General features: G+C 35.8%; 5 protein-coding genes across 5 annotated transcripts; 2 read left to right on the forward strand and 3 right to left on the reverse strand.

The window, feature by feature from the left end:
* Nucleotides 1-7,442: 7,442 nt before the first annotated feature.
* Nucleotides 7,443-14,987, reverse strand: LOC106143664 (centromere protein I). The gene is made up of 13 exons (XM_013345800.2): nt 14,628-14,987; nt 14,395-14,547; nt 14,087-14,172; nt 13,888-13,995; nt 13,212-13,358; nt 12,659-12,721; nt 12,442-12,557; nt 11,843-12,003; nt 11,303-11,460; nt 10,731-10,877; nt 10,174-10,306; nt 9,237-9,405; nt 7,443-8,884 (listed from the first exon to the last, which is right to left on the reverse strand). Exons 1-13 carry the CDS (start codon nt 14,794-14,796, stop codon nt 8,503-8,505), a joined length of 1,992 nt encoding a protein of 663 aa, XP_013201254.2. The 5' UTR covers nt 14,797-14,987; the 3' UTR covers nt 7,443-8,502.
* Nucleotides 14,988-16,535: 1,548 nt separating this feature from the next.
* On the forward strand, nt 16,536-26,084 carry LOC106143695 (BRCA2-interacting transcriptional repressor EMSY). Its single transcript, XM_013345834.2, has 6 exons — nt 16,536-16,717; nt 16,858-17,032; nt 20,621-20,921; nt 21,264-21,432; nt 21,511-23,400; nt 23,531-26,084. The coding sequence occupies exons 1-6, from the start codon at nt 16,657-16,659 to the stop codon at nt 24,001-24,003; spliced, it is 3,069 nt and encodes a 1,022-aa protein (XP_013201288.2). The 5' UTR covers nt 16,536-16,656; the 3' UTR covers nt 24,004-26,084.
* A 1,646-nt stretch (nt 26,085-27,730) lies between these two features.
* LOC106143696 (aspartate aminotransferase, mitochondrial) lies at nt 27,731-37,401 on the reverse strand. Its single transcript, XM_060945846.1, has 9 exons — nt 37,134-37,401; nt 35,889-36,045; nt 35,464-35,607; nt 33,862-34,068; nt 31,977-32,072; nt 31,472-31,622; nt 28,797-28,971; nt 28,337-28,487; nt 27,731-28,039 (listed from the first exon to the last, which is right to left on the reverse strand). Exons 1-9 carry the CDS (start codon nt 37,226-37,228, stop codon nt 27,917-27,919), a joined length of 1,299 nt encoding a protein of 432 aa, XP_060801829.1. The 5' UTR covers nt 37,229-37,401; the 3' UTR covers nt 27,731-27,916.
* Nucleotides 37,402-37,456: 55 nt separating this feature from the next.
* On the forward strand, nt 37,457-50,702 carry LOC106143697 (WD repeat and FYVE domain-containing protein 2). The gene is made up of 8 exons (XM_013345837.2): nt 37,457-37,746; nt 38,021-38,201; nt 44,441-44,607; nt 45,319-45,432; nt 45,528-45,653; nt 45,819-46,015; nt 46,522-46,663; nt 47,075-50,702. Exons 1-8 carry the CDS (start codon nt 37,586-37,588, stop codon nt 47,241-47,243), a joined length of 1,257 nt encoding a protein of 418 aa, XP_013201291.1. The 5' UTR covers nt 37,457-37,585; the 3' UTR covers nt 47,244-50,702.
* Nucleotides 49,997-53,329, reverse strand: LOC106143698 (uncharacterized). Its single transcript, XM_013345838.2, has 3 exons — nt 53,254-53,329; nt 51,734-53,042; nt 49,997-51,509 (listed from the first exon to the last, which is right to left on the reverse strand). The coding sequence occupies exons 1-3, from the start codon at nt 53,327-53,329 to the stop codon at nt 51,209-51,211; spliced, it is 1,686 nt and encodes a 561-aa protein (XP_013201292.2). The 3' UTR covers nt 49,997-51,208.
* Between the last annotated feature and the right edge of the window lie 7,619 nt (nt 53,330-60,948).

Raw genomic sequence — 60,948 nt, forward strand, 5'->3', positions numbered from 1 at the left:
CTCATAATTACGTATGTAAGGATAGTGACTGAACTGCATCTAAGAATTGTTATAGTTACGAATGCCTCTACATGTACTAAGTAAGATGGGAAATTTAGGCCAAAGTTTAATTTGTTTTACTTTAAAATGTATTTAAATGTATGCTTTTTTTAAACTACTTTAACTAAAATAAAATCAATTGTGTTCGCAATTTTCCGTAATCGTTTTTATTGTAACACCATTTGAAATCTTGCCATGTTTATTCAAAAGTTGTTAGTATAGAACTAAAGCCTCGTCATACCTTACTCAAATATCCCAAGTCACAATATAAAAAAGTAAGTTTAAAAAAAATTAAGCCAAATTAACTAAAATAAAAACTACACATGAATAACTTCACGGTTATATTTGAAATAAAGTAACGGTACCAAATTGTCCATAAACCTAAGGAAACCCCAAAATAATAAAGCAAAATAAGCGTAATAACGGACCTCTAACTTCCAATCCACCGCCCTTTACCTACAGACCTCGAGCGCTAAAAACCAAAAAATGTTATGCAAATGAGAACCACCCCAAACTTCTGCTTGGAGAATAGGAGCAATAGTTACCTCGCAGCGAAACAACTCACAATTTTAGTAGGGATAAAAAGAAAGTGGGGGCCCAGAGTACAAAATAGCCAGAACTCAGAAATATAGGTACACGAGGAAGTTTTTAAAACAAAATTGTGTTAACTTCAGAAATTAAATTAAAAAGCTAATTTATTAATAACAATTAATGAAATAAATATTAATAAATGATTATAATAATAAATATTGATAATACATTATTACATACATACATACAGTCACATCTATATCCCTTGCGGGATAGACAGAACCAACCGTTTCCAAAAAGACTGATAGGCCACGTTCAGCTGTATAACTTAATGATGGAATTGAGATGATAATAATTTATTAGTATTATAATAAATAATTATTATTCATTTCATTAAAAAGTTATATCTTGGACTTACATTCCTATTTCTGTAGAATTATCGTTGAAAACCTTTTTACACAAAAGACCTAATGGTAAAACATAACGTTATGGCACATAGAACTTTGCAGTTGCAATTTTTGCAGTAAAGGCTTCCTGTAGGTAACTTACCAAAGAAAAAAACTCATCAACTAACTAATGCATCCAAAAATCGGTTGAATAATCACTTTCGTTCTCTTTTAATGTATATTGGATACTCTCAATTCTTATTTAGTTGAGGGAAACGTTAAACTCGATAAAACTTTCAGAAAGAATGTAAACATTATAACTTTTACCTTTAATATTTTATTCAGCAATGAAGCTTTATTTTTACCACTTTTGACAACATGCGTTATCAATTCAACTAGATAATAAAAATATGTTTTCGGGGGTCATATCTGTAGTTATGGTTATTTTAAGGTGAAAGGGTTCTCTGAGTTTGAGCTACAGCCGGCCGCTCCCTCGCACCCCCTATCAATTGTTACCAGTTGCGCATATTTTTGCGGCAAAACCCCGCCGTGTGAATGCGCCATGCCTTGTAAAATCACACGCGAATCGTCTGTAAAATAACTGTTCGTTTTAATAATAATTACTTTATGAACGACAATTTAAAATTACATTAATGTTATTTGTAGGTACTTACTTACCTCCAATTTTATTCGCGTTTTAAATATTATTATGCATGAAAAGTTTAAATAGTTATATGTTATAGGATGAACTAACTCTAAGTACCTAGTCTGAAAATTTTAATAGTTGCAAAATAGAACTGGCTTTACATTGGTATTTTTTAAACTATCAAACAAACCAATTCTAATAACCATTCAAAATAGAATATTATATCATATAAAGAACGATTAGAAGGTTTAGCATTTTTTATCAAAAAACTATCAACCGAGCACCATCAGGGTGGAGTACTTATTGACTTATTTTAAGTTATGAAGTGACTTCACCAAATATTTATCAGTCTAGTCGTATCCACTTCCCATCAACTATCACCATCTAAGATATACGTCACGATTCCCGAACAAAAGTTTTTGCACTCCACCGCATCGCAAACAACGGTCATAGTTTAACCGGGTCCGATTAACACAGTATCCTTGAAGATGTCGCTCGCAAAAAGGGGCATAAGGGGCAAAAGGCCCTGAAACATTTCTCATTGAGCCGAGGGCGGGGGGCCCCACTCCACGAGTACCACGGTGGGCAGCCTCCAGACAAGGTGTCCATAATTTATGTTAGAGAGCGGACCACAAAAAATAAATGAGAGACAGTAACAAGAGGAAATGGAAAAGTAAAAATGAACCATTTTGTGATAGAGTAGCGTGTGTACTGCGTTTCTATTATACGAGTATGTATATTATAGGGAAATGTATATTAAATTATTGTTATAAATAAATTACATAAACAGTCATTAATTTTTAATACATATCTACATATCAAACTATAATTGCAAAGTAATAAATACTTTATGGTGATGCTATTAGTGCTTACATATTATTTTATATAACTGATTGTCACCCTACACGGGGATCAACGCAAGTACACGGCGACACATTATACATTATGATATTGTATTAATCCGTTGAACGCAAGGGGAGTCCAACTTTTTAAAAGTAATTAATGGGGGTCCGAGTGCCCTGCCTATTTTGATTCCTTGTTTTCTTTCGGGAGCGGCTCCGATGGACAGCCCGACGGCTTGGTAATTTAATCAATTTCACAGAAATTAAGGGTGCCCAAATATTTTTTATCCGACCTGCGTCGCCTTTGAAAACAGCCCTAAGAGGGGGATTTTCCGCAAAAACAGAGGCTCCTTTGCGTGGGATTAAATTAGGCGAATATCTATCATGCTAATTTGTCGTTTAAGAGGCAGGTCGCAATCAAGCGTTAAATGGAGATATATGTTTATGTTTAAAGAACTTTATTTCCTCATAAAGAATTAACAATTCACTTACTGAGAAACTAACAATGTACATCATAATTATAGCAAGACAGCGAGCGTATATAAAACAAAAATTAAAATAAGGAACTATGTAGGGTAGGAGTCACAAAAATCTGCGTCGACTGCTAGTTGCGCGTCGGGCAACCACGGATCTAAAGTTCACAGAGCGTAATCTGGATGTGGCATAATAGTATCAATGGTATTATAGTAAATTATTTTGCATCTGTTTTTATTAAGATTTTGTGATTAATTTCTATTAAATAATTCGTAATTTTCTATATAATATTATTGTTTATTAATTAATGTTTTTTTTTTTTTTTTTTTAATAATTCTACCTGTTGTAGGTTTTTAATGCATTACTTCTAATATGTATTGTTTTAAGAGTTTCTTAAAACTGATTAGTGATTTTGCGTCTTTAATTTCAACAGGTAATTTATTATACATTTTTACACCTTCGAATTCGATATTTTTTTTGCCATAATTAGTCCTTGGAGTGCGAGATATTAAATGATTTGCACTACGAAGTTTCATTTTTTGTAGTCGTCCCTTTTTCTGAAAAGATAATGTCGTATGAATCAGCTTGTTTAAAATTTTATGAATTAGTATACACGTATAATAAGTATATGTTTGTTTAATTGTCATAATTTTTGTCTCCTCATAGATTTTTTTAGATGGCGTACGATATTTGTAATGAAATAAGGATTTTATTAATTTATTTTGAGCAATTTGTAGGATTTCCAAGTTACATTTAGCTGCGGTTCCCCAAATTTCTATCAAATAGTCTATGTGTGGTTTAATTAATGAATTGTAAATAATATATTTTACTTTTCGGGGAAGGCATTTTGCAATATTTCGTACAATACCTGTCAAGGATGTCAGTTTAGTTTTAATTCTGTCTATGTGCTTTTTCCAGTTTAATTGGTGATCGATAACAAGGCCTAGATACTTTTCTTGAAATTTTTGTTTGATTATTTCGTTATTTATCCTAATGTCTGCAATGTCGTTAATTCGTTTATTTTTTGCGGCGAATATGATAAAATTTGTTTTTGTTGCATTAATTGTGAGTAAATTTGAGAAAAACCAGTTGTTAAGTAGATTTAAGTCGTTTTGTGCGTTAGACATAATAGTTTTAATAGAGTGACCAAAGTAAAATAAACTTGTATCATCTGCATATAAGGTGATATCAGCTGTTAGACCTATATGTTGTATATTATTAATATAAATTAGAAATAAGAGCGGACCCAAAATAGAGCCCTGAGGAACGCCAAAGGTAATTGGATTAGCAAAACTTTGATGTGGACCAATTTTAACAATTTGTTTGCGGTTTTGGAAATATGACTTTAAAATCTCATGAGCCTTGCCAGTGATACCGATGTCCAAAAGTTTTTCAAGAAGAATTTTATGAGAAATAGTATCGAATGCTTTTTTAAGGTCAATAAAAACACCAAGTATGATTTGTTTTTCGTCTATCTTGTTTCTTATTTTGGTTACGATATCGATTGATGCGGAAAGGGTATTTGACTTACTCCTAAAACCGTACTGCTTTTTATACAAAATTTGGTTGTCATTGAGATATTTTTCAATTCGATAATAAATTACCTTTTCAAAGATTTTTGAGATCACCGGCAAGACAGAGATAGGACGGTAATTACATGGATTAGTCTTGTCTCCCGATTTATGTATTGGTGTCACTTTAGCTATTTTTAGACTGTCGGGAAAAACTCCCTGGTTTAGACATTTATTTATACAATTTGTTAATGGAGTGACTATAAGTTTCAGTATACATTTTATGGATTTCGTACTGATACCATCAAAACCACAGCTTGTATTAGCATCCAGTTGGTCTACGATCTTAGTGATTTCATCCGTGGTTGCTGGCTCGAAGTAGGACAAACTTGTTAAATCCGCTGCTTTGGGTGTTAGCGATAAGCGGTCTCGGCTTGTTATTAGCGTATTTGGGATTTTACTTGCTAATATAGAGCCAATAGTTGAAAAATAATTATTAAAGCACTCACAAATTTCTTTTTCGTCTGTAATAGTTGTATTTGAATCCGTGACTAGTTTACTTGGGCCAACCGTGTCTTTTATTTTGTTGCATGATAGGTTATTGATCGCCTTCCACATTTTTTTCGGCTTCTTCATATGTTTCTTAAAATAATCAACATAGTAAGTTCTTTTAGTTTTCTGTATTGTATCATAAACTCTTTTTCTATATTCTTTAAATTTTGCTTCTAAATTTTTATTTGTTTTATTATTTTTATAATATTGCCATAATGTGTTCCGCGTATTTATATCATATATTATATCTTTGTTTATCCAATCTTGGCGTGGTAGATTCAATACTTTTGATTTGCTAATTCTGCTCTTTGCTGTGCAGTTTAGTATCATTTGTTCCAGGGTATTATAGTCATGTATATTTGTTCCATCGGTGTTGTTAAGGGAGTGTTCTACCAATTCATATAGTTTGCCATAATCTGTTGTTGTGTAGCTGACTTTGTTAACAGGTGCAGGTTGGTGATTTTCAATTTCTATGTATATTTGTTTATGATCGGACATAGAAGTATCAATAATATTGAAGTTGATATTGGTATCTTTTAAATTGGAGCAGACATGATCCAAAATAGATTTTCTGGATTCTGTCTCTCGGGTACAGTATTTTTTACAAATTTTATTCACAATTTTGAAATCGTTTTCTTTTACCGTATCCTTATATTTTCTAGTTTCTTTGTCATTCACCAGCAAGTCGAAATTGAAATCGCCAAATACAATTGCTCTCTTTTTATTTTGTAGCTGCATAGCGTAAGTTTCAAGAAAACTATCCACCTTTTTCCTATTGGGATTGTACACTGCGCCAATATCAAGACTTTTCTTTTCCAAATGAACCCAGAGATAGTGGACGTCGTCATCAATGCAATGTTCCTCGATAAGGTTATGCTTCAGATCATTATGAACGAAGATTGAGATTCCGCCTCCTTTTCGGTATTGCCTATGGTTACCATAGTGGGTGTAGTTTGGAAGTTGTAACATTTGGTGATCACTTTCATTTTTTATCCAAGTTTCTGATACTACAATAATGTGGGGTTTGATTGAGAAAACAATACATCTAAGTTCGTCAAATTTACCTGCCTTAACGAGACTACAGGCATTCATATAAAGACATTTAAGAGACTTTTTTGCGCTCGTGACATCGTTATAGGTACTGGCTATTCTATGTGTTATTTTACCGGTTGAAATAGTTAGTTTTTTGCAACATTTAAGTTCTTTTCCTGTTTTTCTTCTGATGATTTAATAATTTTTGGTATACCCTTTATGTATTTTATAACCAACTTCGTTTCTCCATTATTAGTTCGTTTTTCGAGCTCCATCTTGAGATTCTGCATGAACTTCCTTTGGTTTGGTGTTTGATCTGAGAATATTTTGATGTGGTTGTTAGCAAATTCAGCGTTGTTTTTATTACGTAATAAACATCTGACTGTTTCTTCTGATGCAAAGCATACTTTAACTGATCGAGTACGATCAGGGTGAAATTTCCCAAGGCGGATGACTTTGAGAGGCTCAGGACATTCATTGTATATTGTTTTAGTTATTTTGATAACCTCGTTGTTATTATAGGCATATCTATCAGTAGTTTTACTCGCTTCAGGTATTCCCACAATGACAATATTTTTAGACCGTATTTTGCGTTCATTGATTTCATTTATAATATCCTCACTGCTTTGGTGTGTTTCAGTCGTAGGGAGTGGTAATGGTGAAGTATATTTAAGATTATTTATTTCGGATTCTAGAAGTTCTATTTTTCTCGTGATATTTTCACTCGTGATCTGTAGACTGTTGACTTTAATTTTTGTGTTATTTTGTTCTAAAATTATATTTTCTAAGGTATTGCCAATTCCATTTACTTGACTTTTAATAGCAGTAACGTCTTCACTGAGTTTAATGATGTTTTCAATTTGGGAGCTGCTACTTGCCTTTATAATTGCCATCATTTCAAACATTTGTTTTTTTAAATCGGATAACTCTGTTTTTATCCAAGCATTGTCATCGGTGTCTTTCCGTTTATTACGATGGGTGATATTGGTAGGGGTGTCGCAAGCGCACGCAATATTCATTTCTGACAAATTTGGCTGAGAGCCACAAAGTCTTAAATTACTGCCACTGCCACATCCAGTCGGTGATCGTTGAACGCTCATTGTATATCTATGGTTTTGATTACTCACGCGTCATCGACTCCGGACGGCACTTATCACTCGGAAATAATTGGTCACAAAACACACTTAAATATTTAAAGGAAATGAGATTTGTTTACTCCGTATTTAGGTTTGAAATTGGTTGTTAGTAATTTTGCAATAATTTAAATAAAGCGACACGTCTGTCTCATACGCTCGCTCGAACAAGATTCCATCCAGGAGATATTGCTACTACGATATAATAAAAATTATCTACTTATAATAAAATTGTATAAAAATAAAACGCCATATTTACTTATTAATTTATTGAAATTTATCAAAGACATGTAAAATCAACAGACAAACTGCTGCTTACAAAAATATAGAGGTTCCTCCAACATGATTCTATGCTAAAGACAAAAAATTATTAATAACCACTATTGTTAGTTACATTCATTATAAAACTATTTTGGTGGGGTAATTCACATGAACTTACATTCAATTAAGTTTTTATAATAAATTTCAATACACAGTAGTCTTAACTTATCAGTCTCCTGCCTTCGAAAGGGACAAAGGCAAGAGACGGCTATGCTATAACCCTTTTTCTTTACAATTATCCTTTTGTACGGATGCTCACTTTCTTATGCTAGGATATCCAACCTAGTAAAGAGTATTACGTTAATATATAAAGAATAATAAATCTTTATATATTTTGTTAAATCTTCTTACAATTTGATTTAATGCCATCTAGCGATGATGTGGAACTTTAGCCAGTAAAATTAATATATTCGAGCGGCGAACATATTTAAATTCTGGTAGCATTGAGACCCATTTATTATCAAAGGCACTCTTCCAAGGCACTTTTAACCACACCAATGATATTTTTTCGAATTACAGGTCCTCGGTCATTATAAGGTGAAAAGGGACAAAGGGAGGTTTGTAATAAATGAATTATAAATTTATACATGTATAAATAATATTATATATAATATAAAAGGCTCATTACATATATAAAAGCCTTATGAAATTGCGATCCTTTTTATAGGCGATGGGCTAGCAATCTGTCACTATTTGGATCTCAATTCCATCATTAAGCCGAACAGCTGAACGTGGCCATTCAGTCTTTTCGGGACTATTGGCTCTGTCTACCTCGTAAGGGATATAGACGAGACTATATGTATGTATGTATGTATAAATAAACAAGATTAACTTGACACATTACAATTAAATGCATCATGTTAAAAAGAACAGTGTTCTACTGCAATCATAAAAATCTGCATATTCACGGTAAACCTTCGATCGATAATTATGGCATAGGTACACCCTATGCTATGCACGCCATTATTATGGCATAGGGTGTAATGCAATATAAAAATCTTACCACAAATTCTCGGGACTTACAACCATGTAAGTTTATCTCAATTCAGGCACCACTTTCCTCAAAAACTGACCCAAATTCGGGAACTCCTGATCCACGACCGCTTGGAACCACAGTCTATTATCGGCGTCCCTGTGATCTATCGCTTGCAATTGCATATAAGTGTACGGAGCGAACGCGATATGATTTCTTATACTGAAATTGGAATCCGCATCGGGTAACAGGCTGATGAGTTTATCGACGAGGAGTGGAGGTAATCGGCTAAATACGAGCCCGTTTTGTCTTCCGATGAGCGCTTCTTCCCTGTAGAGGCAACTGATGAAATCGCACGTGTAACTCTTCAGCATTTGTATCTGTTCGAAGTACTGTTGGTCTTTGACGATATTGCTCGTACATTTCATTTGGATCTTTTTGTACCTGTTAAAAATTAATAAAATATGTAAAATTCATCTCTGTTGAAAATATAAGACCATGTTATGAAGATGTTATTGTTGTGTGACATGGATAAAGAAAAATAGAAAATATAACTTTCTTATCAAAGACTCTCATGTTTCTTTGATAAGAAAGTTATATTTTATAATTTTTATAATTAAGTTATATTTATTATTGAAAATACACTATTAAGTAGTCAGGCGATTCTGATAGTAAGTACGTTATGTGTATCGTCAGCCCCACTTAAATAGGGGGTGAGTAATACAGAACTAAAAACTGGGTGGACTATACTTTTAAATTGCCGGGAACCACAAGGCATTACTACAGATGTACTCACAGTATCATTAGCCCCGCCATATTGTCGACGAGCGCCGCGGAGACGGTTAGCAACGGCAGAGCCAGCGGTAGAATGCGCGGGAGTGCTCCCAACCCCGCGCCGTTTCGGAGTTCCGACAGCGCCATACGCTCGGCCGCCATCGCTGTAGTGAATACTACGCGCATGTCCTCTGTTACATAAAAATATGAAGATATATAGATAACTAGAGGCCGCCCGCGACTTTGTCCGCGTGGGAACCCTATCATAACGTAGCAATCGATCCCGCGGGAACTCCGGAATCAAAGTAGTAGTAGCCTATGTGTTAGTCTGTAGTATTTCTGTATACTCACAAACTTTCACATATATGTGTTAGTCTGTAGTATTTCTGTATACTCACAAACTTTCACATATAATAACTTTATAATATTGGTAAAATAGGATTTATTTTCAAGATAATTTATTTATTTACATGCTGCACTTATGAATTTACTCAAATTGCAATGAAACAAATCGATCTCATTCGGTATGAGATGTGAGTGTGCGTATTGCGCGCGTCAGTGGCGCCTTCCGCAAGAGATTGGACCGTGCGTGTTGAAACAACAACAGTATTATTTATACTTGCCATGATCCCTGAATCTTTTGCCTTGCCCATGTAGCGACATCTCTACGCCACAAGTTGCAATAGCATATCACGCGGACGCATGAGTCAAAGGAAAAGTCTTAATCGCGCAAGCAAATATTTCACGTATTGGAGCTCCTGTTACACCCACATTATTCAATTTAGTACTCTGATTTTTTTTTCGTATTAGTGCCGGGAACCACACGCTATTATCGCTTTGGACATACATGTTTATGTTCATGTATGTCCAAAGCGCGCTCTGAACTTCAATATTTCAGTAAGGTATGTGATATGATATGGCCAAAAAAATCGAACAACACAATTAGATAAAAATCTAACCTGGGCTGACTTGCAACGCCTTGCTGCAGAGATCACTGATGCTCCCAGCAACATTGGGCAGCACCAATGCATAGTTCTCTTTTGTAGGCTTCATACTCATGAAGTGTTGGCGACTTCTTACGCTCGAGTAGATCTAAATGAAAATTATGATTGTAGTAGCTTTTAGGTAATTACAAAAGCACAACACTGTCTATGTATGGCTTGATAAAAATTGTTAAATACCTATTTTTATATTATTAAATAGAAAATAAAAAATAAGTGTGACCAGCTTCTGGTGAGAAGAGTAATACCGGAGGAATCCTCTGTCAGACCGATCGTGCTTAGCGTGACCTGTGGGGCTATATAGCATGGCACGCGCGACGACGTTTATATCGCGCGACAAACTATCGCTGTCCCGTTTCACGTCATAATTAAAAACGGAACAGCAATAGTTAATCGCTCCCCCGCTGATGATGACAAAAAGCTTCATTTGTCGATTTGCCCAAACGATTGATTTTGAAAAGAGGCAGTTTTCAATTTCAGTTGGCTAGATAGTATACTGTGTAAACAATACTTACCATATTAGAGTACATGTTAGTGAGCGCGGTGAGTATGGCGCACTGCTCCAGCGGTTGCGCGCGGAGGTAGATCCGGGACAGTGACGTCACGATACTGGAAACTTGTTCCGGACTCTCCGCGCTTGTCCATTCCACTAGATTTAGTATCTAGAACAAGAGTTTTTATCGTTGCATCAACACAACGCAGCCGAATGCTAGTGGGTTTTGTTCATGATAAAACTACTGATTTATGTCTTATTTATGTCTTATTTATGTCTTAACCACATCCACAACTCATGGAAGTTGTAGAAAAAATCTTTTAATTATAAAATGTTTATAATAATCTCGTAATTGTGGTAGGTCCTTACTTTAGTACTTGATTGCCTGCATATATTTAAAGTAAATAAATACATTCGTAAAATATTTTTTTTCAGAGCACCCACGAAATTTGATTACTTATTCGTAAAGTTTAAAAGACTTGTTTCGTTGTTCCGAATATGCAAAGTAAACAAGACAATACAATGTAATTGAAGAAGTGATTGAAAAGAGTATGCAATTGCATAAACTTTATACTTATTTTTAGTTACACTTACCTCAGGAAAGAAATCCTTTTCATTCCACAATGGCAAGTATTGAGCCAGAAATCGTGTGACAACTGGCAGCCCTTGCAGCAGCGTGTATTGTAGTGTCGACAAGCGTTGAAGGAAATCTTGCTTCTCTGCGTAGCTGTGAGACGAACCGTCTAGGAAACCTGATAGGAAAAAAAGAGATATATAAAAATTTATGGAATTATTTTTGATCCTTTTCACGAATGCATATTACGTCTGTATATCTTATAATTGACAAAGCCAATAGCCTTATCAGATCTATTGAGATTATTCATACACTAACTTTAAACCTAGCAGCAGCTGACTTGACACTATGTTTTTTTTCACTATCAGACCAGCTAGGAAGCGTGTATTATACGAATTTGTTTGCTGCTTTAGGACGCCCATAGGAAAATTTGCATCCTAATATTTTTACCTTTTTTTTATCAAGCTTCGGATAACGAAATCTAACTAACCACTGAGGGTACAAATTGCAGGATGTTAATATGAGACAAAATAATTTCACATTTACATAGTGCAACTTACAACTGGTCAGCAAGTGCTGAAGGTCGTGTGACAGGAACGCATGGTCGTCATCGTGTGCTGTGGCGAGCAGGGTGACCCCGGTGGGGTTGCACAGCAGCGCGCGCAGCCGCGCCGGCCGCGACATGCGGTGCTGCAAGCTGTATTGCAGGAGCGGCGCTGGCCTGCGAATTAGAATGAAATACATTATGGCACGACTTTATATCTAACTGAATTGACAGAGCTTCTTGAAGATATAAAGGCCAGGTTCAGCGGATGGCTTGATGATTTAATAAAAATAATTTTACATTGTTTTTTCCTAGCAGACTTCTTGCATATGTAATTGCATATGCAAGAAGTCTGCTAGGAACTACTTTTAAATATCTGTTCCTTGAGAGATCTATGAGATTATTCATACACTAACTTTTAACCTAGACCACTATTCAGTAGTTTGTATGCAGTGCTTGAATAAACATAAATATGAACAACAATTAGTCTACAATTAATTGCTTTGATTTATATGTATGGGTATTTGCCCTCAAAAACACCAAAACTTTGTCCATGTAAGTAATTTAAGCAAACAAAATTAATAACATAACACAGCTTGACAAAATACTACTCACTCTGAAAAATCAAGGTAATTCTTCTGTGGTTCCTTATCAGCATATTGCTTGGAACCAACATTGAGAAACTCCACGTTGGGCACTAGTGGTTCGGCTTTCTTGTTCCTCCCTCGATCCTGTTACATAGAATTATATATAATATACTTCTTAGCATTCAAATATAGACAAAAAATATAATTATGAGTTTATTTTCAAATGGATGAAATAAAAAACTTACGCAATTTACTGGATTAATCCATAATAAATGATGTCTCTCTTTGCTTTGATGATTTCTTTTTTCCTGTAAGTTAAAACAACCATGTTAGAGAAAGTTAAAGTTAAGAATGGTTTGATATACTGCAGTAGACTTAATATGTAATCTTATGAACTCAATAATTTTATGAAAATTTATTCAATTATTCAATAACTTAAATATATGAAATAAGGCAGTGAATGACTGACTGACATAATTTGGTGTGTAGGTAATTTCTGTGGTTTAGGGGTGCACTAAGAAAGGGATTCCCGAAATTCCCACGGTAATTATTGTGCTTTTTCATTTAAGCATCCTCTAGTTTGTTCATAAAAACAGTCAATTTCTTAAAGTTTTGTAATAAAGGTAAATCAAATCTTTAAAAAATTATATTCTAAGTGGCATAATTAATTCATAATAACATTTGTTTTTCATTTTCTTCTTCTTCTAGAGGCTGTTAATTAATTTTAAAAAAAATGTTTTACCTACATTTATTTCAGTGCTAAAGAACTGGATTGTATGTACATATTATACAAAATACCTGATTCCTCCTGAATCTTGCAAGCAACTTCAGATTGATCTTTTTAAATGCAGTGTGTATTGAGATGGCGGGCACGTCTTCAGGCACACACTCTGGTTTGTAGGATTTGAACAAGCCCAATAAGACTTGCAATTGTCTGTATAAATTCTGCAAAGTCAAAAGCTATTTTATCATGGCAATCTTTTTTTAAAACATATATATTTTTCTTATTGAAAAAAAACCGCTTGATTGGTGGGCAGACTCGAAATTTCCCTAAAAAGTAATATATTAATTCTATTTAAATTTTCCTCATTCGCTCATTACAACATATACCAATGTTTTATATGGTTGATAAGTGTGCACACCACATGCTTTGGATTTGTTAGTGGATTTAGCATTTATATCTGTGTTGTGTGTTTTCCAGCACTTTAGAATAGAGCCTCTTCATATATTTCCCATGGATGTCGTAAAAGGTGGCTAAGGGGACAGGATAGGACTTATAAACTTAGAACTCCTCTTATAGGCAATGGGTTAGCAACTTCTCACTATTTGAATCTCAATTCTGTCATAAAGCCATACAGCTGCATGAGGCGTATCAGTCTTTTATATGTTAACCAAACATTTATGTGATTATATTAAGCACTTAGTTGCTAAAATGACATAAACAAAGTTTTAACTAAATTGAAAAAGAACAAACCTTCTTAGCCTCCCGCTTCTTAGCATAATCTAACAGCTCAACCACCCTCATTCTAGTGACGTCAACCGGTTTTGTCAAAGTATACACTAGTTTCATAGCGTGAGCAGTCTGAAATTTTAATAAAGTATTTTGTATTTAAATGCATCTACTTGCTGAAAATCTTTTTGCTTAGGTAAAGTATTCTAACTTTTTTACTTACCAAAACTTCATAAGTTAGCATTGTATAAAATAATTCATATCCTGAATCCAATGCAGGCATGTCAATACATTCACAGTCCATGGCAGCTGAAAAATAAAAAAATAATAGGTAACATGTTTTTTTTTATGTAAGTACCCTAACCATACAATGATACAGCTGATAGATTTAATACAGCTAATAGATTCACTACATCTCAATTCTATCACTAAGCCAATCAGCTGAGCATAGCCTATCAGTCTTTTCAAGACTAGTGGCTCTGTCTACCCCGCTAGGGATATAGACGTGATCATATGTATGTATAGATTTACCTGTTAACCAGTCGAGAAGAAAACCTAATCTTGAGAAACTTGTCTGGTTCCCATAATTGGCTAACAGCCATCGAAAGGCGTATTCCACAGTGCGCTCTTCCATCATATCTGGAGGTACCAAACACGCGCCCAAACTCACCCATTTCGTTATGGCTAGAATTATAATATTCCCATTACATATAAACGTTACATCACTTCACCTTTAATTTACAGAATAGATAAATATCACTTACGTATTGACAAGTTTAGCCACAATTTAAATAAAGTGTGAAAATCATCATAATCCAAACCAGTGGTATCGACGACATATGCCAATTCATCGATTTTACTCTGGAATAATTCTTTGTCAAAGCCTTTTTTCAATGACTTTATGTAGTCAATAATTTCGTCTACGTCTGCCATTGTTACAAAGAAAGGTTTGAACTTTCACAACCCGGAAAACATAGATTTAAATTAAGCTACGACAACACAAACAAACGTAATTCAAATCAAAAATACGTTGCTTTGGTTTTGTTGTTTGGTGTTCGAATGACAGATGACAGTCATATAAAATTACAATAACTTTGACAATCATGAACGCATAGGGAACAATAAAAAAAAATATTTGATGCAAGAAATCGTCATCGTGACGATTATGATTGAGGTGATTCAGAATCTTTTCATACTTGAAAGTTTATTTAAGCTTTCTTCAATGGAAATTTTCTGGTTTTCTTCAGGGAAATCCTGTAAGATAAATACGTACGGTAGGTAATAACTGTCTTCTTCGGTTTATTTCAAAAATTGTAATTGACGTTTGACAGATCTATGTTTGACATTGACAAGTTATTATTTATAAAGATAGCTAAACAAATATTTAAACATTTGAAATTACAAAAATTTTGTAATGTATCAAATTGCAATATTAAAGTAATATCTCACAGCGTTATGTATTTACTCTAAACTGGTTATGAAATAGTCATGATATATTCGTTAATTTTTGATGATAAAAAGTCAACAACATTTTGTAACTTTAGCAATAACAATCTTTGTTAACTCTACTCTTCAAACGCCACGGTGTCTATGGTCAATTTTAAACAAGTGTTACACAGTTGTAGAAAATACCCACATTTTAGACAAAATGCTGACATAGTGTGCCTACGTATAAATATAATTTTCGACGGTTTTTGTATATTTTATAAATTTACAAGGTTTTTTTATTATATGATATGACATAATTTTTAGTTATTGAATATTTGCAAAAAAATTGATATTAAATTATAAATATCATTAATTTGGGATGTTTGTTATTTTGTAATTCCCACGGGAACAGAAGAACAGGTCATTGTGCGTACGAATATGTAGGCAAATAATATTCAAAGCAACCCCCAAGCCTTTACGATTACTGAGAATAACATAAGACCTTACACTTTTAATTCGCCTTAAACAACAATGTCCGTGAGAGAAGCCGCGGGCAACAGCTACTACTTTATAAGTAGCTTTTCGCAATTCGCGCAATGGTGCCTGGTTTCAAGTAAGTACCTTCAAAATATCTACTCGTATTGCTATGCTTAGTTCAAATAAAGCATAGCAATACGAGTAGATATTTTGAATGTCAACTTTCTCATATTATTAGTCTAATTTTAAATACCTGCCTATTTTGTAAACAAACACATGGACTAACTTATTATTATCAAATCACACAAGGATGACAATGCTGCCAGCCTTCTAGGCACACTCCCGCATGTTGATGCTATGCAGGTACTGTACAATTTTAAATTAAATTTTAGTATATAATCATCTTTATTTCTTTCTTTTTCATAAGTAGTTTCAGCTTTAGTTTTAATTTGAGTTTATTTAATTAAATTTTCTATTTATAATAAAAAAAAGATGACAATGACATTACAAAATCACAACCCAAACAACTGGGTCTAAAGATTTGTAATTTGGCGTATAGGTTTCTATTTAGCATAGGCACCCCTATGCTAAAGACACTACAAGAGAACTTATTAATAATTTCCAATTACAGATCAACTGCAGAATTTCGTCAGTGTTTTATTTATTGTTTCATACACATTTTTTTTTGTAAATTGGTATTTCTTAGATGGTAACCCAAAATCATAGACAATACTCAAGCCGTTTTTCTTCTAGTCAAGTGTCAAAAATGAACGAATTGTCGTTTGAAGTAAACAGTATGGATATTTGCCAATTGAGTATTTTATAAAATAATGGTTGAATTCATATAATCAAAGAGTGTATTATTAGTGTTTAATTAAACGCTTGAAAATGTGGCCTATGCTCCTTAACTTGACCCCCGACGAATGTCGCCGTACGCTCCGCAGACTCGGTATATATTTAGTCTTAGAAATGGCTTACATTTTCCCTCCTATAGTTTTCTTTTCATAATCTCAATTTGTTTTGAAAATGTTTATGTCTGGAATGTACTCAATCAAGGTGAGATAATATGGTTTGATTGTTTGTTTATAGAACTGGAAGCCTACTCGAATATGATAAGTGTGTTTAGAGCACAAGGAGCATTGGAAGACAGCAGAAAAAAGTTACTCGAGGAACTGCGCGCCGTTTTGCATATAAGCCATGATCGCCACAGCGCTGAGGCACGCCGCGTGTCCAATGACGAATTATTAGCTACAATAGCAGAACAGTAAGAACACTTTTATTATTTCTTCAGTAGGGTTGTTAATTTATTTTTAAACACTGATAACAAAAGTCAAAGATGGCTGAGAGTTTGTGAAAGTTAGAGGCCTATAGATATGCAACCAGATTGAGTTGTGCTTATAGAGCATTTTAATTATAATTATTAAAATTATTGTAATTAATGTCAATAATTTTGATTACTATGTTTAGTTTTTATTGTTCTTTTGAGTGCCTTAGCCCTATAGATATGCATGTCATTTGAATTTGTTTTTGACCTACTGCATTGTTGTTCTTTAATTACAGATTTACAGGGATTTATTTATCAATTAAAAGAAAATTTTAAATTTAGACTTTTTGACAGATAACCTAAACATTTAAATGTCATTTTTTATTTTTTTCATGATACAGGCAAGAGGTGATCTCCAGTGTGATAAATGAATAATGGATCTGTTTTGTTAGTTTATCATCAGATTTGCTTATCCCATAAACAAAATATATATAAATACATATATGTATTTAATTACCTAAAAGTAACCTTATACAAACTAAATAAAATTTTAAAAGACATAATCCCCTTACATTATTGTTCGGCTACAACATTCCAAATAGACTTATGAATCAAAACCTTGGTGTAGAACCGTTGAACAGTTGTAACTGATTAATTTCGTAGGTATTAGGATTTTTTATATAAAAGTAGTAATCATTGTAGATTTAAGTGGAATTGTTTTGTAAATAATTACCATCCAAATAAATTTTTTATCAGTTTCACAGGATAATAGCTGGATTGTACATGCAAAGCCTTGTGTAAAGTTTGAAACTAGCCATTGAGAATGTTGATTATATAGGAAAGCAGGTTTATTTGTTTTTTAACTCTACACAGTTTATCACTAAACCAATCTTCTTGAAATTTTGCTTTTATATAATTAAGAGTCTGAAGAACTATAACTACTATAGTTCCAGTGTGATTTGGGAAAAGTTTTATTTCTTAAGTGGTGCTAAATTCGTCGCGTTATAGTAGGTGGCGTTTAATTTGTTGCTTTTTATAGAATAATTTCGTCGCTTTTTTGTAGATGAAGTTGAATTCGTCGCTTTTGCAGATGGCGCTAAATTTACCCCGGGACGAAGCTGTTAATAAAAAAAGGCAATTGATAAAATATAATGTTCAATTAACATTATGAAATTATAGAATTATATTGAATTTTACTCACAATTCATACTCAGCTTTATTATCATCCACAATATACTCGTACATAAACCGCAAGACTGAAGAGCCCCATTCAGCTTAATGATGAAATTGAGATTCAGCAATTAGATAGGCATGATAACTAGTTGTTATTTTGGTGTTAATTAAATATATATAAACAAAAATTTGGTTTAATTAAATAAACTAAAAAAATTGTGAAATACATCAATAAACAAAAGACTTCTTTGTTTGGCAACCTTAACTGCTGAATTTACAGATATCACATCTTAATAGTAGTATGTACTTCCATTTTTTTTATTATTCACCCATGGCAAAGTTATTTTAAAATGGACTTTTTCTTTTTAATTTGAATGAATACTAAACGTTTATAACATCAAAATAAAAACGTAAAAATTTACATTGTGTTTAATAATGTGTATTCTATCAAGGTACTATACTATTTAAGACCTTGTCTTCATCCCTATACTGATCTTTAGTAGTAATTATTGGCTAGAAGAAAGATGATTTAACTGTTTCAAATGTTTCATATCAGAAAAAGGATAGGAGATTTTTAAAAACATTTATTTGTTCTGAGAAAATTTTGATTTATTAAATTAGATTATAGATATTTATAGATATATTATATTATATAGATAGATTAAATGTTTTAATATTTTTTTTTAAAGTCCTGAGTAATTTTCAGAATTATTTTATATTTATCTACTTTAAGTACCTACTTAGATAGAACTTTATCTGAATAGGCTTAAGAAGAGCAACACATTAAATATCTATACTAATATTATAAAGCTGAAGAGTTTGTTTTGTTTGTTTGTTTGTTTAAACGCGCTAATCTCAGAAACTACTGAACCGATTTGAATAATTCTTTCACTGTTAGATAGTCTATTTATCGAGGAAGGCTATAGGCTACATGTTATCCCGGATTTCCTACGGGAAACGTCAACAATGCAGGTCAAAGTTGAATGAGTCGGCCATCTGCGAGCTTTCCACGCGAACGCTGCGCAAACCAACTTAGATATACTAAAACAATGTACTAAAGATGTGAAGTACTCATTTTTTGCTACAAAAAAGTCCGCGAGAGCATATATCTATCTCATCAGGTTTACTTACAATAACCACTTTTATGTTCATTTTTTAAGATTATTTTTTCATTATAAACATAAGTTATTTTGAAACCAATTTTCTTTAATTCAGTATTAACCCTTATCCAAATAAATATGTTTATTACTTTCGGCTTTTCATGTAGACTAAAATTGCCATTTACAGTATATAAATCAGACGAATAGGTTTTGAGATATAGTCGTTATAAGCAATTTGCAGCGAAACATTTAATACGGCGAACCAGCGTTCTTTCTAATACGCGTGACCGCCTTTCAAATTGTACCCGTGGTTTTGGAGATACATGCTAACATTCATTTATGTGAACAATTGTATACTGCAGCGCATCCTGGTGATTTGTAACCGTATCACCTATCTAAGAACATGCACCAATCAAATCTAAATCCAGTAGTGAAAACCGCATTAAAATCGGACCAGTAGTTTTGGAGATATATGCTAACATTGGTTTGCACAAACAAACACACAAACGCACAACCTCTCACCCTAAACGCATATATACGGCTCCGTTCGATCACGGGTAATGATGTGGGCCAAGTCGTCGCCAAGTCGCATAACAATTAGCAGCTACATATAATTGATAAAGCCGAGGAGGATACTTGATGTTTGCAAAAATAAATATGATGCCCAAAATAACTATTCCACGCGGACGAAGTCGCGGGCACAGCTAGTCGAAAATAAAAATAAAAAAATCGCCCCCTTAAACATTAAATGTGGCAAACATTATAGGTTTTCACTTACTAGTCTGTGATTAAATTTTTGTGTTTTCGAAAAACAATATTAAATAAAAAAATACGCTGACGACTACATTGGTGCCAACAAATAAGAAACATTCAATAATGTCTAGTTAAAATACTGGGTTATCCTTTTATTTTACTTGTTGCGAAAACAGCTCATAATCTACTAGCATATCAAATGTTTATTCAACATGCATGATTAAATGCGCATATAGATTTTTTTATTCATGTATGTAGTTGTGTTCACTCAAGAATAAGAACCATACTTTAGTAGTCAGTCACTTTTCTTTTTATCCACACTAATAACAAAGAGAAGATTTGTATTTTTGTAATTAATACACTCAAAAAGTACTGAACAGATTTAGATGAAATTTGGTAAACAGATAGAACAGATCTCTAGTTATTTCTAATGTATAAATGTTCATGGAAATATCTTATGTTCCGGAATTTCTCACGGAAGCGAAGTCCCGCGCAAAAACAAGTAATTAATTTACTAAACACATTTTTTTTGTAACCCAAAATTATTTTTTGTACAATTCAGGTTAGCTGGCCCCAATACCGGTTTAGAATGGATCAGCGAAGGCCGCAGGCGGATCCCGCTAATGCCCCGCGGAGTCCCGCAGTCTATGTACACGGAACTCGCGGACAAAGTCGCCGAGGCTACGGCCGCGGAGAACAAGGAGCTCCAGAAGAAGTTGGAGGCTGAGAAATTAATAGCGCCCAAAACCAGTGAGGAGGAAATGGCGGACGCTGAAGGACAGACGGCGGAGGCTATACAGTCAAATGATGCGATGGAAGAGACTCCATACCCGCCGGTTGCTATGGAAGACCAGACTATCAAAGTGAGTACTATTATTTAATTTGAAGTGTGTTTTAAAATGTTCTGTTTAAATTCAGTTTATCACTAAAAAAATTGCATTGTAATTCATATAAATTCGGTTAATACCGAAAATATTGAAATAAAGAAAGAAGTAATAAAAAAAACTGCATCAAGATCCGTTGTGTAGTTTTAAAGATATAAGCATTCATATAGAGAGACAGACGCGAGAAGCTTCTTTGCTTTATACTATGTAGTGATAGTGATGCATCACCTTTGTCGATGGTGAATATGCTTTTGGGTATGTGCTTCAGAGTGGTAAACAGAATTGTGGTTGGTGTAGTTATAAATAAATATAATATTTCAGATGTGGGAGTCCGAGTTGCCAAGTAGGAAGAGAAAAATCCCAGAGGGCGGTGCAATACCAGAGGATGGTGTCACGCCTGTCAAGAATATGAGAAACATACCGGTAAACTCCAATCAGAAACACCTCAACCTCTCACAGATATACTCCAAGTTCTCGCAGCCCGCTACAAGTGAGATATTTTTCGTTAATTCTCTCTTCGATAAAACTCATGATTGTCTCAAAAAATAACCAAATATTTTTCCCACAGGTAAACCATCAGGACAGTCTAAGCACTCATATAATCAAGTCAGTAAAGTTTCAACTAGTAAATCAAATCAAACCCACACGCCGAGGTCTACACCACACAAGCCGAGAGCACAAAAGGCCAAAGCCGCACAGGCCAAAGCTCAAAAGAGAGAGAAGGAGAGAGAGCTCTTATCATCTCCCAGCAAGCAGTACAACCCTACCACCATGCAAATTGAGTACTCCGGCCCTCCAAACACCTTTCAAGCTAGCTATGCGCAGTCTATACTCGGCACTAAACATAAGCAGGACTATATGGATGAAATCAAGCCTAAGGTTCTTTCGTCACCAGGCATGATGTCAGATTCTCCCACTATGCAGTTGTTAACCCAGCCAGCCACAGTGCCGCACGAGCTCGGAGTGCCGGAGAGTCCGCACCCGGACGACGCCAGCGGTCTGCAAGCTCAAACCCCCGCCTCTAAAACAGTCAGCGGGAAACCTTGCCATCTGATCATCAAGAAACGTGGAGAAGACAAAAAGGGACAAGTTTCCGATGTGAAGATATTACAAAAGCCTACTGAAAGCGGCGGTGGCATCAAGTTGCTGTCGAATCGGCAACTGGTCGTCGCGTCTAGTTCCGCACCGAAACCGCTCGCAGCCGGCGGCAAAATAATCGCCACTAAAGTGATCGGGTCGATGCCAAAATCTCAGCCGCAGAGCACGCAGGTCGGGTCAGAAAAAATGATAGTAGTATCAAAACCATCTTCGGCCGAGAGCAAGAGTACACCGAACTCAAAATACATTATCACATCTGTCAACACGCCTGCCAAAGGCGTGGCCGTTAGTACAAATAGCATGTCGCCTAAAACTCCCGAAACGCTCACGCCAAAAGGAATACCGGCGACGGACTTGAAAGTTTCTGCGAAAGCAGTCGTCCTGAATCCTAGATCTGGACAAAAAATGGTTGTGTTACCTGCTAAAGCTCGGACGAAAGCGGTAGGAGAAGGTCAGTTACCTTTGTTGCATTTCAAAGGTCTCTCTACAGCTATGAAACTCGTGCCTGTCAGTTCACAGTCGATCTCACAAGGTTCGAAATCGACAGTGACAGCAATGTCAAAACCCACAGTCGTCAGTTCGATGCCAAGATCGAGTACTAAAATTCTTGGGGTAGAACCAATAAAAACTGCGAACTTAGCCGATATAGTACCCGCCAAAGGCATGACGCCGGTCACCACACCTAAACTAACTAATCCTATCGTCCGGCCGACGAGCAGTAAGGGCGTTATAGTCGTTCAAAAAGGGGCGACAATCGGTAAAGCTTTGACATTTACCAAGAACGGTAACGATATGTCAAAGATAATCATGGGAAAGAACGTAAATCAGTTGTTGCAAGCGTCAAAAACAGAGGCTGAAGCAGTGAAGTCCGCCGGCAATGTGATTGTTCTAGAGTTGAATAACGAGCAAACTGCGCGAGCGACCACCATGTCTGAAATCCTCGACAGTCGTGGCGTGCGCGCACCTGAGGAAGCCAAAAAATTACCACAGATTACACAAGACACACCAGTATTATTCGAAAGCCAAATCAATGATCCCAGTAGTTTAGACTCCACTACAGAAAGTATAGGTGGTATGGTGGTGCCTTTGGATGACACGACACTGCCTTTGATAGAGAAAGACGATGAGGCGAAGTCAAGTTTTGCCAAAGACTCTGAGGGAATAAAGGATTCGTCGAGTGTTACCGACTGGGAGATTGAGTTGGATACCGTCTCGAGGAAGGACAAAGACGACGACGACAAGCTGAACTCCTTGCACCTAGACCTCGGGATGTCTAGCGATAGTGAGAACGATTTTATGGTGGGCAAACAAGACAGCAAGCACTCTTCACAAGACAGCATGCAACGGGCGACTCCTAGTGGTATGTACAGCAACTTCTTTAAGGGTAATGTTTTGTGTTCATAACTTGTTTTCGTATCTTATCCTCTTATATCATCCATGTTGAATACTAATGAAAAGCCAATCTATAATATTTTTTTATCAATTTTTAGGTGAGAGCGGAGAAATATTCAGTAGTTCGAGTGGCCTATCACTAGCCACACGAACATTGTTGAGTCAACTGCAAGACGATGGATCGTCCAGCAATGATTCTTCCTTCGCACTTAAATCCAAAACCATGGATAAACATAAAGATTCAGATACCAAAATCGATAAGTCCGAGTCGGATGCGCTCACAAAGGCCAAGGAAAAGTTATCAGAAAAGGTGGCAGAGGCTAAATCGCAACAAAAACGGATAGATATCTATAGTACAGCGATCAGCACGTCTGATATCAATTTAGAGTCTTTCTCGTATTTAGAGGAAGGCATGATGGTCGGTGATGACGTATTTGCCACCGAAGAGGCCAAGCGTGACCCGCGCCGAACAGATAACTTGGATGACCAGTTAAGTAGACTTCTAGGAGAAGACTCCGCAAACTCCACAGACTCACAGACTGTAAGTGAAAGTATGCCTTTAAATAAATGAGCAATAAACTAGTTTTAATACAATTGGAAAACGTTTCTTTTATATAATGGCACTAGGTTAAAAGTGGGACATATGAAGTGTGAAGACTTAGTGATGTTTCGTTTGGGTCTGTGTGACTGCAATAAAATATTGGATGTTTGTTTGTACCGTGTTAATTTTTGTACGTTGGGGAACCAATATAATAGGACATTGTTATGTTTGATAAATTTGAAGTCAGTGTTGAAATCCACTGAGTTTCATATTGGTGCATTTCATAATAGTAAATACAAGTAGCATATTAGTTAAATATAAATGTATCCACTCTCAGGTCAGAAATGTAACAGTGAAATAGGCAAGTTTAAAAACAGTCGATGTTAAAAGATCAAGGGCGAATTTCTTATGATTGTGTTGTGAATCACAGAATAATAAAGACAATATACAAAGTATTTCAAAGTGGAACTACAGGCGTTTAGGTAAAACGTCGCAGGTAAGAGTGCTGAGAGATAATTTAAAAATCCATTGATAATTACTACCTTTATTAGGAATAGTTTTACAATCTTTATGAGGGCGTTTAGCTTTAGACATGAGATCCAGCAAGTAACCATGATGGGATGGGAGCGAGCTATTGAACTGGTTGAGCGCTGAAGTAATCCAAAGGAGAAGGCCTTTTATAAGACTCACTGGCCGTGAAGAGGGCGCAGGGGAGACCGCAGCGACGCGGAATCACAAGGCTCGGATGTTGATTCAGTCAGAACCTTCAAAAATTCGGCCGAACTGTATTTTGTTTTAATTCTTCAATTGGCTGTGATAAGAAACTAGTTTGTTTCAAACAGTAACCGACAATTTTTTTCCAAATTGTTCACAGCATGTAAATAGGTACTCTAAAAATTGGACTTTTTCTGCTCCTTGCTCATTTATGTCGTAATAGCCAAATCACTGTTCCTCGTCCATATAATTTTAACACTCATCTGTTACTCATTTTCACGATTACACCATCATAAATTCCGGATCAAACTTTGCGTTATCAAATTTATTATTATTAATGGCTTTTATCCTAACTTGGCTCATCCTCATTACGTTAGGCCTGGTTGCTCTTTCATCTCCCTGAAAATGAGCTTGGGGTCCACCTATCCAACACGATTATAGTTACACATCCAGTTGCCTCAATGTGCAGTTTTCCTGAGGATGTGCGCCCTTATCGTAAATACGTCGGTTAATATTCAATCTAATGCATGTAAGTCAGAAAAGACTTTGTCAGTTGGCACATGTCTTAGTACCGAAATGGTTAGGTCGATTGTCTTTAACCGAATCATAAGAAATAGGCGTTATATTATTAAAAAAGAAAACAAAAAATAATTAGTGTCACGTGCAAGAAAAATAAAAATCATCTAAATGGAGAAGTGGATCATTCAAGTGGAAAGAACTCCTGCGAGTGTGATCATTCCATTTTGACTAAAATATTAATATTCGCTGACTTTTATGTCGGAAATTTGTTTTCAAATTCGTATGATTAATAAGGAATTCTTCATTTCATATTTTTATCAAGAGAATAAGTACAAATATATTCATTTAAAACCACAATAAATTCGGATTGCAGTAACTTAATGTTTAATTTAAGGTTGTTTTTTGAGAAAAAATAATGTAATTTATTTATGGTTTGAAATATGATCTTTGAATATGTTGAATAAGTAGACAGTTTATGCCACGAATCGCCTTATGTATAAGACTCTTCATTGCAAAAGATTCAGTGGGAATATTCACAAAACATTGACAACACATATGACTTATTTTTTATCTATCTTAAAGATAAAAATACTTCTTAATCATTAAGAAGATAGATAAATAATAAGTCATATTAGCCCAATGCAATGCAGTAGCTGCGACGCACAAATAAGTTTAGGTACTTATATTCTTTAACATGTAAATGTACTTTGTGTAAATATGTTCTTCCCACTTCAAAAATCATGAAGCATGATATGTATAAAGTTAAAGGCAACTGCTCTCTTTATTAGAAATCCAGTCGGATGTTATCGAATTAACAGTCGACGGAGTCAATGAAAAAGGGATCTTTTAGCCCATTGACGTATAGGTTTCTGTCAGTTTTCGTTTATGTATATTTTACGTTGAAATTTGGTCGTAGTGTAATCTATTTTACATACATACATGTAATCTAGAAACAATAGTATGGACGCCTCCATAGTTATCCGTAATGCTCAACTGTTGTGTTTATATTTAGTTAATGTTTGAATTATTTATCTATATATGACGTAGCCAATCTTTTTATTATTTATTGATATATCTTGTTCTCATAGATTGCAATATTAGATAATGTCAAGGTGGTGGAGCATTTAAGTTTTGGAAATTGTACATTGAAAATTGCAATGCTCATTAAAGCAAGTGAACTTACATTTGGCGCAGAAAAGTAATTTTAATACATCTGCCTAATAGGTTGTATACCAAAATTCATAGTAAGTACATAAATACCAAGACACTAATCCAGTTTTAAAATTATTCATACGAAATAATTTAACTTGATCTGATTAATATCTATAAAAAAGTACAAAATTAATTTAGATTTGTTTTTGAGTTATCACAGAAAAACAAGAGATTCATTGTATTTTAGTTTTAACGGTACTTGCTAAAATCATTTTGCTTCACCAAGTGCAATGTTCGAAGCTACCTACAGACAATTTTAGTAAAAATATATTTAAGTCGTATACAGACAATTCTAGTAAAAATATACTTTACTCTTTTTCTGTGCAAACCACTGTAATTTAATTTTCAAATTCTGAAATAGCGATCTCAAACAATAACAAATTTTATTAAATTTCGTGACCAAGTGTTTAGGAACGTGTCGTATTTTATTTGAAAAGAAAAGCCGTGTATGTCATGTCACTTATGTCAAATGTTGGCCGTGACCAAATAAATTTAAACCTGAAATCTCATTATGTGCACGGTAATCCTAGCATATCGTATGAAAATAACGAGTTTCAATGGTACATATTTCTTGCTTTAAAAGGAATGAAGAGAATAGTGCCATGTGTAATTCTATTTGAAAATGTACATATATTATAACTATTTTTATTGAAATATCAATGAGAACTGTCGTCGTATATTAGTATATTTTGTATAATAATTTCTTTAATAAAATTGTATAAAACGCATTTTTGGTGTGTATCAATCCTTATGAGTATTGGTTTGCTACGGTCGCTAGCGGCTGGAATGCGGGTAGATGCACTGCCCTCTTATTTTTTTTCAAACAAAAAGTTGATTTCTGTCGCCAGTAACAATGGCAAGCTAAGCTCACGGTAGCTGTACCTACAATAAACTGAATTAGTTTAGTCTAATGTTATTGATTTACATCGATTTTTGATGTCGATGCAGGTGAATACGGTTAAATTGTTACCACGACACGCCTCGTGGAGAAATGTGTTCCCATTATTTGTAAGCCGTCCTCAAAGGACATTATACACTTGTATTTAATTATATACAAATTAAATTTTATTATAATAAGCAATGTTAACGATTGACCTGCATCCGTTTTTAACTAGAAGTTAAGGTAATTTGTTTGTCTGCTGTAAATATGTCGCATACGCATAGTACCGTCGTAGATCACTGAAACATGTTAATACAATTTCTGTGTTTTGGCATCAAGTTTATTTTATCTACTTATTTTAACAATAAAAGTTTAATCATATCACTTTGTTTCATATACCCTGGATAAACTGTATAAACGAAAACACCTAAGTAAAAACAAAAATATAAATTTATTTAAAAAAAAAGATCGACGACATTTATTCTTAACATGATATATAAGATTTATATGTAACATACATTATGATAAAGAGTTAAAAAATAAATACTGTGCTATACCGTAGCGTTGATTCGTGATTTGTGTCGTCATTGTGTATGGCAGCAGAATTTGATATGTAGTCTAGGAGGTGACTTTGTGCATGGCTTCTGCGACGTAGTTCACATTCTTTGAAGAAATGCCGGCGACTGAGATGCGGCCATCTTTCGTCAGGTAGATGTGGAAGTCCTTGGTAAGCCTCTCAACCTGGAAAGAGTTGTTAGAACGGTTATTACATACATAAAGAAAAAATACGCCTCATTCCAAGAGGGGTAGGCAGACTACTTCTTTCTTCCTACAATCCCTACATACTTCTTTCGCTTCATCTACATCACAGCTCACTTAGTGCAAGTTTGTAGCACAAGAACCTTTATTCGCTAGTAACAAACACTCCAATCTCTCAGCTGCTTCCTCAATTTTATTGCACGAAATGTGAGTGCTATCTTTAGCCTCCTAACATATAATCCGCATATAGAGGGATACATGAAGTGAAATCTATTTTACCTGGTCAGGCTTCAGTCCGGTGAAGCAGAACATTCCGATCTGGTCGGTGATATGTTGCCAATTTTGTTTGTTGCCGGCGCCCTCGATTCCTGCGCGGAGTTGCTTCCTCATGGAGATGATGCGGTCGGCCATTAGTTTCACGTCACCCAACCTGAAAATAGGAGTTCCAAAGTGATAACTACATTTTTTCGGGATTTGGCCTAATGAGTTTAAATTCCTCTATTTTATATAACGAGTTTAATAACGAGTAAATCGCAAGAGGCAGTTACGATCAAAATCAACAAATTATTTATTTAAGCTCGCCGGTTTAGGATCTAAATACCTATTTCATAAAAAAAAAGTAGCGTAGCTTACGGCAGATTCAGTACCCTTGTCCTATCTCACCAATGGGACTTATAAATTAAATAGTGAAATCTCAAATAATAAATATTATCATGTGACTCCTCCTAAAAGCACTCACCATTGTTTCTTGAGTTGCGGGTTGGACAGGATCTCTGTGACAAGGCGGGCGCCGTATAACGGTGGGTTGGAGTACATAGTCCTGACCATGATCTTGGCCTGAGACATCACTTTGGCAGCACTCTCTGGGTCCCCACAGAGGAACGTCAAGGCTCCAGCACGCTCGCCGTATAAGCCTGATGAAAAATTAAAAAATAAAAATTTGCCTGATTATTATTTATTAAGATAAATTATGGTATGGCTTCCTTAGAGCTAATGATTGAACTATAATCGTTTTTACCACCTTTTTTTTTTACAAATTAGAATCACGAAAACTACTAAATTCAAACGATTTCAATGAAGAAACCAAGAAGTGCCGTGTGGTTGCACTTAAGAATAGGACCAATCTAAATCTATCTCATGAATGACGTAAAAGGCGACTTTGGGGAATACTAATAAACTTGGGATTTTTCTTTTCGGCGATGACCTAGGAATTTGTTACTATTTGAATCTCAATTCTACCATTAAGCCTTACAGCTGAACGTCGCCTATGTGTATTTTTAAGCTGTTTGTTCTATCTACCGTACAAAGTATAAAGGGGAGAGAATAAAATGGCCGATTGTTGCAGCTCAATCTATCGATTAATAATTAGCTCTATCAACCAATTTATCAAATACTCATTGCACTACATTTGGGAACTATATTATTGCTGTACAAAGTTATTGTTGCGATAAGGCCCGTCCCGTAAATTTATCAATATAATCTCAATCGGTTGCCTACCTTTATAAACTCAAACTGCGTTATTACTACAGAATTTCGAACATTGGATTTATTTTTATGGTTATTACTGTAGGTAACTACCGTACAACAATAATAATACTTCTAAACTACTGACCTAGTGTATTAGTTTTAACTACTTAGTCGAGTTTATATAATATGTAGCATACATATGTACATATAGTGACGTCTATGTTTCTTGCGGGGAAGACAGATCTACGAGAGCTGCTTCCGACAAACTGTATTGTAGTTTGGCAGATTATGTAGAAATTAAACATATTATTTTTGATATGAAATAAAGAATTCCACGGCCACTATAGTTTTGACTGTTAATTACCTACACAATATTTTAAGATTGGTTCAGTAAACAACAGTAAAAAAAAACAAATAAACTTACTTGCGCATTTTTAACATTAGTTGGGATTAAGGAAAACTTAAGGATTAAGAAGAAAAAAAATTGAAAATTTTCAATAAACTTAAGTTCAAATTTAACATGTCCTCGAACATGACGCCCTAAGTAAAAACAAGTAACTATTCATCAGCAAGGTTAGCGACCCACGAGTCAAGATAACTGTAACTATGTATCACAATAACAAATTTGTAAATAATATTTTTTGTCTTGTCTTGTAAAGTTGTCACCAACTTTACTGCTTAATTTAAAATGTCTTTGAATGTTCAGTTCCGATTTAAGGTATTTATTTCTTTTTCTTTTTTGCCGTACTTATTTTTTAATTATTACTTTTATAATTATTAATTGTTAAAATTACTTGCGAAATTATTACTATACCTAAAATAAACGTTTTTCGTTCGACGTACACGTACTACTCGTATAGCTTAGATGAGTTAAATTAGTTTAACTTCTAATAATTAATTAATACCAATAAATGTATAACGTTAATATTTTCTACACATTTTTTTACGTATTATTATTTATATTAGATGATATTATGTATTTATTTTACTACATACTAGATTTTGCGCGGGATTTCGCTCTTGTGGGAAATGCCTAAAAAAGAAGCCTATAACATTACCGAAGGTCTACTCTTTATTACTCCAGTAGTTTTTGAGTTTATGCATGCGTTTATGCACAAACATACAAAAGCACAAAAAATATATTTTAATTATAGTGTGGATTTTAAATACATATTTACCAAGAAGAATCTTAAGTCTTTCACAAGTTTAGCCAACAGTCCCGATAGGGGGTATCAATTGATAATATCTAAACATAAGATTACTCTTATCTCATCGCAACGCAATACTTATACCTATTTTGTTATTACCTAACATCGCGTGACTGATAGTGATAACATATTTTATGGTTGTAATAGTTCATGACCTTGGAAATAATATTTTGTTCCAAATTATTGGGAACATAAAAAAAAACACGATCTATTAAGATTGAATCAAAAGCTTCTTAAAGGAGGACCAAATTGTTTTGTTAAAAAGGGCGACCCTCGCCGTGCATTGCGAGGAGAAACGCGAAAACTTCAAGTTAATCGACTAAGACTAGCAAGGAGAATCGTAAAATAAAAAAAAACCCCCGTTACCAGGATAAATCTTAGTTGGGTCTACTAGGTTCGACTGGTAGAGAATGCGCTATGGCATTAAGTCCAACTATAATACATTTAGGTGCAATAAAGTTTACATAAATAAATGAAAAAGATGCCCCAAAAATAGAGTGAGCTCTTTTCTTGTCAGAGAAAAACTTGGGTGGAAAAATGTAAAACTCTGCTCCTTTACAATAAAGAGAGCTTTATATTTAATGATTGTGTGTTTTATTATAGTACATTAAGATTCATTTTCGAACGATCAAATTTGTTTAATTACGATGTGTTTTCAGCGGAGTTGTGAATCTACAGGTCGTTGACCCTTAGTATTATGTAGATTTGCATTCAAAGTCATCAAATTCTGAAATCTCACCCATATTCTTGGCAAAACTCTGTGCCAGCATGACCTGGTGTCCCTCTTTGACGAACAGGCGCACGGCCGCGGCGTCGTTGTCCACGTCGCCGGTCGCGAAGCCCTGGTACGCCATGTCGAAGAATGGGAACAGCTTCTTCTCTTTGATGACCTGGACGGATAAATATGTAAAAGTTTTGTCACAAAAGAATTACAAGTAATAATGGTTGGTTTTAAAGATCCACACTAATAATAAAGGGGAAAAAATGCATTATTTGTATTTTTGTAATGAATAAATTCAAAAACTAATTAACTGATTTTGATGAAATTTGGTACACAGCATATTATATACCTTTAAGAATAACTTTGCTTACATATTTTTTTTTCTGTAAATTACCACGGGAGCGAAACCCCGCGCATAATCTAGTTTACCTATCATAAATGTAGCTGGAAGGACCTATAAATTGGCTTCTTCTATTATGGATCTAATAGATGGATATAGAAACTCTTAAAAATATATACATACACCAGAAAGTTGCGCCCAGTCGGCGGGCTTGGGGTCCACGCCGGTGGGATTGTGCGCACACGCATGTAACAAGATTATTGATCCTTCGGGGATTTTCTGAAAAATAAAAATAAATATTTAAACAAAATATGCTGAATTTAACCAATAGTATTATATTTCGTTAAAATTATGCGCGATTGCAAAGGAATATATTAAATTTGCAGTATCTTTTAACACAAGTCTGACTATAACAAACATTGCCTTTTTTTTATTTTATTTTGACATATTCAGTAGGTAAAAACCGAGCTCACATTTTGAGTGGTATTTTCTTTTTATTTTAAATTTCGTTTTACTCATGCGCTTTTTCCTTCTCAACAGTTCCTTCAGATGATGTAACACATTAGGAACAAGCGCCTATTTATTCTCTGTTTATGTATAAAATGAAAACATGATTATGGTCCATTGATAAGAACTGGATTGAACCGGTAATGTATGTAATAGGTATAGTAACAGATAAGGGGATTTTATCGGGACCTCTTAGTTATGCGCGCGGTCGCGAAAACTATTTTGGTTTCTTATGAAGTAATTTGAAATTATTATGTAGGTACCTACTTAATCAATGTAATCTAGGTAAAAGGTAACGCGCGTTATGTCTATTTGTATCGACTTCAGGCAAAAATAGAAATTTCATACTCAGGATTTGCTTTAAATCATTTAAAGTCACATTTATTCAGATCATATATATTATATACCATGCTGTAAAAAGATGTGGTAAAATTTTTGAATTGTGATTTTTATATGAACTATTTACTAGTTAATCGTCTTCTACGAAAAGTCCATGAAAGAGGTGGATGTTATACTGTGGCGGAATACAACTTCTATAAAACCGCTGAGCGCGATGAAGACGAATAAATACTTAGTTTTATTTCAAGGAGCGACTCCCACTTTTGTTCTATAAATTATTTACAGGTTTGTTTTTGTAACGCGTGGAAATGTGTCTGCTTGAATACCAAAAACACCAATGGAACACGAGTTCTTGAACTTTTGTTTTGTCCTAGTTGTTTTTACAAAATATTAAAGAAAAATAGTTTATTGACGTCACACCATTGACGATTCACCACTATCGACAACACGCAGTCGACGCGTGAAATCAATTGTTTTATTGTGCAATATGAAGATTGTTTATCCATGTTATATATTATGCCCAACTTTTACAACATATGTTACGATACCCCTTTCAAGTAAATATTAAGGTTCAAGACTCTTTGCCGTGTGGTTTCGGGCACTTTAGAATAGAACCTATCTATAGGTATGACAGAATTAATTGTACACTTTTTTTTTAATGTATGTATGTAATGTATTTTTTTTTAATGGATGGATATGGTGGATGATAAAACTTCAAAAAATATCCAATAAATATAGAAATCACATGTACAAATACACTCCAAACACAATATTATCAGATCCATAGCCTTGATAAAATCAGTATGCAATATTTATAGAAAAGTAAGTATGTAGATAACGCAAGAGTATCATAAAAGAACATAGAGCAAGGTTAAGTAAGATTACTTTTAAAGGGCACTTTTACAAATTGGTCTTTGTCATATTTCACCTAAAAATATGCTTTAAATCTTTTGTCTTAATGGTTTCTTCTAATAATATGCCTTTATTACTTGACAAGTAAGTATTTAATGTTACATACATAGTTAAGGGAATACCCCGAGCTCCTCTTCAGTGGGGTGACAATGTTACCGTGACTACAGATAGAAGAATGAAATATAGGTATCTAGAAGTATTTAATGTTACAAAAATAAACTCCTAGTAGATAAACATTAAGCTCGGAACCACTGTCAAATAGAAAGATATTTTAATTAGCAAAAAGGAAAAAAAAAATAATTAAACTTACGCTGATATCTTCAATAGCGCCCTTGACATCGAACCCGTGTGTGTTAGGGTCGTAGTAGCGGTATTTCTTGTGGGACAGACCCAGGGTGTTGCAGATCTGTGGGTGGTTGCCCCACGTGGGGGTAGGTAGCCATATCTCCTTGTTCTTGGCGTAGTGCTTCGTGACAAACTCGAGCCCGAGACGGAGCGCCCCGGTTCCGGATAACGTCTGTAAATAGGATTTAATGTTTACGCGGATCTCAAAAAGTCCGTATCCATTTACTAATAAACTCAAAACGATTGAACTTATTTCGTCGATATTTGTCAAAGTACCTATATTAGAAATTCAGGAGTAAAATCGGCTATTTTAATTTCTGAAAATACCTACTCAGGAGCGAAGCCCCTGCCTAAGACTAATAAAAAAAACGACATAAGAAGAAATTATTTTGCAAAATTTGCATCAATTAATTGCGTGATTACGACAATGATCATTAAAACCAAACGGACATGCATTATTTGCAGAACAGGATGTCATTTGTTTAAGCCAATGTAGTTTTTTCATTGTAAATTTTTTTTTCGTACAGTTAGTGATCATGGTGTAAAGACGCACCCTGGACTCCTTTACAAAGAGCTGAAGATGTGACTGATATTAAGGCCAGGAGAGAATGTGAAATGCGAATATAAATATAATTGATAATTTATCATTAAATTGTTTTTGCTAATGTGTAAATTGCATAACAAATATTCAAATTGAAGACTTCCATTCTTAAAATTCACTAAGGCAAGGCATTAATTGAGCCATTATTTTTCTGCAGTCAGTTCATTAAAACATTTTTTTCAACTATCGTATTTTGTCTGTAGTATTTGGTAAACCAAGGGTAATAATTTGGTATAGCTTTGAAACAACTAAACAACTTGTTTGTTGTGTAACAAACAAAATACAAAAGCGCTATTACAAGTGTCTGCAGATGATCAATGATGCTTATGTTACGATTTTAGTAGTTAATTAGTTACATGATAGTAATTGATAAACAGTGCATCATTAGACCTTGCACAATTAGTTGTCAAGTAAACATCATTATGACGAGAGTATGCATTTCTACCGCAACTCGCGAGGTAAATGCCAATCAACAAAGTCAAGGTCGAATTAAAATACACGTTACAAAAAATGGAGTGATATAATACAACGGACAGACGCATTTTCTAAAACGGTTATAATAATTCTATTTTGATGTGAAATTCTTCGTATATGGGGACCCTTGACAAATTGCTCAAACAAAAGCAGATTAAAATATTTTATTAAGTAAACAAGTAATAAGAAACTTTTTCTTTGATGTCACAGATGGGTAAGTCTTCTGTGTGATCTTGCACGAAATCACCACCAAATTTTTCCCGCGGATATTGTAAAGGCGACTAAGGCAAAGAAATACTTTGACCATATTCAGGAACAAATATTTCTCACAAGATTGTTTACCTAATAATTGAGAGTATGCTAAATCGTGCCAACGAAATTTCCATGGAGACTACAAGTTCCAACTCCACATCATCGGAACCAAAGTTCCCTATGAATGTGGCATGTGGAGGTCGTGCCTGAAATAACAGAGTATTCACAATAAAGACATACCTGGACAGTACAATTTGTTTTATCTTTGAGAACTTGTGAATTTTCCCCAAATGCAAGCTGGGCTACGAGATCAGTGTATGCGGTTTCTCCAGCAATCGGAGCATATTCATGGTTCAGGCCTTTCTGATGAAGAATTTCTTCAGCCTACAAAATAAAATATTAAATTAGAAACAAAACAAAAGAACAACTAGTAGTAGACTGAGTGTAGGTAGTAAATTATATTACACATTTATATATACATGAAAATAAAATTAATTATACATATAGGCTTTAGCAGCCACAGAGCTTTTAAGCAAATATATTAGAATGCAATTAGTTGCTATAATCAGATAAGAAAGTGAGAGAGAGAAGAAAGTACTCCTTCTAAGGGAAACAAAGAAAGACTTGATATGTATGAATAACTCTAAATATGTACAAAGACATACTTTTTTAACTGAAGGCAGTACAAATGGTTTGCCGTCATCATCTCTATAGGCTCCTACACCAAGATTGACCTTCTTGGGATCCGTGTCCCTTTTGTAAGCCTCTGTGATACCAAGGATAACATCTGGAGGACCCATCTGTACATTGCTCCACCAGTGACTATTGATAAGAAAAAAAATTAATGTCATTATTTGAATCTCAATTCCATCTTTGAGACATACAGATGAATATTTTGGTCATTTCCAAACTGTTGGCTCCATTTTCAACGCAAGAAAAATAAACAAGATTATATGTATGTAAAAGAAATCTTGGTAACATATCCAGTTGTGAGAATGTGCAAAATTTCTGTCCCTTCAATTATCTTTTATCCAAATATGCAAATTTCTAGATATTAAAAATTCTGTACATAATGCAAGCAATGACTAGTGTGTTACTGGTAAAACAATATTATATATTCTAATAAGAATCTGATTAGATAAACTGTTACTCTAAATTGTTACCTTAGTACAATATTTTTATCTACTGAAATATTAATGAGAATTTCCAAACTATAACTCTGTTCAAATACCAACTTGGATGACTGCTATATAAGAGAAGTATTGAAGTGTTAAAGATTACAGAGACACTTACTAAATATCCAACAATTTTAAACAATGAATATAAAATATAAATTTATAACACAAAATTTACATGTGTACTAACCAAATAGTACCTACTTAAAAAAATCTTACAACAAACTGTTTTTGGTAGATAATTCATTTGAGTTGGAGTTGAGTTAGTGATCCACTGCAAAATTAATAATCATCCCACACATTTTTCCACATTTCTGTTGAAAATAATAGAATAAAAAGTTATTTATATGCTTAAAAACTAATATGGACCATATCATAGTGTGGACACTGCTATTGAATTAATTTTGATAAAATTTGGTAAGACACGAGGCCTTGGAAAAAATTAAAAGGATATTAACAATTAATAGTATTTTATTAATCAGTGCATAGTAAAACATTGAAGTCTATCAAGAATCGTACTGTGCTACAGCAGCTGTCTGGTAGGTACATACCTACTAATACGAATTATCATCTGGTTCTTACTGAAAATAACCGTAACACTGATTTAAGTATCGGATGCGTAAGGCAACCAAATAACCGCGTTTTAGAGTTCTTTGTAATTTATTTCACATTGCAAGTAAATAACAACTAACCTCTGCAGAATATTACGTAAATGCCGGTATAAGCTTTCTTTACCTGTTCGCTCTTAGAGCAGTTGAATTCAGAATTACTTCTACATTATTCGTTTTGTTAAGCACTTGACAAGCCAATTTTTTCATAGACTGGGCCATCCTGATGAGAAGTACTTGAGAAACACGGAGAAAAGTTTACACAAGATACCTAATTTACAACAATTTATTTTATATCTCGAGCCTTCTTCACTGCAATGCGCACTTATTATTAACTGCTGACTGACGAGTGAACTGACTATATAAATCGGTACCTACTGTTACTGAACAACTGAACTGACTGAAGTCAACTCAACTGACACCTAGCATGGGTATTTTATTAGTCAACGTCGTCGAGTCAGTATATGTTTGTCATGTCACGCCGGAATGCCAAATTCATGTCAAATTAAATATGACGTTATTCTTTCTGTAAAGTGTCGATATCTATTTCGTGTTTATTTGCATTGAAATTTTTACAGAATGGCCGCTGAAATAAAGCCTGCACCTAGGACACCCAACGATAGATTTTCTACAACGAAAAAACCAGCACTCCTAAACAAATTGGAGGGTTGCACTGACGATGTAAATGCGGCAGTGGTCATACCTGGGGAGGATGGTGTAATTAGCGTTTGTGACGATAAGTGAGAGCTCTGACTCATTATACAATGCTAATTCTACTTATTATCTGTTCTTCGTGATATCTGTTATGAACTATTTTGGGCATTCATCATAATTTTCCGACTGTGCAAATTTATATGTACCCTCTCGCATCTGTCAATATATTAATGTATTTCGCACTTTCTGTCCCTTCATTTGCATTAACTGTATTTTTAAATCTGTTTCATTATTTTAATTCATCTAATTTCACATTGGGAAATATGTTTTTGGTAATTTATTTGTTTTTTTCTATAACAGGACAGTAAGAGTATGGTTAAAGCGTGACTCTGGGCAGTACTGGCCTAGCATCTGCCAGTATATGCCGTCAGGGTGCACCTCCATGTTCTATACTCCTGAAACTCGGCAGCTGTTTATTGGGCAGGAGAATGGCACTATTTCAGAGTTCACGCTTGCCCAAGATTGCAATAGGATAAATCCAGTAAGTATTCATGTATTGAAATAATGCTACAAACTTAGGATAAGTTATAAAACTAAGTAAATAACTTAATCATTCATACCTTTGTTGCTGATTTGTAAATATACATAAACTATGACTGAAAAACATTTTTTTAGCAAATCTAATTAGAATTAAACTTAAAAAAACTATTTGTAACTGTTAGCGACGGCCACGCTGCTAACCTTTTTGGTTCGGCGCCATAGTTTTATGTTTTTATGAGAAAAGAAAAATAAATGACATTGATCCAGCCTCTACCAGTGCCTCTGTCGGTTACATTTTGTGGTCCTTGAGCTGAATTTGGAAAAGGCTGGTAAAATGTTTCGCACTCCCCCTACATCGCGCAAACGGAAACCACGCGGTGCCAAGGAAGAGTTGCGCCAGGATTGTGGTGAGGTTCCTCTTTTAGTTAAATCAGAAAAAAATGGATCGGTCGACCAGCATGATGCCAAATCCGCAGCAACCGGTAAAACTAAAGGGACGTCATCATCCCTTTCACGGCGGAGGGCGTTGGAGCTGGAAGCGGCGCAAGCTAAAGCCACTCTAGAGATGGAGGCCGTACGTGCAAAAGCTGAAGCTGCAGCTAAAATAAAAGCTATTCAGGCTGATTTAATTGATAAGAAATTGGCCGCTGAAATTGAATCTCTGGATAGGCAAAGACGGTCAAAATCTTCGTGTTCCGTCACTTCAAAATCGATGTCTCTTGACAGCAGAGTGCATGCCTGGCTCGATCAGAGTATAGAATCTCATTATGACGCGTCGCTCGAGCCGCTAGATGAAACGCATTCAACTATTTCCCATGAAAACTGTAAAGAGAACCGAAAGAATGACATCCAAAAGCTGACTGAAGCGCTACGAGATACAATTGTTGCCTCGACATCAAAAAATAATAACGATAAGCTTCTTACAAGGTTGGCGACATCCAAAGATCTACCTTATTTTCATGGTGATTCGCTTGAATGGCTGCAATTTAAACAGGCTTTTTATGAATCGACAAAGCTATGCAAGTATACAGACACTGAGAATGTATGGCGTTTACGAAAATGTCTTCGAGGGGAAGCTAAAGATACGGTTTCATCTTTACTGATCGGAGTTACGTCACCTGATGTTATAATTGAGACTCTTGAGCTCCGATATGGGAGGCCTGAAACAATAGTAAATAGACTTATAACCCAATTGAAAAAGCTTCCGTCCTTACCTATGTCATATCACCACGACATTGTCAATTTTGCCATCAAAGTCAAAAACTACGTGACTGCCGCCAAAGCTATTAAACAAAACGATTATTTAAGAAGCCCTGAACTTGCAAGTATTATAATTTCCAAATTTCCAAATTTCCAAATATTCTTGTCTGCAAATGGACTGATTACATATTCGAACAACAAGACAATGACTTACCCAAACTAGAAAAACTATCTGAATTTTTGTATGAAGAAGCAAATAAGACTGCGTTGGCCGGGGTAAGTCATATTCAATTTCAGACGTCGGACAAACGTAAACCCGATGAGCGAAAAACTACTCACGCAGTACTTCTGTCGGCTGTAAGCAGTGAAGCAGGAGAAACACCTAAGTGCAGATTTTGTCGTGTGAGTCGTCATTCCTTACCTAATTGCCCACGATATAAACGAGCTTTACGTAAAGATCGTTGGAGATTTGCTCGAACGCAACGCTTATGTTTCAAATGTCTTGCTTTTCGTCACCGTGAACCAGAAATGTGCCAAGGCGACAACTGTGACGTCAATGAGTGTGGTCAGCCACACCACCGCCTCCTGCACTGGATCGCACCTAAAGACAAGTTATCTGAAGAAAAAGCAACAGATGAGCCAAAGAGCAGCAGTGAAAAAAGCGAGACAGTCACCCAGACAAATGTAGACCAATGTTCTAAAGTATTACTACAGATTGTACCATTGACAATATTTGGGCCCAAGGGGAGTATGCACGTGCATGGTCTTATTGATGGAGGTTCTACAGCGACTCTCCTGGCAGCAGATATTGCAGACCACCTAGGCTTGCATGGAGAAAAACGCATGATGCGAGCACGAGGTGCTTGGGATACTGAATTAGTATGTGAGATGGAGTTGATTGACTTTACAATATCCAACAGCAGCGGAGACAAGTACAAGTTAAATGCTAGGAAATTGAAAGAGTTAAATTTACCTTCTCAACATTTATCTAACTTTGATTTCAGCAACTATAAAGTTCCTGAAGATTTTGATGTTTGTAACTGCGGTGTGCAGCCGAAATTATTGATTGGTCAGAATCACCACGACCTTATCGCGCCTGAGAAATGTATCCGAGGTAAGCAGCGTGCGCCGTTTCTGACCAAAACTGCCCTAGGGTGGTGCGTCCATGGGAATAACTCGGTAAGTGAGTCCAACTCGTCTGACCGTTTCGCCACGCCCGCTCTAAACCTTAGTGTTGACTGTCCTAGACAGGGGGGAAACGTAGTGCCTATTTGTCATTTGTTTTCTATAGAAGATATTAAATCTCTCTCTATACAGTCTTCTGATAAGAACGCAGACGTAGATTACGACGCAAAATTATATAATGAAGTTCGTCAATCGTTTGCTTTAGAATCAATAGGTATCTGCACCAAGCCTAGACAAAGCCCTGAGGATTTAAGGGCTGTTAATATATTAGATAAGACGTCGCAAATGTTTGGTGATCAGTGGTATGTCGGCTTACCATGGAAATACGACGATGTGGTTTTGCCCGAGTCTTATCCTCAGGCTTTAAGTAGGTTGAAAATGGTAGAAAGAAAGATGCAAAAGAATGAAGCCTATGCATCCAGGTATCGGGAGCGAGTACAACATTTATTCATCAACGATTTTGCTAGAGAGGTGCGCGAAGATGACGTAGGTTTCGAACGCGTATGGTACTTGCCTCACTTTGGTGTTGATAACCCTAATAAGGCTAAGTTGCGGCTCGTATTTGACGCAGCTGCGAAAAGTAAAGGGGTGTGTATAAATGATTTTCTTTTGCAGGGACCTGACTTGTTGCAATCTCTCTTGGGAATTATGTTACGTTTTCGCGAAAATCCTGTTGGTGTCATAGGTGACATAAAAGATATGTTTTTACATATTAAAATACGTAAAGAAGATATGAATGCATTTCGATTTTTGTGGAGAGAAAATACATCAGAGCCAGTCAAGAAATATGTGATGACTTCCCTTATATTCGGTGCCAACTGTTCTTCTTTTGTTGCGCAATATGTTAATCAGTTTAAGAACACAGAACGGTTTGAAAAGGAATTTCCTGACGCTGTTCAGGCCATTAGGAAGAACCAATATATGGACGATTACATTGACAGTTTGCCTGATGTTTCTTCCGCTGTTAAAATGGTAAATGATATTTTGCACATAAACCAACAAGGAGGCTTTCTTATGCGAAATTGGCTTAGTAATAGCGTCGATGTTCTAAGAGGTACGCCAAAGGAAACCCTCAACGAGAAAGCCGTGAAATTCAACATTGAAGGACAGTCTGAACGAACACTCGGTCTTCTTTGGTATGCTGCTACTGATATGCTAGGTTTTGATTTGTCATTCAAACGCATCCCGCACGAAGTTTTTGAGAAGGAAAGAAAGCCTACTAAACGTGAATTATTACGAATTATCATGTCAATTTATGATGTTCACGGATTTCTTGGGCCATTTATCATTCAAGGTAAAATTATTATGCAAGAAACATGGAAAAGTGACATAAAATGGGATGAGCCTGTTTCAGATGAAATGTTTACTTCTTTTCGTAAATGGTTAGAGCAACTGCAGACTTTGAATCGCATTTCTATACCACGATGGTACTTTAGAGTCAGTCCTTATAGCGCTGCATCGGGGGCCCAGACCCGCGCTGACACATTGCAACTTCATTTGTTTTGTGATGCATCGCCATCCGCGTATGCTGCAGTCGCTTACTGGCGTAAACAAAATAGTGATGGCTCAGTGCAAGTGTCCTTTATTGCCAGTAAAAGCCGTTTAGCGCCGATTAAGGGAGTCACAATCCCGAGGCTTGAATTACAAGGTGCGTTATTAGGTTGCCGACTAGCCGACACAATCAAATCAGAGCATCGTTTTAAAGTTGATAAAACATTTTATTGGACTGATTCAACAACAGTCTTACATTGGATTAGAAATGAAAATAAAAAGTATAAGCCATTTATTGCAAATAGGTTAGGCGAGATATGTAATACATCCACTATTTCCGAATGGAACTACGTTCCTTCAGGATGTAACCCAGCTGACCTTGCCTCTAAGAAGCACGATCACATCTTGGAAAATGATTCTCTATGGTTTACCGGTCCTCTTTTTTTGCACCAAGGACTTGATTGCTGGCCAATAGACCCTTTGAATAAAGATGTCATTAGTGATGAAATCCTGGAAAAAATACAAGTTGTGTCAAGTGAAGTTAATGAGACGACTAGCTCTCCTGTTCCTGATCCGCAACGGTTTTCATGTTGGTTGCGGCTGCTACGCAGTGCTGCTTCTGTTTTATTATTCATTGAAAAGTGTAGAAAGAAAAAAGTTGAAATTGACAGCGAAGTACTAAACAAAGCAGAAGGATTATTATTACGAAATGCCCAAATGCAATCGTTTAGTGACGAAATACATTGCTTACAAGAAAATAAGCCCTTGAAACGGGATAGTCGACTGCGAGATCTCACTCCGTACTTGGACAGCGATGGTCTTCTACGCGTTGGTGGGCGCATTGGCGCTGTTAAAGAAGTACAAGCAAATGCTAAAAATCCTATTATTTTAGACGGACGAAATCACTTGTCACGATTGATAGTAAAGAACTATCATGTCCAAGCGCAGCATTCTTATAATGAATTGGTAGTGAACGAGCTTCGACAAAAATATTGGTTATTAAATTTGAGACCAACTGTGCGTACTGTGGCCTCACAATGTCTGGTTTGCAGAATACGAAAGGCGAAGCCTGTGCCTCCGAGACTCGGTGATCTACCTGAGGAGCGACTGACGCATCACAAACGCCCCTTCACAGTTTGTGGGGTAGATCTATTTGGCCCAATAGAGGTAACGGTAGGTCGTCAGAGACCGAAACGATATGGCGTTCTTTTTACGTGTCTTACAGTTCGTGCCGTGCATATTGAAATTGTTGATTCTCTGACAACTGACTCACTTATTATGGCTTTAAGACGCATGGCTGCTAGACGTGGTTGGCCCCAAACGATTCTATCCGACAACGGAACAAATTTGAGAGGAGCGGATGCTGAGCTGCGACGAAGTTTTCAAGAAATTGACAGGACTGAACTTGCATTGGAAGCTCTCAACAGAAATGTGAATTGGCGTTTTATTCCTCCGGCAAGTCCGCATATGGGTGGCGCCTGGGAGCGTCTTATTCGCAGTGTTAAAACGTCATTAAAAGTTGTGCTCAAAGAGAGAGCGCCACGAGTTGAAGTTCTTTCAACTTTTCTCACTGAAATAGAAAACATTATTAACAGCAGACCTTTAACACACGTGTCAGTAGACCCTAAAAGCAAAGAGGCTCTTACGCCTAATCATTTTTTGCTAGGAAGCTCCTCCAATCTACCTTCGCCCGGAGTATTTAGTGATGGAGATCTGTGCCTTGGGAAGCAATGGCGCATGGCGCAACGGCTTACGGATCTTTTTTGGAGTCGGTGGGTTAAAGAAGTGTTACCCGAGCTCTTGCCTAGACGTAAATGGACCCAAGAGGGGTTGCAATTAAAAGTTGGAGATTTAGTTTTAGTAGTTGATCCATCATCTCCGCGTAACACCTGGCCAAAGGGGATTATAGAAAAAGTTTACCCAGGTGCAGATGGTAGAGTTAGGGTAGTCGACGTTAGGACTGGAGCGGGTGTGATAAAGCGGCCGGCTGCTCGCGTGGCCTCTTTTGGTTAAGGAACTGAGTATCCTCTATGAGGATACTAGGGGGGAAAATGTTAGCGACGGCCACGCTGCTAACCTTTTTGGTTCGGCGCCATAGTTTTATGTTTTTATGAGAAAAGAAAAATAAATGACATTGATCCAGCCTCTACCAGTGCCTCTGTCGGTTACAGTAACTTTGGTGGCATTTTGTATAAAAGTACTACTAAAGTACTGTTAAAATACTCTAAGATTAAAATTTAGTAAATTTAAAAATTACACAGCGACTAGAACCCTCAACCCAAACTTTTAATTAGTAGAAAAATATGGTTTTTATCACAATGACTACAAATTTATTCTATTTACTAATCTATTGCTTTGGCACAGACTAGGGAGTATTTGGCTCACACAGCCAGAGTCACATCAGTGGTGTTCTCTTTGAGTTGTGAGTGGGTGCTGTCCGTGAGTCGAGACAAGATGTTTGCATACCACTGCAGCGAGACAGGTCGTAGGATCGGTGTCTACTCTTTTGAAGCTTGGTGCACAGCTTTGCAGTATCCTTTTGTACATTACTTTTTAAGATGTAACATATACATATGATCATGTCTTTATCCTTTGCGGAGTAGACAGAGCCAAAAGTCTTGAAAAAACTGAAACACCATGTTCAGTTGTATGGCTTTATGATAAAATTCAGATTGAAATAGAATGTAGTATATTTTAATCATTTACATGAAGAGAGTTATGAATGTGGATGATGCGAAGGAAGTATGCAGAGATTGTAGCAAGTGGAAAGAGGTAGTCTCTGCCTACCCCTCCGGGAAAGAGGCATGATTTTATGTATGTATGTAAAGATCACTGATGTACTAACTTACACCAAAATGGTTTAGGTGTGAAAGTAACAGACAGAGTGTTGACTTCAATGACCAACCAAGTCCAGTAAAGGTAGGATTTAACTGATAAGTCAAATATTGACTATTGTAGAATACTAGTGACCCGACCCGGCTTCGCACGGGTGCAAAATTCGGAAAAAAATTATACATAAAAACCTTCCCCTTAAATCACTCTACCTGTTACAAAAAACCGCATCAAAATCCGTTGCGTAATTTTAAAGATTTAAGCATACAACCAAACAGACTAAAATAGCGACTTTGTTTTATATTATGTAGTGATTCTATTGATGATTCCTTGCTCTACACCAATATATATGTGTTACTTTGTTGCAAAATATTTTGTCAGCCCATATCATTTCCTTAGCATAATTTTAGGTTCGACTCCCAATCCAAATACGCATTTGTGGGAGATTACAGTGGGCAGATAACTATGTTAAAGTTAGACAATAATGGCGCAACACTAGTCACAACTTTAAAAGGCCATACTGGGTGAGATTTATTTCATTTATAGTACATAGGAAGCTATTTGGATGATATGTCTGTTGCGGGGAATATGAAATAAAAATCAAAAATACTTTTTTCAGTTCCGTAAGAGTTTTAAACTGGGCGCCAATACGCCAGTTACTGTTTAGCGGGTCTTTCGATCAGGCCATCATAGTATGGGATATTGGTGGGCAAAAGGGAACGGCGTATGAATTACAAGGACATAGGTAAGATACATTTTTTAAATTATTATAATACATATCTATTGTTACTACAAAACAATTAGTTTTTTTTTACTTTGTTGACTATTAACGGCTCTCACCATCGCTACCTCATGTTTATCCAAGATATTACGAGAGATTAGAGTGTTGAAACTAATTTTATGTTTGTAGCAATAAAGTGACGGGTCTATGGTACGTGTCGAGCTGCGAACGTCTAGTTTCTGCCGGGGAGGACGGAGCCATGGGCGTGTGGGAAATGGGCGTGCGCCGCCGGGAGACGCCCACGTGGAAGGAGGCGGACTTGTGCCAGATCTGCCGCGCGCCCTTTATATGGAACGTCAGGGCTATGATGGAGAAGAAACAGCTTGGTAAGTACTTAGTCGGGTTATCTAGTTAACCACCTCAACACACAAATATTTTTAAAGTTATTTAATTATGCGTGATGGTATAATCTTACTAATATTATAAATGCGAAAGTTTGTGAGTATGTCAGGATGTCAGTACCTATGGATGTTTGTTACTCTTTCACGCGAAAACTACTGTACCGATTACGATGAAATTTGGTATGTAGGTAGCTGAAGACCCAGAATAACATAATAGGCTACTTTTTATTCCGAAGTTCCCGCGGGATTGATTCAATACTTTAGATTGAACAAAGGGGTATAACTTTACTGTAAAGTGACTTAGTAATTTTTTATGGTTTTACATTCTGCAAATTGTGATTTATTGTCTCGCGTATGTTCTTATCACTAAACTTGAATCCGCAACTATTCGAAATATTATAAAAAATGCAAGTTGTCTGTTGGATCAGTCTGGGCTGTGGGATCAGTGTGAACTATACAAACTTAAGTGTGTGTGTACGTTATGTTTGTAGGCCTTCGCCAACACCACTGCCGCTGGTGCGGCGCGGCGGTGTGCGCCACGTGTTCCCCGCACCGCCTGCCGCTGCCGGTCATGGGGTTCGAGTTCCCGCAGCGGGTCTGCACCGGCTGCTACGAGATATTGCGACACGAGCCGTAAGTCCATGGAAATCATACTTGTCAATGTTCAAATGTATTTTGATGTGTCCCTTGATCCGGCTCGAAGGACCAATTTTTTTTTAAAGAATGTTAATAGAACGTACCTTTGTCATGAACATAGGACTATAAATGTATTTAAAGGGCGTAGATAAAATTTACCCTGACACTCCCTTTATCTGGCTTGAGGACCAAAAGTTGTTGAGCTTCTATGTTTTGATATTAGTTAAATCAGGAATCAAAAATTATGAAAAGCCATTTCCATTTCTGTGGTTTAGAGAAGTTCTTTGAAGGGGTAGCGAGTTCGTTGCCTTTCTTTTTGAAAAAAAATTGATTTCTCTTCCTTGATTATGCTTTTTCTTCGTTCAAAATCACGAAAGAACTGAAAAAAAATAATTGTTATTTTTTCAGTCGCGAATCCCTAGCCTCGTTCCACGATATGAAGCACGCCGTAACATCGGTGTACGTGGACGAGGCGACCGGTCGAATGTGCACCGCTGGAAAGGATAGAGTCATCAAAGTATGGGATATAGGAATGTTACTCGCGCCGCCCTCGAACCCCACCACTAGCGACCAATAGCAAGGAGTACGCGGCCTCAGTACGGAGATGAGAATGTGAGAACAAAATGTTGCTGTAAGTCGCCTATTAAATTTTTTCGCTTAGTCGCATTGAGACGTTCTGTGCTCTGTGTCCCACGGTTTCGCTGGCTATATCTGTACTAATCGAGGTAAAGTTTAAAACTGATTGTTGTAAGGGCTTATCTTCGAATAAATACTGAACTGTTTAATTAAAATTCTTTAATGGTTAAAAATTTACATTATTTGCGGGTGTTCTTAGGCTGGTAGGTGGCATACCGCAGTGTATACTAATGGCCGTTAGTGTACATCATCAATATTTTATCTTAATTATAGCGCAGTGGTGTTAGTAATTAGGTGAAACTATGTACATAGAAACTAGATAGTCTATGCCATTATTTAGTGATAAATTACTGAAAACGAAAAACATTCATATTAAGAAATATGTAGTCATTCATAATCGGGGTAGACAGAGCCTCATGTTGTTTAATAATATTGATTCATTTATTTCCGAAATAATTTCGAAATGTAACTTACATAAATTAAAAAATATATTATATTTATATTAGACATGAATAAAACAATTGAAATTTTTTATAGAGATTAATTTGACAGGCGACTTACAGAAATGCTTCTGCTAAATAAGAGTCAGCATAGAATCTAAAAACAATTGTGTTTATCTAAAATATTTTATTTTATGTTAATTTACTTCTTAATCTGTTAATGTTTCTTCAACGAATATTTCGTTTGTCGGCGGTAAACTAAGACTGAGCCTATCCCTTCATATAACTGTAGTTTCAGTAAGATTTTCGGATCATGAATAATGTAGTATATCCTAATATATTATTATCTTAAAATAATATTAATTGTTAACGCAGGATCTCCGATTAAAATTTAGTTATTATATCTACTCAATGCTTGACATGACTGATGAAAGTAGTAAAATCCTTAGAAGAAAGTTTTTGTACACTAAACTTATTAAATACAAACGCTTTTGTCTTGATGATACAGATGGAATTCACGAAACGTCAAAACATCATAACAATGGATTACTTCAGATGAGCGAATGAAACGTTTTTCTAAATATCTCGGTTGAAACATTTATTGTATACAAGAGGCCGCCCGCGACTTCGTCCGCATGGAAACCCTATCAATCCCGCGGGAACTCTGGGATAAAAAGTAGCCTATGTGTTATTCTGGGTCTTCAGCTACCTACATACCAAATTTCATGGTAATCGGTTCAGTAGTTTTTGCGTGAAAGAGTAACAAACATCCATACAAACTTTCGCCTTTATAATAGTAGTAGGATAGGATAAATGTTATAACCTAAATGCGTATCTGTCCTTGAATTTTTTTTTCCTTTGCAGTCTGTGGCACTGGCACCACACCTTTGGCAGTCATTATAAATGTATGTCGTCTGTATGTCAGTGACATTTTGCAAGAATTTGGTGTGTGTGACTAAGTGTTGCACTAAACTTGGCATAGATTGCGCATGCGCATCTTTAATCAATATCTATATATTTAACAGCTCTTGCATTACTTATTTATTAGAGAAAGGGAGTTAACGGGATTTTTTATTTTATCCGGGAGCAGGGAGCGTATTCGGATATCTTTAATTTATGGAAAAAAAAAATTGGTAATTCAAATTTTTGAGATAATCTTTAATTTCTTATTTACATCAGTTACTTCAACGCATTGAGTTTCCATTACGATTAATGTTCGTGGGAAATAGTGCTAATTCGATGAATGAGGGATTGTGTAAAACCTATATTTTTGTTTAATATCGGTATTAATTTTATTTATCTATAAATATTAAGATTGTAGATGCAATTCTATGTAATTAAAATAAAAATTGTATTTTCGCGTTACTTTGAATAGGAGATATGGAGAAGTGATTTTTTTGAATATTTTTTCCCGTTTCGGTGATAAGACATGTCATAATTATTATTTTTTTTACTTTTATGAAAGAAAATATTTGGCACAATACTATTTGTTTATTCAAAATATATAATATTGTTAATAAATTGTTATTGGTCTCGATTAACACACAATTATTATTGTTGATGCACTTTTAACAAGTCAGGTATTCCATCGGTTTGTTATAAATTCATTTAATATATTAAAAGATTTAATAATATTTTCAGTTATTATTGTCAATTTTAGTGTATTCTTGATTTCTATGTCGTCAAAAAAAAGATAGTTTTATAGGATAATAGATGATTTACTAAGCAACTTTATAAAAAATATTCCACACGGTCAAAAGGTTTATGCCAAATTCGTTTAAAGAAAGGATAAAAATCTCTTTTATTTGATCGGAGCTCTTAAGTTAAAAATATGTGATTGCATATTCGGAGCGTCAGTGGTCGGGTGGTTGGAGGTAACCGAATAAAAGCGTGTTGCACACATTCAATTCCAATTCTATGGCTATAAAATGTACATACCAATGACTCTTGAGTTATGTACATTAGTTTGAGTTCTTACGGTGAGTGAAGACATCGTGAAGTAGCCTGCACATTCAGGCAATTGAATGTGTAAACATGATCCAATAATGAGTGAGGTGCCCTTGCAAGGGTTGCCAAGGTCAAACTAGTCCTAAAGTCCTTTTGTGTCAAAGTCTGACTTACACAGTACAAGGATCGTGGTAATAAGCCGACCCCGGCCTCCAGTGAGGTAATGACGCTACCGGGAGTAACGCCAAGTGGATGATGATATAATTAAATATTAAAAAAATCCAAGTTTTTGGCGTGGACCAATCAAAACAATGTGTATAAAATTATAAATATCTTTATATATAGTGTTGTATAAATACAACGATTATGATACATACAGTACTCGGCGGGAAAGATACTATTATCGAACCTTTGGAAAAGGAAAATAAGCTTAAATTGCCTACATAGAGTAAGGGACTGCCACTACTCCCAATTCCTACAAAAATTACGTTTAATTTAATAAGAACTTTGAGAAATTACAGTTATACGCGACATATGACTGAATCTTGTTTAGAAATAGGAACATCGAACGCATTTAATTTAAACAAATCCATAGATATAACCACAGAATACAAGAGATCTGCCACATCTATACAGTACGTTTCTTTCTCATACGGTTTTCTATTTGTGGCTGGTATAAGTAACACTAGTTGGTAAAGAACTTCGCCAACCGACCGTCTTTTTGAATTAGTGTGCGATGTGTGATCTTTTCTACCGGGTACTGAACCTTATATAAAACTATAGTTGTTGTGTAAAAATGTATAAATCTATTATATTACATTAAAGTTATTAATTAGAAACATTTTTAGTGAACGATGTAAAGACGCCATAAATGTTTTGTTTTAAATAAGCGATGAGTATTTTTTATTAAAATTCAAAATTCCAAAGTATTATTTAAGATTTATCCTGAAATTAAATAAGTTTTGAATAAGTGCTTATTTTTATCAATATATCATATGTCCTTAACAATCAGTGTTATCATAAAATATATGTTCTTCACTAAGTATTTAAGCATATTTTTGTTAATTGATCTTTTTTCATATTAAATTATCGCTTTTATTATTTTTTGACTGAGGTCATGTGTTTTAATTAAAGTATGTTATAATTAAAACTAATCAATGTTTCACTATACATTCTTTAAAATCGTTAAAAGATAATTTATTTTTCTATTAATGGAGCATGTAACTTATGAGTTTGTAAGTGAATGTAAAATATAGTCACTGTGTAATTACTAGCCGTTATATACTAAATAGGTTGCTTAAAGTTTCTATGCCAATAAAAACTATAAAATAAAATGTCTATTATTATAAACGGAGGTAGATAATAAGGAAGCGTTGATAACAGTTAAAACACAATCGGAAAATGTCCAGTGTCGATTCACAGCCTTATTCCATAATGTTCAGGTACATCGTAGTCTCCGTTCGACCCTCGACTATATAGCGTTTACGCTTCGAATCAAAAAAATCCATTCGTATTGATTTCAGCCGGGACAGGAATATTGAGATTTAGGAACACACACTTGGCCGTTAAAGACTTTGTCCACTGGGCACGAAAGGTAAGTCCGTATGCCCGTTACACAGAAATAGTACCGTTGACATTGGCTGCCTAGTTGCACGAAAAAGCCGTCTCTTTCACAGAATTTCCCGCCATTTTCCACGGCCTGCAGGGGCGGGGCGCCGCACTTGTGATGCGAAGGATCCACGCAGGAATGCCCGTCGAATATCTTCCCTCCGAGACAAGAAAGCGTCGCCAATCTGTCGCCCCCTTCACAGTAGAAGTATCTGAAACGTTAATTTGATTTAGATTAATTTCAGATTTTTGATAATGCCTAAGGTTAGTAAGATGCTATGGTTTTTTTTTTAATATATTTGCTGAACGTTTAATCTAATTTGTTTTATGGTTGTTGTAAAAATATTAAAACAATTATTATTTGTTTCCAATGATCTATCATTCATTAACGTAAAGACGCATTCAAAATGTATTCAAATAGAATTATATTACCCACCTATGGCATCCTGACTTAATTTCCGCGTGATAGCCATCCGATAGGCCGAAACAGGAGAAGTCCTCCACGGGACAGAGGCCTGGCCGCGGCGGTACACACGACTCCCCGTCAAACACGCTGCCCGCCGCGCACGCATATGTGGCCTTCTCCCCGGCTGCGCATGCGTAATATCCCCTACACCCGGTGTCCTGCCCGCGGTACCTCCCGTCTGGACGACCGTAACACGAGTCCCGGTCCAGACTTGGACACAAATATGTCTCTTCAGGCGAACACCGGACACCATCATACACATAACCCGCCTCGCACGCGAACGTAGTACGAAGCGACCCCTCACAATGGAAATATCGCGTGCAGTTAGATTCCAAGTCCTGATAAGTTCCACTTGGAAATCCTTGACATTGTATTGTTGGCTCCGGGCCTTCACACACAAATAAATTAGGTGCAATGCAAGACACACCGTCGAACACTAGGTCGCGTTCACACGACCCGCGAGCCACGACGCGCTCGCGCCTGCACTCGAACCACGACGAACAGTCTCGCCAGTCTCTGTGCAAGCCGTCAGGACGATTGAAGCACGGGCTCCTCGCCGGCTGAGGGCACACGGTGCGCTCTGCGGGCTCGCATCCTCTGCCCGAGAATAAGTGACCGGGTTCACAAACACCCCGCCGTATGACACGATGAGATTCACAAACAAAGTACTCGCGGCATCCTGTTACTCTGTCAGCATATGCACCGTCGTCGGCATATTGACACAAAGAAGAACAAGCTTCGTCTGAACAGAAATCAGCGTCGCCGGCCGGCAAAGGTATAGCCGCAGATCTCGGCGGGGGGCAAGACTGCACACATGCACCACCGGGGCAAGAAAATACTCCTTTTAGTTCACCGCCGCGGCAGTGTAGCATACGTCGGCATTCATGTGAGGAGTCCGGATATTTCCCATCGGTCAATCCAGTACACAGCGGTTCGTAGCAAGTGCCTGCTCCTCGGGTACAGGCTTGCAGATCAATATCGAACCAAGCTCCGGACGGGCAATAGTGATCTACGGCGGTGCTGTTCTCACAGCGGTAATACTGGCGACACGCGGTGCCAGGGGTGGCGTACGCCAGTGTATCTTCAGGGGCACATTCCCGGCGGATGCAGGGTTGCCGGCGTCGCGGCACGCAGGCTCCGGCTACCTCGCTGAAGGCTCTGTCTGCCGCGCAGGAATAGCGGCCTTTCATAGCTCCTCCTGCGCACCTTACATACTCGCGGCAATTTTTACTGTAGTCCGCGTAAAGACCGTCTCTATGACAATGAATGGTTTCAGCACCTGAAATAGAAGGAAATATTCTGTGATTATCCTTATATCTGAACTAATTTCCATTAGTCATTGTTTTATTTTTCTTCAAGATTTCCAAATTACATCGGATTATGTGATTTACTTCTTCAATAAGTAGTATGATGATTATAGAAGAATTACTTCTTTTATTATTTTAATTTTCATATTAACATTATTTATCTGAGATACTAATATTACTCACTGTGAAGTCGTGTTAGAGTTACGAGCACGAAGAGCGCGATCAGCGCGCAACATGAGACAGGCGCACGCGCAGACATGTCGGCTGCGACTGACGGTGGGCGCGCAATCGCGTGACGCAGCGCCCGGCCAGGGTTCCTTGACATTCGCACGCCCCCGCGTAACTCGATCCCTGCCCGCGTGCCTTCGGTGGCCCGGATGCAGCCTTGGAGCTCAGAATCTAGACGCCGTATCTACACATATCGAGAAAATCGATTCACCTCATGGCCGTGAACTTTGACTCAGTTATGTAACCAATAAGACTATGATGAATGAAACCGATTATTGTAGAGCAATAATCGATGTGACACCATTAGGAGATTTCATTAAAATTAATAGATTATGTATTAAGCTTGTGATTATGATTCTAATAAGGAAGTAATTAAGTAGCTCGTAATGACATTTTAGTTGTCGTCATGATAATTGTAGCTAGATTTAGGGAGCTACTTTCAAAACCAAGACGCTATTGCTTACTATGTCTTGTATTTAACAAAACTTCAAGTATCCTGCTAGGATTGAACAATGTATGTTTATTCATTTGTAAGAATGTTTTGACTGCAAAGTTTTAGAAATCAAGTTTTATTTAGACGGTCTGAGGCGGTCAATTAACTATTCCGCTGTCGTACCCGTGGGAAACTGCTATAAAAAATATAAATAAAAACGGCGTATATCTTCTAAACGTAATGGGCGGTACCGAACCGGAATCTTGGAGAATCCGCATAGTAAAAATCAGTATGCAATGTATGAGGCTGTAGTATTGTTAGTAGTAGGTAAGTAACTGAGCCAAGCATTTTTACATCAGAGTAGAGTAGAATACCTATTTGAATAAAACTTTTTATATTGATCGATACAACAATGAAATATGTATACAAATTTATCATCACGTCTAATATCCCAAGTTTATTAGCTTTCCCTAATGAAATATGTATGTACCTAACTTATCACGGCGTTAATTAAACATTCGCAGAACATTAAATAGGCAATGTTAATGTTATTGCTATCAGTGTCTTCAAAATATTTACAAAACTGGCATTAAGATTTTGGGTAGAGTAGAATAATGGCATTACTTCCTTTTCCCCTGTATAAAGTAGGCGCATCCTGCGTTCCTCTACAGAGAGGTCAAGTTGTAACCGGTAAGTACGTGTACGTACATGTACTTAGTTTGAAGTCACTATGAGAACTTAATTAAGGAAAGTGACATGATGTCTCTTATTCTGACAAATTAAACCTGTAGTTTGGTAGGTATTTGTCATCGATTTCGTAAGTATTTGACGGAATGATAATGAAATAATAATGACTCCCTGTTGTGATGAACTACACTGGCTACACTAAAGAATTTGTGGAATGCGAGTTAAACACGATACGAGTGATGCGAATATAAATAAGACTGACCGTGGTTAAGGGCTTGTTCACATAATTAAACTGTTTTATTTGCAATTACGTTAACTCACTCAGTTCGTTTGCATTAAGTATCAGTAAGCCGTGGTAGTTTTAATCATAACTTCGGTCTAACGGATGCGTATTATGCGTTTGTATCTACTTTAAATGATGTTTCGTTTTATTTCTCCAATTTGCTAATAACTTACATTTCTTATGTCTAAATTTTTAACATCTTATATGGGTGATTTATGCTGATACTATAATAATAAGTTTAAAAAATATATAAGAAAATAGTACATAGTCCAAGATACCGGCTGCAATAAAATTAACATTGTTGTATAAGAAGAAGTATCTATAAAAATAAATATATCATCGCGATTTGCTCTGCGACTGCTCCTTTATAACATAAAAATTAAATAGAACTCGTCTTAGGTATGCACTGTGATAAAAAAGAATTCTCGTATCTACATCCGCCTATAGGCGATAAAATAATTTGAGGAATTTCGTTATAGGTCTAATGACTTATGTGCTCGGCCCCTAATCGATGAACATTTAACGATTTATCAGACATCGCATCTAGTATCAATTATGTGTAGCCTCGGACAAGTTCCGCATCTTCGCTGGGTCAGTGTCGCACCCACTGATCTCACGTTACATATTTTCACAAAAGAATATTAATTTGTAACCATGTGACCAAAAATAATACCAGAACCAAGAGGATGATTAAATAGTAAATACTTTTAAAAAAGAAAGAATTAAATTTTTTTTTTACCGCATGAGAATACATGCAAAGTGAATAAAATATAGACTATCTCGGGGAACAAGGACACCTTAAATACAACAACCCATTAATATACAATTACAAGGTAATTCTGTTATATTAAAAAATTTTAGGATTACCTATCAGTGATGCGATGAGGTTACAAAAGATAAGTGGGTGCGAGATGCTGGGTCGGCGTTTGACTGAGAAAGACTGCGTCAGTCATAATGACGAAGGGTTCTTCCTGAAATTAGGTTAAGAGAGATCTAATGATTTATTTTGACAAGTACACACACACACACAGGCAGAATGTTGTTATGAATTGGAAATGACGATATTAAATACCCGTTCCAGTTTGGATCACAGGGATATTAAATTTAATTTTTAAAATAGTTATATTAATTTATCCTAGAGGTAGGATCACTCCCACTGCGTTAGAAATACCGTCTATAAGAGAGCCTTTTGATGTCTTTGGTATGGGTAGTATCGATGTTATTCAGCGAGTTTACCAAAGGTCAAAAAGGTGCAAGAGGAAAATCCAAGGTATTTGTAGCAACATCTGATTGGTTCCGCGTCATGTCATGTGTAAACAAACACAACGAGGAATCACTTACTAGTACTACTTAACTACGTAATTAGCTTAGAGTACTTGGTCTGTGACTGCGGCTACATCAAAACCTACATAGTTAACTATACTTACATTTCCAGTCACTAGAATAACTATGTAAATAAGTACGGGTAAGAAGTATGGATTATGGCAGGTATACCGCCTATAGTAAGGATACTTACTAATGTGGTCCACTGTACTTAGGTTATTACATTACATAAACAAGTGGCAGCATTCGTAGAAATTCCGAAATTATTAATTAATGGCCTCTGTGACGCAGCGATAGTGCGCTTGTCTGTGCCACAGTATTTCAGTATTTCCACAGTAGACGGGTTCAAATCCCGGCAATGGTATGATGAGAAATGAACTTCTTCTAATTGGTCCTGGGTCTTGGATTTTTATCTACAATGTAGGTAAATATTTATTATAAAATATAGTATGTACCTACCTACTGTTGAGTTAGTATCTTGCAACACAAATCTAGAACTTACTTCGAGGCTAACTCAATGTCTGTGTAATTTGTCCCATATATATTTATTTATTACATAGTAGATTAAACCTGCGGTTCCGCCCGAGTACCTACTTATAAGAAAATCCCCGTTAATTTGCGAGATTTTTGATAAATCTTAATGCACCCCTAAACACTGCTTACATGAAGAAATTGCGGCTGTGCATTGATATGTTAGTCAATCACGTCCTTTTTATATATAAGTATACCTATAGAAGATTGATATGTTAGTCAATCAATGTCCTTTTTATATATAGGTACTCGTATATAGAAGATTCGGCATTTGGCATTTTCGTTTTAAAGATTTTTTTCTCACATTCGTTTTTGCTTTATTAATAATTAATTAATAGGTAGACTATTTGACTCTGAAACCGCAGTTTTTCACATACAAATTTTTGCTACTCCATTTAATAAGTGAGTAGTGACAGCTCGGGTATTTGGCCGGAAAACCCGAGCTTGGGGAAACCTGCATGATTTAGCTGGAATCATTAAGAAAATTACAATAATTTACACCATTTAAATATTGCATTTAGCAGTGACGTGGGTACAATACCTACCCACGCTTAAACTTCAACTTTTTCTATTATAGTCTTCGTAGTATTTATCCCAATTTACACTCGTCTATGTGTATCGTATTGAATTTACGTCATTGGTTTTTAATAATTATGTGAGCACGTTATTTTTTTCAAATAAGCTTACTTATTTTTTATATTATTGCTATGATCAAAACATCCCTAGGCTGTCGTCACACAGAAATCAGTATAATAATAATAATAACTGTGCGTGCTTAGTACACGTAACAAACAACATGTTTTTGATTACCTACATGTCAACGTTCGTTAATTGACGTATTTGCATTCCTTATATGTTTACGTTAGCAAAAATAAATAAATAAATAATAAAAAAAACGTTTATTTTCTCTTCACAAATAAATACATAAGGAAGGAAGCGCTATAGATAACTTAACTAAGTTCTGAAGTCAGAGACTTGAACGAACTTGTACACTTTGTGAAGAGACTAGTCCCTGAAATAGGTCTCCTAAGAAACCTGTCCTACAGGTGACTAGGCCCCTCCCTTGGAGTACTTGTTGTAGTCACTGGTGCTTGAATATGTATCGTTTACGGATACACTTATGAATTTGTATGAACGTATATATATACATCATATACATGTATAAATATACGTATCTATACATCCACATATACACATAACTACATACTCGTAGCATTTATTATCTATACTTTTATCTTATGTTAACTATTATTAAATAATATAAGTATTGTATGATTAGGTACTAATATGGATTTGATTGAGTAGGTACTAACATATTTGGGCTGTTTAATTTGTATTGTATGTGTGGTTGTGAGAAGGATGTGTTGTTTATGTGTACGAAAGTGGTTTTTTATTTGGAGGAAGATTTAGTGGTGAGGAATTGCATTGGTGGTTGTGCTAAATAATTTGTTCAAGTAGCTTTTCTGTGTCTGTATAATTTAATGTTTTTAGGTAGGTTATAATTGTTTTTTTACAGCTATATTTGTGTAGTGGGTATATATTTAAATGTTTGTTTATTTTGTTGTAAATGTACGGTCCAAGGTAAAAGAAGAAAGAAGTTGCAGTAGCTGTGTTGAGAGGGGGTATTACGCAAACTGTTCTGTTCCGTCGCCTGTCTATGAATTTATTTGGGTCATATTGGATGTAAGAGTGTTGTGTAAGGGTGATGCGTAATATATATGATTGTCTGACTGTGAGTACGTCCCAATGTTTATATAGTTCATCAGTTGGGTGACGAAAGGGGAGGCTCGCTGCTACCTTAAGAATGCATCTTTGGGCTCTTTCGACTTCTAGAAGGTGTGTTTTGGCTACTCCCCCCCATGTGGTAATACAGTAGTTGATGAGCGATTGGCATAGGGCGTTGTACACCATCAGTATCACTTTACGGTCGGATATATGTCTAATAGTTTTAAATATATAGACTAGTTTGCGCAGTCTAGTTGTTAGGGTTTCCGTATGTTGTTTAAACGATAGGGTTTGGTCTATAATGACTCCTAGGTATTTTAAGTGTTCAACTTTTTCTAATTGGGGGCATGTACAATTTTGGAACATTTGGTTACAATCGTGAGCGGTTAAGGTGAAGGTTGGTGGCGGTTGTAGATTAGTTTTGAATGAGAATGTAACGTATTTGGTTTTGCTTGTGTTAAGAGTCAGTCGGTTGCTAGTAAGCCAGTTGTTTGCTAAGTGAAGTCCATTTTGGGCTATGTCGAACGTTTCGTCCCAATTATTTCCTTTAAAGAAGAGTGCAGTGTCATCTGCAAAGGCAAAAATTCTACCACTGTCAAGTTGGATTCGGCACAAACTATCAATATAGACCAGGAAGAGGGTAGGAGAGATGCAGCTGCCCTGTGGTACACCACATGTTACTTCTGACTCTTCACTGGTCCAGTTTCCTATTCTGGTTCTTTGTTTTCTGCGGGTCAAGAAGTCCCGGAACAGTGAAAGGGTAATTCCCCTAATTCCAAAAGACCACATCCTGCATTTATTCGCTACACGGTTCATTTAGAAAACTGTAATTATTATGAAGATGTTAACCTGGCGGATCCATGCTTTTTGTGCGAATTCCTAGCGCTTAATTGTTAAATTGACTCACTTGGCGCCAATTTACTGTTACTTTTGTGATCCGGGTTAAAATGTAGTAAAAGCGTTCAAGGCTAAGTATAATTACAAATATTTATTGATATTTCTACAGTTTTAATATAGGTGCGTATAGCTTAGGTACGTAAAAGTCACGCTTTGCCGAAGGAAAACAACAACAACAACATTATTTCTTAAGCTGTATTCATAGTACTATAGAATCATACTAACCTGTAGACTCATCAAACAACCTTAGAACAACAACGTTTGTTTTGAATTATTTTTAAAAATCAGCTTTTCTTCATTCTTCTATTTTTTTGCCGTGTGCCGTGTGGTTGCCGACACCAATACACAAAAGAATAGGACCACTCCATCTCTTTCCCATGGATGTCGTAAAAGGCGACTAAGGGATAGGCTTGCAAACTTGGGATTCTTTTTCAGGCGATGGGCTAGCAACCTGTCACTATTTGAATCTCAATTCTATCATTAAGCCAAATAGCTGAACGTGGCCATTCAGTCTTTTCAAGACTGTCGGCTCTGTCTACCCCGCAAGGGATATAGACGTGACCATATGTATGTATGTATGTAATATTTTTTTCAAGAACACATACCTGACATTTTTTTTAAATAAGGGACAGATTACACAGACTGTCATTAAATGCTATTGCAAAATAAAAAATTTCAAAGTCTAGAAATGCTAGAAGCTTTTGACTGAATTAAAACGTCAGAAAATACATATTTACATTGAATCACACCTCCTTCCCGGAGAGTTAGGCAGAGACTACATGAGATTTCATCTTTCCATTTTCAAGATACATGCATAGGTACTTCGTCATCCACATTCATAGCTCTCTTCATGCATACTCGTCGGTTTCGGGTACTCTTGAAAATAAATTGTTAACTACGCTTGAATCTCGTTTATCTCGTTTCCAATTAATTTTATATCGATAAATGATTTTACTACTAATATATAACGTTTATTACCAAAACTATTTGAGCAACTACTGCACTACAGGGGGTAACCGAAATTATTTTTGAAGGCCACTTATATAGCCGCATACTTAAAACTATTTATTTAATATTATAAGTCCATTCTTATTAATAAATGTAAATATTATACCGACAAAATCCGGCATGGCCTTAGATTATTAGATCAAAAAGCTAACCGGTAATCATTATTTACTAACCTTACTCAAATATTGCTTTATTAATGGATAAAAAAAAAATTATACTTAACACAGTTCTTTATTGATATCGCTTTACAAAGTTAATGTCTAAAATATGACGTTAGAACTACTTACTTTACCTTACTTAATCTAGCTTGAAGCTTTGGGTTAAAGTACATTTAGTCACTTGTGACATCCTAGGTAAAAAGACAGGGTGATACTATTTTAAAGAGCCTAAAAATACACGGTACAATTATCTTTGTGCAGTTTTTGTGAAATAACGAATAAACCATTAAAATAACAGCTAGTTACATAAAAAGATTCCTTATTCACATCGGATGTTTCGCCAAATTTATTATACAAAGGTTACATGACGTACTTTAGAAGCCGCAGCGAGTTCACATGCTTGCAAATTTGGAATATTATCGAAAATACATTGAAAATTGATAGATTTAACACAAATGTATGACGCGGCGGTGCTAGCCGGAACTTATAGAGATAATGCAGTGTACACAACATTGTGTAATAGGTTAGTTTCCAAGGAAGCGAAACAAAAAGTTTTTAAAATTGAAATGCTAATAACAATATATTTTGTATTCGAGTATAGGAGT

The sequence above is a fragment of the Amyelois transitella genome, chromosome 2 (assembly GCF_032362555.1).
Source record: "Amyelois transitella isolate CPQ chromosome 2, ilAmyTran1.1, whole genome shotgun sequence".
Lineage (NCBI taxonomy): Eukaryota > Metazoa > Arthropoda > Insecta > Lepidoptera > Pyralidae > Amyelois > Amyelois transitella.

Bases quoted from the DNA above. Each gene is read 5' to 3' on its own strand.
- LOC106143664 (XM_013345800.2), bottom strand. From the start codon at position 14,796: ATGGCAGACGTAGACGAAATTATTGACTACATAAAGTCATTGAAAAAA. The intron at 14,548-14,627 runs GTAAGTGATATT...TTATAATTCTAG, and splicing joins GTGGCTAAACTTGTCAATAC to CCATAACGAAATGGGTGAGT. The intron at 12,004-12,441 runs GTGAGTAGTATT...TCTAATTCGCAG, and splicing joins AATTACCTTGATTTTTCAGA to GCCAGCGCCGCTCCTGCAAT.
- LOC106143695 (XM_013345834.2), top strand. From the start codon at position 16,657: ATGTGGCCTATGCTCCTTAACTTGACCCCCGACGAATGTCGCCGTACG. The intron at 20,922-21,263 runs GTGAGTACTATT...ATAATATTTCAG, and splicing joins TGGAAGACCAGACTATCAAA to ATGTGGGAGTCCGAGTTGCC. The intron at 21,433-21,510 runs GTGAGATATTTT...TTTTTCCCACAG, and splicing joins GTTCTCGCAGCCCGCTACAA to GTAAACCATCAGGACAGTCT.
- LOC106143696 (XM_060945846.1), bottom strand. From the start codon at position 37,228: ATGGCCCAGTCTATGAAAAAATTGGCTTGTCAAGTGCTTAACAAAACG. The intron at 34,069-35,463 runs GTATGTCTTTAT...TCCTATTTACAG, and splicing joins AAACAAATTGTACTGTCCAG to ACGTTATCCGGAACCGGGGC. The intron at 32,073-33,861 runs GTAAGTTTAATT...TTTATTTTTCAG, and splicing joins GCGCTATTGAAGATATCAGC to AAAATCCCCGAAGGATCAAT.
- LOC106143697 (XM_013345837.2), top strand. From the start codon at position 37,586: ATGGCCGCTGAAATAAAGCCTGCACCTAGGACACCCAACGATAGATTT. The intron at 38,202-44,440 runs GTAAGTATTCAT...GCTTTGGCACAG, and splicing joins ATTGCAATAGGATAAATCCA to ACTAGGGAGTATTTGGCTCA. The intron at 46,664-47,074 runs GTAAGTCCATGG...TTATTTTTTCAG, and splicing joins GAGATATTGCGACACGAGCC to TCGCGAATCCCTAGCCTCGT.
- LOC106143698 (XM_013345838.2), bottom strand. From the start codon at position 53,329: ATGTCTGCGCGTGCGCCTGTCTCATGTTGCGCGCTGATCGCGCTCTTC. The intron at 53,043-53,253 runs GTGAGTAATATT...CTTCTATTTCAG, and splicing joins AACTCTAACACGACTTCACA to GTGCTGAAACCATTCATTGT. The intron at 51,510-51,733 runs GTGGGTAATATA...TTAACGTTTCAG, and splicing joins ATTAAGTCAGGATGCCATAG to ATACTTCTACTGTGAAGGGG.